This window comes from Triticum urartu, chromosome 1A (genome assembly GCF_056163025.1).
Source record: "Triticum urartu cultivar PI428250 chromosome 1A, HENAU_Tu73, whole genome shotgun sequence".
In the NCBI taxonomy this organism is placed as follows: Eukaryota; Viridiplantae; Streptophyta; class Magnoliopsida; order Poales; family Poaceae; genus Triticum; species Triticum urartu.
In genome coordinates, this window is record NC_141873.1 from 398959814 (window position 1) to 399031902 (window position 72089).

Sequence of the window (72089 nt, forward strand, 5' to 3'; positions counted from 1 at the left end):
AAGAAGTGATCCTGAAACTACTTACGTTCAAGCATAACACAAGAACCGTTTTCACTTCCCGGACTCCGCCGAGAGGAGACCATCATGGCTACACACGCGGTTGATCCATTTTAATTAAGTTAAGTGTCAAGTTTTCTACAACCAGATATTAACAAATTCTCATCTGCCCATAACCGCGGGCACGGCTTTCAAAAGTTCAAACCCTACAGGGGTGTCCCTACTTAGCCCATCACAAGCTCTCGCGGTCAACGAAGGATATTCCTTCTCCCGGGAAGACCCGATCAGACTCGGAATCCCGGTTAAAAGAAATTTCGACAATGGTAAAACAAGACCAGCAAAGCCGCCCGATGTGCCGACAATCCCGATAGGAGCTGCACATATCTCGTTCTCAGGGCAACACCGGATAGGTCAAGCTATGAGTAAAACCAGCCCTCGAGTTGCCCCGAGGTGTCCCCGCAGGCTGCCCGGTTTGGACCAACACTTAGAGATGCACTGGCCCGGGGGTTAAAATAAAGATGACCCTTGGGTTGGCCGACCCAAGGGAAGGGTAATAGGTTGTTAGGCAAATGTAAAACCAAGGTTGGGCCTTGCTGGAGGAGTTTTATTCAAATCGAACTGTCAAGGGGTTCCCATAACACCCAACAGTGTAAGAAACGCAAAATCAAGGAACATAACACCGGTATGACGGAAACTAGGGCAGCAAGAGTGGAACAAAACACCAGGCATAAGGCCGCGCCTTCCACCCTTTACCAAGTATATAGATGCGTTAATGAACATAATAGATATTGTGATATCCCAACGTATCCATGTTCCAACAAGGAACAAACTTCATCTTCACCTGCAACTAGCAACGCTATAAGAGGGGCTGAGCAAAAACGGTAACATAGCCAAACAACGGTTTGCTAGGAAGGTGGGTTAGAGGCTTGACATGGCAAGATGGGAGGCATCATATAGCAAGTGGTAGGTATCGCGGCATAGCAATAGAGCAAACAAATAGCAAGCAAAGATAGAAGTGATTTCGAGGGTATGGTCATCTTGCCTGAAATCCCGCAAGGAAGAAGAACGAGTCCATGAAGATGACAAACGGACGAATCCACACAAGTCCGGAACGAAACCGAAGCTAACGAGAGAAGCAACCTGGAAAGAAGCAAGCAACATAGTAAACAACCATCACATGAATGTGGCCTGATGCACAACCAAGTATGATGCATGTCCGGTTTAAATAGGCATGGCATGGCAAAGTGCACAAGCAAAACTACAAGTTAAGTGGAGCTCAATATGCAACGAGTTGCATATTGACGGAACACCACATTCAAGTTATTTAGTTCGATCTTGTTTATGTACCAAACAATATTAAATATTGATTAACATGGAAAGGGGTGAAGCAAATGAAAACTACCTATCTAGGCAAGTTTAAATGAGGCCGGAACAACAAGCAACAAGTCCGGAAAAATCCTCATGAGCATATATTAGATTTGGTACTGTTCTGCCCTAAACCATATTTTAGAGTTGTTAAACATGCAAAACAAGTACACCATGATAACCTATGCATTTTTCTACCCCACTTACATATAAAGTTTATTAAATTTGGAGCTACGGTTATTAAGTTATGAATTAAATCATTTTAACATGGCATTTGAACAAATTTAAACAAACAACAATTTAAACATTTTAAACATGCATGAAAGTTGGAAATTATGAAACTAGAAAAAATCTAAGCATTTTTCATATAAAGTTTGTTTAATTCTGATGCACGGTTGTGGAGTTAGAATATGCATGAAGTGCAAGGGATTTTGTGAAAAAATGCAGTCTCTCGAAAAAACCAAAATTGCAGGCAGGGAAAAATATATGGGCTGAATCTGGAGGGACTGGGAGCTGCTCACATAGGGCTCAACAGGCCAGAAGCACGCGCGGCTGGAGGGGAGGCTGGGCCGGTAGGGCGCTGGCTGGGCCGCGGTGAAGGCGCTGGCCCACGCGGGCGGGCCGCGGTCAACGGGGCGCTAGAGGTGCGGCGATGCAGCACGGAACAAGGCAGGACGACGGCGGCGATTTGGCGTGAACGGCGAGGTCCAAGGCGCGGGACGAGTCGGAGATGAGGTCAGGGATGGATGGAGGAAACGGATCGGAGCGGCGGCTCGCTGGATCCGCTGCGAGGACGACCGGAACAAGCACCGACGTCGATCGGCCATGGCGGCGGCGACCTGCAGCTGATGCGACGCGGGGATCAGAGAGGTCCAGGGGAAAAGCAGGGTGAGGACGAGGAGAGGCACGGAGCTGTAGACCTTCTGGCCGGAGAGGTGGTCGCGGCCTCCGGCGACCTTGGTCTCCTGCGAGCGACGGGGTGGAGGCGGCGGGTCGCAGGCGATGCAGCTCGGAGCGGAGCTCAGCACGGGGAGTGCTACATCTTTTAGCACTGCGTTGGTTTTCCCCAAAGAGGAAGGGATGATGCATCAAAGTAGCATAAGTATTTCCCTCAGTTTTTGAGAACCAAGGTATCAATTCAGTAGGAGGCTACGCGTGAGTCCCTCGTACCTGCACAAAACAAATAAATCCTCGCAACTAATGCAAATAGGGGTTGTCAATCCCTATAGGGCCACTTACGAGAGTGAGATCTGATAGATATGATAAGATAATATTTTTGGTATTTTTATGATAAATATGCAAAGTAAAATAAAGGCAAAGTAAATAGTGAAGTAAACAACTAAGTAGTAGGAGATTGATATGATAAAGATAGACCCGGGGGGCATAGGTTTCACTAGTGGCTTCTCTCGAGAGCATAAGTATTCTACGGTGGGTGAACAAATTACTGTTGAGCAATTGACAGAATTGAGCATAGTTATGAGAATATCTAGGTATGATCATGTATATAGGCATCACGTCCGAGACAAGTAGACCGACTCCTGCCTGCATCTACTACTATTACTCCACTCATCGACCGCTATCCAGCATGCATCTAGAGTATTAAGTAAAAACAGAGTAACGCCTTAAGAAAGATGACATGATGTAGAGGGATAGACTCATGCAATATGAAGAAAACCCCATCTTGTTATCCTCGATAGCAACAATACAATACGTGCCTTGCTGCCCTTACTGTCACCGGGAAAGGACACCGCAAGATTGAACCCAAAGCTAAGCACTTCTCCCATTGCAAGAAAGATCAATCTAGTAGGCCAAACCAAACTGATAATTCGAAGAGACTTGCAAATATAACCAATCATAAATAAAAGAATTCAGAGAAGATTCAAATATGGTTCATAGATAGACTTGATCATAAACCCACAATTCATCGATCTCAACAAACACACTGCAAAAAGAAGATTACATCAAATAGATCTCCACAAGAGAGGGGGAGAACATTGTATTGAGATCCAAAAAGAGAGAAGAAGCCATCTAGCTACTAACTATGGACCCGTAGGTCTGAAGTAAACTACTCACACTTCATCGGAGAGGCTATGGTGTTGATGTAGAAGCCCTCCGTGATCGATGCCCCCTCCGGCAGAGCTCCGGAACAGGCCCCAAGATGGGATCTCGTGGATACAGAAAGTTGCGGCGGTGGAATTAGGGTTTTTGCTCCGTATATGATCGTTTGGGGGTACGTGGGTATATATAGTAGGAAGAAGTACGTCGGTGGAGCAACAAGGGGCCCACGAGGGTGGGGCGCCTGGTAGGGTAGGGTGCGCCCCCCTACCTCGTGGCCTCCTGTTACGTGCCTTGATGTAGGGTCCAAGACTCCTGAGTTGTATTCGGTGAGAAAATCACGTTCCCGAAGGTTTCATTCAGTTTGGACTCCGTTTGATATTCCTTTTCTTCAAAACCCTAAAACAGGCAAAAAAACAGCAATTGTGGGTTGGGCCTCCGGTTAATAGGTTAGTCCCAAAAATAATATAAAAGTGGATAATAAAGCCCAATAATGTCCAAAACAGTAGATAATATAGCATGGAGCAATAAAAAATTATAGATACGTTGGAGACGTATCAGGGAGCAGGGCGCTCCTGCAGCGTACGGGCGGCGGTGCGGGCTCCCCGGGCCCAGATCGGCCCGAGGCGGGCCGCGGATGGGCCAGCAGGGCCACGGCGGAGTGGGGGAAGCAGGCGCGACGTGGCCTCATCTGGTTGGGCGAGGCGGCGGCGCTGCCCACTGGGGTGGCGCCACGTGGCGACAGCGAGGTGGCGGTGCTGGAGGAGGCCAAGTGGCGGCGGTGGAGCAGATCTGACGGCGACAAGTGGCGGGTGGAGGCTGGGGTTGCGCGAAAAATGAGGAGGAGGGTGGAAGAAGGCCAAAATGGACTAGGGGGTGTCCATATATAGCAGAAGGAGCTAGGGTTGGGGGTTTTGCTCCGTTTCGGAGTCGTTCGATCGCCATCGGATGGTCCGGAGTGGAGGGGATAGGCAGGTGGGCTAAAGGGCTGTGTAGGATGGCTTGGGCTGAGAGGAGAGAGGAGAAAGAGTGCAGCCCGATGACGGTTTTCGGAGACCGAAAACGTCCGACGTTAGACCGACTATAATGCCGCTATAGTTATCCGTTGGGGCGTCAAACGGACTCCGAATGCAATGAAACTTGGCAGGCGGCCTACTGACAACATAACAACACCGCATGCCAACTTTCAACCCATTCCGAGAACATTTTCCGGACACCTATAAAAATACTATTTCGGACATGCCACGGGACTCAGAACGAACAACGGAAGGAACTGGGAGACCCAAACGAGTGCAAATTTCAAGAACATGCAGATGCAATGCGGATGATGACATGGCAAGATGCAACACGCAAGCGAAAGACACGGAAACAACAGCGAATAACTGGAAGACACCTGGCACATCGGTCTCGGGGCGTTACAAAACAGCCCTGTAATTTTTTGTGACTTGCTTGAAAATTTGGTTAGTTAAATTTATAGTCAAAATTTGGCAAGGTGCATCAAATCAACACGTGCAAGTATCAAAAGGGAAGTCATGGCATGCATGCATGCGTTGTACTCCCTCCGTTTCCAAATATAAGTCTTTTTAGAGATTGCAGCAAGTGACTACACACGAAGCAAAATATGTCTACATACATCCGTATGTTGTAGTCCATTTGAAATGTGTAAAAAGACTTATATCGAGTGCAGTGCTTTGATGTGTCGCGTCAACTCGTACAAGATTGAGAAGTTTGATTACTACAATGCCCTCTCCCTCGCGGACTAAGCTCCGGTACCTTAACTGCACCTGCCTTTGGCTGCATAACAGGTGGGCCAACCACCTGTTGGGCCCACCTGTCATAGACGCAAAGGCATGAGAAGTAAGTCAATGAAGCACGTCCCTCCTGCGTGCATGAGCGTGGTGGCTAGCATGACTAGTAGGAGCTTTCGCTACACACTATCCCTCCTGCACGAGGTGGACGGACATGCAGCAGTGGATTCGATACTGTAGAAGTAGGAGTAACATCATTGTTCGTCTTCTCGAAGAGGCGAAGAGCCAAGTGCAACCCGAATGTGGCAGTTGCGAACGCTCGCGTGGTGCGGTGCCTTGCAGCACACATACATATAGCCAGGCTCTTGCATGAGACAAAATTGCTATTTGAGACCACTATTGTAGTACTAGTACTTGCTAGTATAGCCCTGTAAACCGGAAAGGAGTATTTGCCTTTCTAGAGATTTCAACAAGTGGCTAGACTACACCACATGCAGTACTCCCTCCCTTCCGGTTTAGAGCAAGTACAATAGAGCTGAGTCAGCGGGCTATAAGGATTAAACTAGTATATTTCTTCTTAGTTGGAGGAAAGAGAAGAGGAGAGAGAATGTAAACGGGCTCTTCGTGAAGAGCCAACTCTATCACATGCTCCTAGGCACTTTGTGAGAATGAAAGGTGGGCCACATAATAAAAAAGTAGTACACTCTTTTGATCTAGTATTGTACATGTTGGCTATAGATGACATGGCACTGGCTTATAGCCAGCATCTGGCTATACTATTAACCATGCTCTTATAGGGCTCAAATCTCATCAACCAAGGCATTTTGCGATTGGAGGAATGTATCTCGTACTTTACAAAACTACCCTAATTAAACTCATGCATTAATTACGTAGTTCTCTCGTTTTCCTCTCCGCCTTGGTCCCGGTGCACAATATTGAGCACTCCTATATGACTAGCCGCTCTATCTACATGTGGGACATCAAAGCATCTGGGCCCGCGTGCCATCCACCAAATTGCGGCGAGGTGCTATAGTCAAAACTCACCGGTCACCCCGGTGTGGCTGTCATGACCTGTCATATCACAAAACCCACACCTTTACCAGCAGTGGTAAAGTGGCCTCGAAGTTAGACTGGACGAAGCAACCATCATTTCACTCGAACGCTCATTGAAGCCCTTTCTCCCCTTTCTTGAAGAAAACCTCACTCCAGGCTACTCACTTCTGCCATTTTTCTTCTGTACCGACGAAGGAAAGGTGGGCAAATCAATGATGCTGCTATATTTTCATTCCAAGAATCTTCTTTTTGCGAAGCACCGACCGATTCTCACAGCCTATTATTTTCTTGTTTTCATTGCGATTGTGGTTTCCTTTCGATTGCTTTTTGTTTGTCAGTTCATTCATGGATCCTGGAGCACTAGGCAAAGAGTTACCGGCGGACAACCCACTAGAGGCAGCGATCTCCAGGAAGCGAGCACCGAACGAGTTGACCATGTTGGTGGACCAACCCATGGAGACGAAGAACTCCAAGAAACAAGCACTGGCCAAAGAGTTGACGACGTTGGCGGACGAAGTCCTCAAAGAAAGTTGGAAGAACAGCAAGGGCCCCACCGTGCCTACCCCGGAAACTCTGATGGCCACCTATGCGAGGCTCAAGGCCGAGTTTGAGGAGATAGTCGCCGTTGAGAAGCAGTATTCCCCTGGCAAGGTGATGGTCCCCATCGAGGACGAGGAGATGGCGCCCGGAGGGATGGGATCCCCCGGTGAGCTGCACAAGGTAAAAAATAATGGCTTATTACCATAGTTGTGGTTTTTGATTATTTGCAATGTGCTTGCTAATATGTTAAGGTTGTGCAGGTGTCGGTGGACGTCCTTGATGATTCCGATGTCACGGTCCATCCTGTGGACAACGCCCCAAAGATCGTTTTCGATGTCGCGGTCCGTCCTGTTGGCATCGCCCCGGAGATCGATTCCGATGATGTTGTCCATCCTGTGGACATCGCCCCAAAGATCGATTCCGATGTCACGGTCAGTCCTGTGGACATCGCCCCAGAGATCGATTCCCATGCCGCTGTCCGTGCTGTGGTCGTTGCCAAGAGATCGATGACAAGAATTAGTTGGTCGCGCTAATCCTTCAGGGTAGTTTGCATTGCCCTGTGTTTAATTACCAGAACGATGCGTGTTATAAAACCATCTTAGGGCTAGTGCACTATCTTGTGTGGGCGGTACTTGCTACTTTTGTCTGATAGTGAATCATGCGAATCCTCCCCGAGTTATGGAAACAGATGTATCCTCACCAGCTTTTGATGTAATATATGGCATGCTTAGATGTAAGTTTGAACTGTTTATCATATCAGCAGGGCTTGTTTGATGATTCTTGGTGTTAGTAGGCTAGCTGCTATGCAAGCTATAGTACTTGCAAAACACTCACCGAAGAGAAACGTTGGGGCTGATGAGCTCGTGGTACGCTTATACTTATTCGTCGTCGATCGGCCAACAGCCCAAGCTCCTAAAATTGTAGGCTTAGTCGACACGGATACATTCAGGCCTCATTTGGTTCATAGGGTAGGAAAATTGTAGCAAAAGTACAGAAACATACAACAGAAAATCATAGCAGTACAGAGACATACTCCCTCCATTCCAAAATAGATGACCTATAGGCGGGCTAGTTTGGCCTGGTGGGTTTCAGTGATATAACGTGGTACAGTGCCGTCCAGTCTTTGCATGTGGTAGCAGTATTGCGGGTACAGTAAGTTTTCTTGAAGAAGCAGAATTCATCGAAGTCATGATGGTTCCTTCGTCCGACCAACTTACAGTGGGAAAGGTTGGGCCTGGGATACGACCGGGGTAGACCAGGATAATTTTTTCAAAAAAAAGTATCACTACTGATTTATATTTATTTTTTTATTTCTGATGAATGCTAGCGTTTCAACTCTTACGACGAAGAGTGCCAAACACGGCACGTGCTGGATGTCCCACACATCAGCCAAAGGAGTGGGACATGAACAACGTGGTAGAGCCCAGCACAAAAAAATAGCGTGGTAGAGCGTCTCCACTTCTTCCACTTCTGGGTCAGAGACCACACGTAGTAGTACTATTGGTATGAACGATACAAAGCGCGACCTGGAGAGAAAGGCACGTCTAGTTGGAAGGTCTCGGGGCATACACGTAAACAAATATAAAAGCTAATATGTGCCTCCAGCTAATATAGTAGTAGTAGAGTACTTAGGCACGTACTCCATAACATCACCGTGCATTGCACGTACAACATTTAGTGGTACTCTACGTAGTAAGAGACAAATGCCGCCCAAGAGTTCCCTTCTCGACCCACTTTTGGGTGTTTGGTAGAGTGTATGGAGGGTGCATGAGTCCACACTAGTTTAGCACAAATACACTAGAAGCATGCATGAATAGAGCATGCATGAACAGGGGTGTTGAGTTGAGCATGCATGAAGAGGGAACAACTATGCTGAGACGAGAACGCAACCAAACACACCCTATATGCCACGCATGTTCATACCATTTGTGCCTTTCTACTTCACTTACTCCGGACTCCCCCATGGCCCACCTCACATTATCACCATATATATTTCTTGGAGTCCGTGCGCGGCGGGCGGGCGATCTCTTCTCCCTCCCCCATCTCTCTCTTCTCAGCAGACGCCCGCCGAGCGATTAGACTTCGGCTATCGACGGTTTATTCCCACATGTTAGTGAAAATGCGAGACAACGCGTGTCCCCTCTGGTGAGCGACGTGCGAGCCAGACTGTCGGGCGTGCGACGCATACGAGTCGTAAGTGTGCCGCCTTTTCCTTTTGAACTTGCAAAGCGTAACATTTTCGTGCGATCGATCATAGAAATCCAGAACAAAATGACGAGGGCGGTGCTTTCCCGCGTGTTAGGCGGGCTAGTTTGAGTGATATGACGTCCTACAGTGCCGTCCACTTGCTCCATTTTTATGTAAGCAAGAGTCTACACTCTTATGTGGGAGGAGTGCGAAACACGGCGGATCTAATTTTGATCGAGGGAAAACTATTCCCTGCGAAATAATGGAGCACTATTAGCGATTATAGCATGATACTTAGGGCATCTCCAGCGCTGGCCCTCAAATTTACACTGGCATCTGTCCAAGGACACTGATGGATGCCATCCAATGCTGCCCGCATACCTTTCCACAACTATATGAACTAACCGGACGAAATTCGTGCAAACAAAGCAAATTTCAAACTAACCGGATGAAATTCATTACATTTTGAAAACTTTTCCTATAAACTGGACGAAATTCACTACATATTTCGCACAAACCATACTAAAACCTAATGTAAACCTAATCTGAATGATCACCGGCGCTCGACCACCATGTTCGGCCATGAACCTGAGAAAGCCGGCTATTGCCTTTGCCTCCTCCTCATCCGCCTCTATAACCTCCTCCTCCGGGGCACAAGGTTCTGAAGATTCCGCCTCCATGTCGCAGTCAAGCAGCTAATCGGCCGCCGATGTTTATCCTACCAAGCTTGGCGTCGACTGAGTGGAGGAGCGGTGGCCTTCCTGGGAATAGAGCGGCGGCGACCTACCGTGTACTACTCTTCCTCGCTGCCGGTTGTGCCCGCACACGCGCGCCGGCTTCATGGTCGTGGCGGCGGACGGCGGCCGGGGAGGAGCCGGCGATCTCCTTCGTCTGCTCCTATGACAGTACGTCCAAGAGAGCTTTGTAGCGCGCCCGGAGCGGGGCCGCCGATGTCCTTCATCTGCTCCTATGACAGTACGTCCAAGAGAGCTTTGGAGCGCCAGGAGGCCATGGTTGGAGTGCTGCCGATAGAAGGAAATGACCAGAGGAGAATGAGTGTGGGTCTTTGGCTATGGCTGGGAGCTGGGGCTCAAGTTAATATAGCGGGCGAATGGCAATGAGCCGCGGCAGACGGGATGGACGGCTGGCACCGGAGTAGGTTCATTGGCAGCCGCGTGTCATTAATGTGGGCGGTGGACGGAAGGATAGCCGTGGTGTCGTTAACGTGGAATGGTCGCTTGCACCGGGATGCCGCGCGGGTGGCGCTCTCTCGGCCGTCGCGCTGCTGCAATGACGGCGCCAGTGAGAGGTCGCGTGAATGCGAACACTGCTTCAGTGACTTAACTGCGGGTGCGTTGTATCACTGACATGTGGGCCCAACGGGCATCTGGCCCTCATGTCAGTGACACACCAACTGCACCTGCAGTTAAGGCCGGTGAATGCGGCATTGACGTTCTGGAGAGACGGTGATCCTTTCAGGCGGGAAGCGCGCGCTAGCGATGGAAGGGGTTTCTGTAGGTGCTACCTCTTGAGCTTGCGTTGGTTTTCCCCGAAGAGGAAGGGATGATGCAGCAAAGTAGCGTAAGTATTTCCCTCAATTTTTGAGAACCAAGGTATCAATCCAGTAGGAGGCCACGCTCAAGTCCCTCGTACCTGCACAAAACGATAGCTACTCGCAACCAACGCGATTAGGGGTTATCAATCCCTTCACGGTCACTTACGAGAGTGAGATCTGATAGATATAATATTTTTGGTATTTTTGGTATAGAGATGCAAAGTAAAAAGTAAAGGAAAAGTAAAAAGCAAAGCAAGATTAAAATGATGGAGATTAATATGATGAGAATAGACCCGGGGGCCATAGGTATTACTAGTGGCTTCTCTCAAGAGCATAAGTATTCTACGATGGGTGAACAAATTACTGTTGAGCAATTGACAGAATTGAGCATAGTTATGAGAATATCTAGGCATGATCATGTATATAGGCATCACGTCCGTGACAAGTAGACCGAAACGATTCTGCATCTACTACTATTACTCCACTCATCGACCGCTATCCAGCATGCATCTAGAGTATTAAGTTAAAAACAGAGTAACGCCTTAAGCAAGATGACATGATGTAGAGAGATAAATTCATGCAATATGAAATAAACCCCATCTTGTTATCCTTGATGGCAACGATGCAATATGTGCCTTGCTGCCCCTTCCGTCACTGGGAAAGGACACCGCAAGATCGAACCCAAAGCTAAGCACTTCTCCCATGGCAAGAACTACCAATCTAGTTGGCCAAACCAACCGGATAATTCGAAGAGACGTGCAAAGATAACCAATCATACATAAAAGAATTCAGAGAAGATTCAAATATTGTTCATAGATAGACTTGATCATAAACCCACAATTCATCGGTCTCAATAAACACACCGCAAAAAGAAGATTACATCGAATAGATCTCCACAAGAGAGGGGGAGAACTTTGTATTGAGATCCAAAAAGAGAGAAGAAGCCATCTAGCTACTAACTATGGACCCGAAGGTCTAAGGTAAACTACTCACACTTCATCGGAGAGGCTATGATGATGTAGAAGCCCTCCGTGATGACGGACCTCTCCGGCAGAGCTCCGAAACAGGCCCCAAGATGGGATCTCGTGGATACAGAAAGTTGCGGCGGTGGAATTAGATTTTTGGCTCCTGTTCTGATCGTTTGGGGGTACGTAGGTATATATAGGAGAAAGGAGTACGTCGGTGGAGCTCCGAGGGGCCCACGAGGCAGGGGGCGCGCCCTAGGGGGGGCACCCCCCACCCTCGTGACTGCCTCTCTGATGCCTTGGCGTAGGGTCCAAGTCTCCTGGATCACGTTCGGTGAGAAAATCACGTTTCCAAAGGTTTCATTCCGTTTGGACTCCGTTTGATATTCCGTTTCTTCGAAACATTGAAATAGGCAAAAAAACAGCAATTCTGGGCTGGGCCTCTGGTTAATAGGTTAGTCCCAAAAATAATATAAAAGTGGAAAATAAAGCCAATACAGTCCAAAACAGTAGATAATATAGCATGGAGCAATCAAAAATTATAGATACGTTGGAGACGTATCAGGCATCCCGAAGCTTAATTCCTGCTCGTCCTCGAGTAGGTAAATGATAAAAATAAAAATTTTGATGCGTAGTGCTACTTGGCATAATTTCAATGTAAATCTTCTTAATTGTGATATGAATATTCAGATTCGAAAGATTCAAGACAAAAGTTTATATTGACATAAAAATAATAATACTTCAAGCATACTAACAAAGCAATTATGTCTTCTCAAAATATCATGGCCAAAGAAAGTTATCATTACAAAATCATATAGTCTGGCTATGCTCTATCTTCACCACACAAAGTATTTAAATCATGCACAACCCCGATGACAAGCCAAGCAATTGTTTCATACTCTAACTTTTTCAAAACTTTTTCAATCTTCACGCAATACATGAGCGTGAGCCATGGACATAGCACTATAGGTGGAATAGAATGGTGGTTGTGGAGAAGACAAAAAGGAGAAGATAGTCTCACATCAACTAGGCGTATCAACGGGATATGGAGATGCCCATCAATAGATATCAATGTGAGTGAGTAGGGATTGCCATACAACGGATGCACTAGAATATGAAAGCTCAAAAAGAAACTAAGTGGGTGTGCATCCAACTTGGTTGCTCATGAAGACCTAGGGCAATTTGAGGAAGCCCATCATTGGAATATACAAGCCAAGTTCTATAATGAAAGATTCCCACTAGTATATGAAAGTGATAACATGAGAGACTCTCTACTATGAAGATCATTGTGCTACTTTGAACCACAAGTGTGGTAAAAGGATAGTAACATTGTCCCTTCTCTATTTTTCTCTCATTTTTTTGGGCCTTTTCTCTCTTTTTTATGGCCTCTTTTCTTTCTATTTTTATTTGGGCTTCTTTGGCCTCTTTTATTTATTTTTCGTCCAGAGTCTCATCCCGACTTATGGGGGAATCATAGTCTCCATCATTCTTTCCTCACTTGGGACAATGCTCTAATAATGATGATCATCACACTTTTATTTTTCTTACAACTCAACAATTACAACTCGATACTTAGAACAAAATATGACTCTATATGAATGCATCCGGCGGTGTACTGGGATATGCAATATGACAATGATGAATGTGTCATGAACGGAACGGTGGAAAGTTGCATGGCAATATATCTCGGAATGGCTATGGAAATGCCATAATAGGTAGGTATGGTGGCTGTTTTGAGGAAGGTATATGGTAGGTGTATGATACCGGCAAAAAGTGCGCGGTATTAGAGAGGCTAGCAAAGGTGGAAGGGTGAGAGTGCGTATAATCCATGGACTCAACATTAGTCATAAAGAACTCATATACTTATTGCAAAAATCTAGAAGTTATCAAAGCAAAGTATTACGCGCATGCTCCTAGGGGGATAGATTGGTAGGAAAAGACCATCGCTCGTCCCCGACCGCCACTCAAAGACAATCAATAAATAAGTCATGCTCTGACTTCATCACATAACGATTCACCATATGTGCATGCTACGGGAATCACAAACTTTAACACAAATATTCTTTAAATTCACAACTACTCAACTAGCATGACTTTAATATTATCACCTCCATATCTCAAAACAATTATCATGCTTCAATCTTTTCTTAGTATTCAACACACTCGAAAGAAAGTTTCACAAATCTTGAATACCAAGCATATTATTATTAAGCAAATTACCATGCTATTAAGAGACTCTCAAAATAATTTAAGTGAAGCATGAGAGATCAATAGTTTCTTTAAAACAAATCCACCACCGTGCTCTAAAAGATCTAAGTGAAGCACATAGAGCAAAATTATAACGCTCAAAAGATATAAGTGAAGCACATAGAGCAAAACTACATAGCTCAAAAGATATAAGTGAAGCACATAGAGTATTCTATCAAATTTTAATTCATGTATGGCTCTCTCAAAAGGTGTGTGCAGCAAGGATGATTGTGGCATACTAAAACACAAAGACAAAAATAATACAAGATGCTCCAAGCAAAACACATATCATGTTGGTGAATAAAAATATAGCTCCAAGTAAATTACTGATGGAAGTGGACGAAAGAGGGGATGCCTTCCGGGGCATCCCCAAGCTTTGACTTTTTGGTGTCCTTGGATTATCTTGGGGGTGCCATGGGCATCCCCAAGCTTAGGCTCTTACCACTCCTTGTTCCATAATCCATCACAAGAATTCACCCAAAACTTGAAAACTTCACAACACCAAATTGGTATGTTGACTTTTTGCGTAGACTCCCCGGCAACGGCGCCAGAAATTCTTCTTGCTACCTCTTAAGCTTGCGTTGGTTTTCCCCGAAGAGGAAGGGATGATGGAGCAAAGTAGCGTAAGTATTTCCCTCAGTTTTTGAGAACCAAGGTATCAATCCAGTAGGAGGCCACGCTCAAGTCCCTCGTACCTGCACAAAACGATAGCTACTCGCAACCAATGCAATTAGGGGTTGTCAATCCCTTCACGGTCACTTACGAGAGTGAGATCTGATAGATATAATATTTTTGGTATTTTTGGTATAGAGATGCAAAGTAAAAAGTAAAGGCAAAGTAAAAAAGCAAAGCAAGATTAAAGTGATGGAGATTAATATGATAAGAATAGACCCGGGGCCATAGGTTTCACTAGTGGCTTCTCTCAAGAGCACAAGTATTCTATGGTGGGTGAACAAATTACTGTTGAGCAATTGTCAGAATTGAGCATGGTTATGAGAATATCTAGGCATGATCATGTATATAGGCATCACGTCCGTGACAAGTAGACCAAAATGATTCTGCATCTACTACTATTACTCCACTCATCGACCGCTATCCAGCATGCATCTAGAGTATTAAGTTAAAAACAGAGTAATGCCTTAAGCAAGATGTAGAGAGATAAATTCATGTAATATGAAATAAACCCCATCTTGTTATCCTCGATGGCAACGATGCAATACATGCCTTGCTGCCCCTTCTGTCACTGGGAAAGGACACCGCAAGATCGAACCCAAAGCTAAGCACTTCTCCCATGGCAAGAACTACCAATCTAGTTGGCCAAACAAACGGATAATTCGAAGAGACTTGCAAAGATAACCAATCATACATAAAAGAATTCAGAGAAGATTCAAATATTGTTCATAGATAGACTTGATCATAAACCCACAATTCATCGGTCTCAACAAACACACTGCAAAAAGAAGATTACATCGAATAGATCTCCACAAGAGAGGGGGAGAACTTTGTATTGAGATCCAAAAAGAGAGAAGAAGCCATCTAGCTACTAACTATGGACCCGAAGGTCTGAGGTAAACTACTCACACTTCATCGGAGAGGCTATGATGATGTAGAAGCCCTCCGTGATGACGGCCCTCTCCGGCGGAGCTCCGGAACAGGCCCCAAGATGGGATCTTGTGGATACAGAAAGTTGTGGCGGTGGAATTAGGTTTTTGGCTCCTGTTCTGATCGTTTGGGGTACGTAGGTATATATACGAGAAAGGAGTACGTCGGTGGAGCTCCGAGGGGCCCACGAGGCAGGGGGGCGCGCCGTAGGGGGGGCCCACCCTCGTGAGTGCCTCTCTAATTCCCTGGCGTAGGGTCCAAGTCTCCTGGATCACGTTCGGTGAGAAAATCACATTCCCGAAGGTTTCATTCCGTTTGGACTCCGTTTGATATTCCGTTTCTTCGAAACACTGAAATAGGCAAAAAAACAGCAATTCTGGGCTGGGCCTCCGGTTAATAGGTTAGTCCCAAAAATAATATAAAAGTGGAAAATAAAGCCCAATATAGTCCAAAACAATAGATAATATAGCATGGAGCAATCAAAAATTATAGATATGTTGGAGACGTATCAATAGGCCAGGGCGGTCAGACGCTGGTGTGGTGGTAAAATGTGAACTCATGGATGACGAGCCTTTGAAGCGTATGCGGCACGTATTGACAACCAGGCATCCATGCAACTGCTCTTGTCGCCAGCTAGCCTTCGACGACCACCAGAGCTATCACCAAGCGTCGTTCATGCCACCGTGCCGCACACTAACCGGTAAGGAAGCGATGGCATCCCGCCGCGCCGAGTTCCTCGCCGCCCACGATCGAACACATAATGGTAGGGAAGCAGTGGCATCCCGCCGTGTCAAGTTCATCGCCGCTCACGACCTCACACCTATGTGGGCGGAATTTGAAGCTGCCAAGGCCGAATGGGCGGTAGAGCAAGAGGAGGCCAAAGTCGCACAGAGGGAGCGAAAAAGTCAGATGGCACTAAAGAAAAGAGAGGCCTGCCACCGCAAGAAAGATGAGGACGCGCGCGCTGCTGCGGAGAGGTTGGCGGAGATCCAAGCACGGTGGGGTGTCGCCGACAAAGCGGGGAAGGAGAACGACGGCGTCTGGCCAGCATGTGAGAAGTAGTAAGTAGTACTAGTAGTTAGTGTGTGTGTGTCTGTTTCGCCCGTACGTTTGTTTAATTAATTACGAGCATGTACCAGTACTACTAGTTACTACTGTAGTTTTTAGAGCAAATTACCAGTACATTAGCCTAGACTCAATGAAAAAATTCCTATCCTATGCATCAAATGGCATCTCTTTCTCTATAGGAATTGAGATGCATGTCATCTCACTTCCTATGATTTTCATATTCATATAAAATTCCTATCCTATGAACCAAAGGAGGCCTCTGCTGGAGTAACTACTGTAGCTAGCAGTACTGCTGGTACAGTAGTTTTCTTCAAGAAGCGAAATTCAACGAAGTCATGATGGTTCCTTCGTCGGAGCAACTTCACAGTGGGTAAGGTTGGGCATGTGATTTGATGGCTCAATAGTAATTACTGCGGCGCGACGACCGGGGTGACTCTCCTTTGGAGTTCTGCGGGCATGGCAAGTGGACCAGGATGGTCGACATCCCACATGTCGGCGAGCGGAAGTATTCTTTCCGATATCGAGGAGCAAGGAAACCGCGTGGTATAGTATCACTGGTGATTTATATTTATTTTTTATTTCTGATGAATGCTAGCGTTTCAACTCTTAGGACGAAGGAGTGCCAAACACACGGCACGTGCTGGATGTCCCACACGTCAGTGAAAGGAGTGGGACATGAACAGCGTGGTAGAGCGTCTCCACTTCTGGGTCAGAGACCACACGTAGTAGTACTACTGTACTAGTGGTATGAATGATACAAAGTGTGACCCGGAGAGAAAGACACGTCTAGTTGGAAGGTCTAGGGGCATACACATAAACAAATATAAAACCTAATATGTGCCTCCAATTAATATAGTAGTAGTAGAGTACTTAGTCACGTACTCCATAACATTACCGGGAATTGCACATACAACATTTAGTGGTACTAAGAGACAAATGCCTATATGCCATGCATGTTCATACTATTTGTGCCTTTCTACTTCACTTACTGCGCTACATTACACAGGTTCGCACGTCCACTCCTGGGTACATGTTTGTCTCGTAGTTCCAGTCCCATGTGTTCTTCATATAGATGGAACGATCCTTGCATGACACGTGCACCTTGATGCTAGATGTCTCACGTGTTGGCAAAAGGATGAGCAAAGCTCACGTAAAAAAATAGAGTGGAAGAACATAGATTCCCGACGATTGAGAAGTAGCAAGGAACCTCATGGTGGAGCGTCTGCACTCATAATATTTTATATTATTCAGCGATATAAAATCAACCAATCATCTCCACAGTGGACTGGAAGAGTACGAAACACGGCAGCCCAATGTAGTTACATCATACTAGTACATGGCTAACCCATGCTATCACCATATTTCTTGGCTTCCTTGCGGCACCTATCTCTAGTAATCCAGCAGCTCGTATCGCTTCTCCCTCCTCGTCTCTCTCAAAGTGCGGCGGGCTGGCGTTTTTGCCGTGTATTGAGGTTGGTTAACTCATCACATGTTAGCGACATGCCAAGAGCATTCTAAAAAAATTCCTTTCATGTTCCGTTTTCAAAAAGAAAAAAATCCTTTCACGTACGAATTTGACTGTATGCTTTGAGCAACTTGCATGTCCTATACTGCTCTTGTTTGGATACTCTAACTTAGCTAGAGGTTAGACTAACTCATGACTAACCCTGAACTAACTGTAGCCAAAGAGGTGTTTGGGTGACAGGGCTAGATTGACAATAAATGCACTTGATGGAGAGAGAGAAGTGATTTTTCAGTGGTCCCAATGAGAACTATCTCCAGTTAGCACCTCTTGGGTGGGATAGTTTTTTTGGTGGGTTCGGTGCAACTTGCTCCAATTTAAACCCTCATGCTTGGATACTTTCAGGCTATTTGAACCCCAACTAGCTCAAACTAACTCTAAACCATGGATCCAAATAGGGCCTATGGCCAGCCTCGACGCGGAGCAGTCGCGTGCACGGGAAGCGACGCTCTCTCGGCCGTCGCCGCTTCAAAGCCGGCGCCAGTGAGAGGTCACCTCCGCTCTGGCCGGGCATTAATGCGGCACTGACGCTCCAGGGCGACATTGACCGTTTCACGCGGGAAGCGCGCACTGGCAAGGGAGTATAGGTTTTGAACCGTTTCAGGTGTAGTACCGGTAGTTTGCAAAACTACTCAATTATTGCACTCGGTTTCCTAAGAAATTGTGGTAAAAAAACGTTACTCCACAGCCTGCTTCCCTTCTCCTTCCTCTTCCACCACCCGCGCACGTACATGGGAAGCGACCGGTCAACCCTTATATAGGAGTGCTAGCACAAAAAGATGCATGCATGACCACTAAAATTTCCAGATTAAAGCGCCGCTCCGGCGGGAGTACGGCGTATGTTGTTACCTTCGGCCGGGCCATGGCTACCGGGCGACGGCAACCAAAGAAGAGGCGGCGGGAGGGGAATGAATGTAACTACTGTTTGGGTTCGCCGTCCGGCTTAAATAAATGCGCAGCATCACGTGTACCTGTGGGTGCACAAATTGTAACATACGTGTCTGCTTAAGTGGGCGTCACGTAACTGGTGTGTGTGTGTGAGAGAGAGAGAGATTCTGAGAGACAGAGTGCGTGTGCGCGACTCTACTCTTCGGACATGTACTCAACCTTTTGCATCGGGATATAAGTATAATGGTATCTTAATTTAGCTAGTGATTTACGTGGCCATGTTAACGTGGTTGTGTAAAAAATGTCACTTCCTACTCGTGATTTGCGTTATATAATTACAAGCAAGATGCTCGTGCATTGCACGAAACATCAATATGCATTTTTTACAAAACACCTATTGTGATTTACCCATGCAGGAGTAATCCCATGTGTAAAAACTAATGATATTTCGAGAATTTTATCGGAAAACTGGTATCTCGAGAATGTCATCGAAAAAAAATGAAAGATGAGAGATAAGGTGAGGAGGAGTGGAGCGTGGTGGTGACTGGTGGTCGGGATGGGCGGAGGCATGGGGAAGGACGGCACCGGCAGGCGACAGTGGCCACCATGCTAGATTGTTCCAGAGACTTTCTTTTTTAATTTCTCAACAATGAGGTTGTGGGAGATAAGGATGTGGAGAGAGGTGTGGGTATCTTCTATAAAATTATCATAGTTTGCTTTCTATCCGTCAGATATAAATCAGACGGTCTATATTACAAGATGGCGGGCACACCATCATTGCCAACTCGCTTTTTATAAGGGTACAGATGATAAGTTTGCTAACTACTAAAGTAAAGTGGAATTTGTCCATGTTATACAAGTAAATTAAGGTGATTGTTTATCATACGGGTAAGGTTGGATGAAGGGTGGTAGGAACAAATGCTCCGCCTAGAGCACGTGTGTGTGAGATGGAGTCTTAGTGTGTGTATGTGTGTGTGTGTGTTTGTGTTTGTGTGTGTGGGGGTGTGGGAGGGTGCGTGTGTGTGATGGAGTCTTAGTGTGTGTGTGTGTGTTTGTGTGTGGGTGGGTGGGTGGGTGGGTGGGTGCGTGTGTGTGTGGGTGTGTGTGTGGGTGTGTCGCAGGGTCCTCGGTGGCGGATGTAATTTAAGTGTGCATGGCTTCATCATAGAGAGGTGATGTGTATGGCAGAGGCCACTAACGATGGGGTGCGAGAGAGAAAATGCATGCAGACAGGGAAGAGAAGGTGTGTGGGCGTGAGAGGAGTTGACATCGAGAGAACGTGTTTGTTCGAGAGACACCAAGGAAGACTACTATATATCGATGGTGCATGTAGGCGGGAATTAAATGAAGGGATGGTCTTATTGGTTTCGGGGATATAGGGGAAGAGTGAGAGGGGGTAGCTAGAAGGAGATTGTTAAGTGTGAGTGTGTGTTTTACCCATCCAGGCGGAATTTATGTGCACACAAAAAGAGAACGATTCGATGTGGCATTAGGGTTGAGGGTAATTAACTACGTATGGAGACATAGAGACCTTGAACGTGCATGTGTGAGAGGTATATATGTATACGTGGGATGTGTGTGTGCGCGCGCGCATGATCGAGATAAAAGAAAGAAGACATAAGTCATAAGATCAACGACATGGGAGAGACGGATCAGTATGACAATATGCATGCATGTGAGAATGCAGGGAAGAAGGCCCGACAATTGAGCATGTGTTTTTGTCTTTAAGAGATAGTGGTGTGGGCTGGAGCATGCATCTATGGCAAGCAAAGGGAGTGAGGCACAATGATTGTGCAAAAGAGATCAACCTATAAATGAAAGAAGGTTGATGGAGAAACAGATAAATAGAAAGATAAAGATGCTAGCTAGTGTGCGTTAGAGATAGGAGTCGAGTGGATCAGAAGGCTGAGTTATGTGTGTGGGTGTGAGAGAGATGAAGACATGGTGCATGTGACTCAAATACAAACAAATATCAGAGATAAATGAGATCCCAAGAGACGGAGTTTTGTGTCTGCGGGAGAGAAAGATATTTCACAACGAGAGTGATAGCTAGAGAGACATATGGGGGAACGCAAGATATCTCTAGGGAGAGAGAGTGTGTGTGAGCGACATACAAGAGAATAGTGGAGAAATATTAGACCCTGGGAGACAGAGTTTGTGTTTGTGTGTGAGAAAGAGATATTTAAGAGGAAGAGTCGTAGGTTCTCATACCTAAGGAGCGAAAGACATCTCTATGAGGGGTGTGCGAGTGGCACATAGGAGAATAGTAGAGAGAAATGAGACCCCGAGAGACAAAGTTTTGTGTTTGTGTGAGAGAAAGAGATTCCACATGGAGAATCATAGTTAGAGACACATAGCAGGGAGCGAGATATACTTAGAGAGAGATAGAGTGATGAAGGTCGAGGGAGAGAGTACGGAAAGTGTGTTACGAAGATAAAAGATCATTGTCGACATACAGGTAGCACGAGAGATACCCAAAAGACGATGAACGCGTATAGGTCTAGAGAGATAGTCCTATATAAGCATGAGTGATAGTTATATGAGACGAATATCTGGATTAAATGGGATTAAAATATTTAAACTGGAGATCATGACATCGATAATATCATAACGCAAATTGGTGTATCAAACATGCATATTCATTTGAATTTGGGGACACGTGTAATGCTATATAGTTTATCAATATTGGTGATCCATAGATTCTTTAATTAGAAACAATGCATGGTTTATATGAAATTAATGTCTAAACGGGATTACACTATATGTTGTGTGTGTGAAACACATTATACATGTTTGAGAAGTAAAAAAACCCGCATGAAACACACATTAATTGGAGACAGTTAGCGAGGAATGCATACATTGGATTTCAACATAAAGTGGTTTCAGATATTTGAAAATCCAAATTTATGGATACAACCTTATGAATCTGAGATCATGCCATTTGTAAACCATATTTATGTATAAGGGTGTTGTGCTTTTGAAAGTATATATAAAAAAATGATGTATATAGAATTTTATTCCAATCGAAAATGGATCCCGCCCAAAAAACAAAATAGAAACGGGATTCGTATTGAGTTGGCACGGTAAACGTGCACTCTGCAAAATTTGAACGAAGCGGAAGTCGTAGTAACCGCCCGAAACCAAAATCTGCGAAATGGAAATTACTACTGCCTATCCCTGCCACGTAAAGCCTATCTGCTCGATTTCTATAGGTTTCGATAGGGGTAGGTTTGTAATTTCACTCAAACGTGACATAACCGCCTCTCATCCGGATTCATACAAAGTGGGCGCCAAAACACAATGTGTCCTCGGCCGAAATCGACTCCCTCCCCGATTCATACACGGTGAGCACCAAAAACAATCTCTCGTCGATAAATATTCGGTGTATGCGAGATTACCGTCCTATCCCCAACCGACTAATATTGCTGTGATGTAGGAAATTTGAAACGGGGGCTAAGTTTGTAAATTTCCTCGCATTTGAGACAAGCGCGCCCTGAAGACATGGTTCCCCCCTTCCTCTCCACCTACATTTCCCCATTCGAACTCCGTGGGCGCCAAAACACCCTCTCCACCCCAGCCTCCTCCGTCCGCCACCCCATCCACCGCTGTCCTCCTCCACCATGTCGGAGCTGATACCCTGACGCCGCCGTCCATTACAAGAGATCGACCTCTCTCATCCATGGCTTTGGACCGGAATCCTTGCATCCCGTCCTCTCGCTTCATCCCCGCCGTCGTCCACCTTGTCGGCACCGCTCCTACGACCGTCTCGTCCACCGCGCCCCGCCGCCACCATCTACCCTCCTAGATCTGCTTCCACACCGCCGACAGCCATCGCTACCGCAACACCGTCAAATTCTCAGCAGATGCATACACGGCGCCGCACCATAGGCGGTACTCTTTCGTATCTGCTCAACTTATTTATCGCAGCAAGAATATAGATCACCACTACTTTACTCTAATTTCTTGTCCATCACTTACTTGCTAGTTGAAAGCAAACATTGGTTGCGAAGTTGCCTTCGTCTGGTTTGCACCTTCAGATCCGCCATGGCACGCTCAACACTATACTCCCAATGCTTATGGTTTTCCCCTTTTATATTCCACACTAGTTAAATCACAGTAGACTAAATTTCAAAATTGGGTCAGTCGATTTTTCAGAGCTCGCCGGAGTCCGCCGGTGCGAGCGAAGGGGTTCGGGTGGGGACGGTGGTTGTGGGGGTGCGGTGGTGGGGCCTCGCCAAACGAAGAAAACTCAATGGGGGTGGGGGCGGGGGTGGGGGTGGGTGTGGCGGAGGAACACAGGCGGTGGGGGCCGGTGGCCCGTGCGGTGTTCTGTATGGGAAGAATCAGAGATGAGGAAGAAGAAGGGTTAGGAGACGTACGATCTTCATCCAACCGCCTGAAATGGTCGACTGACCCGAATGACAAAAGTCACGCGACTTGCATGCAGACATGCCTTTATATTCAGTACCATCATCGCACCTGCTTAACATTGCTCCTGAATCCATCAAGCTAAACAATGTGCTACTCATAATTCCAAACTTGTTGCTCAAGTACGAATCTGGTATGATGCTGATATTACTAAAATAGATAACATTTAATTGGTCAGCTAATGTTCCTACTTTACTTTCGAAAAAGCACGTGCACCACATATAGAGAGACAGTAGGGGGTTGCTTTCTTAATGCGCTCTGGTTCATCATGTGTGGGCACTGCGCAACGAACATTTTATTATCCAAAATCTGCTTGCTCTTCTTTAGCATGTTCCTCTTCCGTTCTTCTTTAATAAGTACTCTCTCTGTTCCTAAATACAAGTCTTTGTATAGATTCCACCATGGACTACATATGGAGCAAAATGAGTGAATCTACACTCTAAAATGTATCTGGATACATCTGTATGTGATCCATAGTGGAAATCTCTACCAAGACTTATATTTTGGAACGGAGGGAGTATGATAGTAGTACAGTATGTTCCTTGTAGTGAAGATGAGCACGAACATTTGCAGTGTAGAGGTCTATACGGTCGGTTGTGATGGACACTTTGAACTCTTCGGGCCTCTTTGATTCGTTGGATTTTGTAAACATGGGAATAGGATTTGTAGTGGCCTGCCCACTTGCATCCTGTAAGAATAGTAAGGAAATGCGGGGAGCTGTGTCGCCTTTGAGAGTTACACTGATATTAACAATACCGCACCTTCAGTTGAAGAGAGCTGGTATCCGAAGCCTTTCTAGCCGTACCGGCAATACTAGCACATATATTCCAGCAAGTTCCACTTTGCTGATTTTACTCTCATGCTTATGGTTTTCCCGTTATATCTACACTATGATCTGTGTAGCTGCTTTGTGTCACACTAGCAGCAGTCCACTCTTGAAGCTAAACACTGCAATGACTTACAAAATTGGCACCAAGGCATTGAGTGCCATTCTGGATGCAATGAAACTCATACGCTCCCTGCCTGTTGATTCTTGTTCAGAATATGATCCCAATGACTATTCTAACCTCGAGGAGTCAAAGGTAGATGGTCTGTCCTGTTCACCCATCAAGGTGCCTGTTATAATTTGGCAAGTTTTAATTGATTGCACGTATCTTGCATATGTTGTCTTGCATTTCTTCTACTTTGTTGCACCGCCATCTGCTTAGTTTACTCATCATATATATCGAGATGCCATGCCCATCCATTATCAATACATATTCCATCTTTCATCATATCATGTTTTTCCACTCAAATGTTATTCTTGTGCATCAGACATCAAAAAGGAAGAGGGTGATTGCCGAACCTGAAGGAGCACCAGCAAAGTCCTTGAAAAACATGGTTGTGCCGAAGAAATCAGACATCACCCCACTTATATTGGTTGTACAACTAGTGACACAAAATGTAGGACCGACTCCAGCAGACTGTACCCATACTTCACTGGCCACACCACTAGCCGCACCACACAGGACCTGCACTCCAGCAAAAGGTATGCCGATTTGAGTTGCCATAACACCAGTCGTACCACATAAAAATCCCACTCCAGCAAAAAGTACAGCAAGTCCATCGGCCGTAGACCTATCCCAACTGCAGAGACGGCCAAATCCTGCAGATTGGAACCCCATTCCAGTTATTCCCAGTTTAAAAGACAATGCTTTCAATGTTGTTAGGGACTACGTGCATATATTCCCATCATGGGAAGATTATAGTGAAGACAAACACCATTTTCACATCTTCTTGTCCCACTTACGTGTAAGTGCTATTATTCATGGTGATTATTTTCCTATTTTCTGCTGAGTGAACACATCAATGATTTACATTACATTGTTGTAAGTAGGCGAGGATCAATCTGGATAGTCATGATGAGCAAAGCTTGCTTGCACTTTTCAAGGAAGCATTGCAGCAGTATCGGTGTTACTTGAGGAAATCACACTTTGATGACAAGTCTATAAACGAATTTCTGGTGAAGTCTCCTGTGCTAAATTTAGAAGACATTGAATGGAAAAACCTTGTTATGCACTGGTCTCGTTCCGAGGATGAGGTATTGTCTGTGATATCGCATGACAATTTGAACTTCTACTTTTCGGCATGTGCCTTACGGATCTTTTTTGCAGGAAATCTGCTCGAAAAGGAATTCCGGTTTGAAAAGAATGACAGGATATCGCAAATATGCTGCCCGCTGCTTGTTGGAAATATGCCCTAGAGGCAATAATAAAAGGATTATTATTATATTTCCTTGTTCATGATAATTGTCTTTTATTCATGCTATAATTGTGTTATCCGGAAATCGTAATACATGTGTGAATACTTAGACACCAACATGTCCCTAGTAAGCCTCTAGTTGACTAGCTCGTTGATCAACAGATAGCCATGGTTTCCTGACTATGGACATTGGATGTCATTGATAACGAGATCACATCATTAGGAGAATGATGTGATGGACAAGACCCAATCCTAAACATAGCACAAGATCGTATAGTTCGTTTGCTAGAGTTTTCCAATGTCAAGTATCTTTTCCTTAGACCATGAGATCATGTAACTCCCGGATACCGTAGGAGTGCTCTGGGTATACCAAACGTCACAACATAACTGGGTGACTATAAAGGTATACTACGGGTATCTCCGAAAGTGTCTGTTGGGTTGACACGGATCAAGACTGGGATTTGTCACTCCGTATGACGGAGAGGTATCTCTAGGCCCACTCGGTAATGCATCATCATAATGAGCTCAAAGTGACCAAGTGTCTGGTCACGGGATCATGCATTATAGTACGAGTAAAGTGACTTGCCGGTAACGAGATTGAACGAGGTATTGGGATACCGACGATTGAACCTCGGGCAAGTAACGTATCGATTGACAAAGGGAATTGTATACGGGGTTGCTTGAATCCTCGACATCATGGTTCATCTGATGAGATCATCGAGGAGCATGTGGGAGCCAACATGGGTATCCAGATCCCGCTGTTGGTTATTGACCGGAGGGCCGTCTCGGTCATGTCTACGTGTCTCCCGAACCCGTAGAGTCTACACACTTAAGGTTCGGTGACGCTAGGGTTGTAGAGATATGAATATGCAGTACCCCGAAAGTTGTTCGGAGTCCCGGATGAGATCCTGGACGTCACGAGGAGTTTCGGAATGGTCCGGAGGTGAAGAATTATATATAGGAAGTGCAGTTTCGGCCATCGGGAGAGTTTCGGGGTCACCGGTATTGTACCGGGACCACCGGAAGGGTCCCGGGGGTCCACCGGGTGGGGCCACCCATCCCAGAGGACCCCATGGGCCAAAGTGGGGAGGGGAACCAGCCCATAGTGGGTTGGTGCGCCCCCCTAGGCCCACCCCATGCGCCTAGGGTTGGAACCCTAGGGGTGGGGGGCGCCCCACCTTGCCTTGGGGGCTACTCCACCCTTGGCCGCCCCCCCCCTAGGAGATCCCATCTCCTAGGGCTGGCGCCCCCCCTTAGGGGAGCCTATATAAAGGGGGGGAGGGAGGGGGCAGCCATACCTTGAGTCTTGGCGCCTCCCTCTCCCCTGCTACACCTCTCTCTCTCTCGCAGTATACGGCGAAGCCCTGCTACTGTGACGCCCTGCATCCACCACCACGCCGTCGTGCTGCTGGATCTTCATCAACCTCTCCTTCCCCCTTGCTGGATCAAGAAGGAGGAGACGTCACGCTGACCGTACGTGTGTTGAACACGGAGGTGTCGTCCGTTCGGCGCTAGGATCTCCAGTGATTTGGATCACGTCGAGTACGTCTTCCTCATCCCCGTTCTTTGAACGCTTCCGCGCGTGATCTACAAAGGTATGTAGATGCAATCCAATCACTCGTTGCTAGATGAACTCCTAGATGGATCTTGGTGAAACCGTAGGAAAATTTTTATTTTCTACAACGTTCCCCAACAGTGGCATCATGAGCTAGGTCTATGCGTAGTTCTTCTTGCGCGAGTAGAACACAATTTGTTGTGGGCGTAGATGTTGTCAACTTTCTTGCTGCTACTAGTCTTATCTTGCTTCAACGGTATTGTGGGATGAAGCGGCCCGGACCAACCTTACACGTACGCTTACGTGAGACCGGTTCCACCGACTGACATGCACTAGTTGCATAAGGTGGCTGGCGGGTGTCTGTCTCTCCCACTTTAGTTGGAGCGGATTTGATGAAAAGGGTCCTTATGAAGGGTAAATAGAAGTTGACAAATCACGTTGTGGCTTTCACGTAGGTAAGAAAACGTTCTTGCTAGAACCTATTTCAGCCACGTAAAACTTGCAACAACAATTAGAGGACGTCTAACTTGTTTTTGCAGCAAGTGCTTTGTGATATGATATGGCCAAAGTTGTGATGAATGATGAATGATATATATGTGATGTATGAGATGCTCATGCTATTGTAATAGGAATCACGACTTGCATGTCGATGAGTATGACAACCGGCAGGAGCCATAGGAGTTGTCTTTATTTTTTGTATGACCTGCGTGTCATTGAGAAACACCATGTAAATTACTTTACTTTATTGCTAAACGTGTTAGCCATAGTAGTAGAAGTAATAGTTGGCGAGCAACTTTATGGAGACACGATGATGGAGATCATGGTGTCATGCTGGTGACAAGATGATCATGGAGCCCCAAGATGGAGATCAAAGGAGCTATGTGATATTGGCCATATCATGTCACTTTTATTATTTGATTGCATGTGATGTTTATCATGTTTCTGCATCTTGTTTACTTAGAACGACGGTAGTAAATAAGATGATCCCTCATAATAATTTCAAGAAAGTGTTCCCCCTAACTGTGCACCGTTGCGACAGTTCGTTGTTTTGAAGCACCACGTGATGATCGGGTGTTAGATTCCAACGTTCACATACAACGGGTGTAAGACAGATTTACACATGCAAACACTTAGGTTGACTTGACGAGCCTAGCATGTACAGACATGGCCTCGGAACACAGAAGACCGAAAGGTCGAGCATGAGTCGTATAGAAGATATGATCAACATGAAGATGTTCACCGATGTTGACTAGTCCGTCTCACGTGATGATCGGACACGGCCTAGTTAACTCGGATCATGTTATACTTAGATTACTGGAGGGATGTCTATCTAAGTGGGAGTTCATTGAATAATTTGATTAGATGAACTTAATTATCATGAACTTAGTCTAAATTTTACAATATGTCTTGTAGATCAAATGGCCAATGTAGTCCTCAACTTCAACGCGTTCCTAGAGAAAACCAAGCTGAAAGACGATGGCAGCAACTACACGGACTGGGTCCGGAACCTGAGGATCATCCTCATAGCTGCCAAGAAAGATTATGTCCTACAAGCACCGCTAGGTGACGCACCTGTTCTCCCTGCAGAACAAGACGTTATGAACGCTTGGCAGGCACGTACCGATGACTACTCCCTCGTTCAATGCGGCATGCTTTACAGCTTAGAGCCGGGGCTCCAAAAGCGTTTTGAGAGACACGGAGCATATGAGATGTTCGAAGAGCTGAAAATGGTTTTCCAAGCTCATGCCTGGGTCGAGAGATATCAAGTCTCCAACAAGTTCTTCAGCTGTAAGATGGAGGAAAACAGTTCTGTCAGTGAGCACATACTCACTATGTCTGGGTTGCATAACCGCTTGACTCAGCTGGGAGTTAATCTCCCGGATGACGCGGTCATTGACAGAATCCTTCAGTCGCTTCCACCGAGCTACAAGAGCTTTGTGATGAACTTCAATATGCAGGGGATGGAAAAGACCATTCCTGAAGTATTTGCAATGCTGAAATCAGCAAAGGTAGAAGTCAAAAAGGAACATCAAGTGTTGATGGTGAATAAAACCACTAAGTTCAAGAAGGGCAAGGGTAAGAAAGCCTTCAAGAAGGACGGCAAGGGAGTTGCCACGCCCGGCAAGCAAGCTGCCGGGAAGAAGCCAAAGAATGGACCCAAGCCCGAGACTGAGTGCTTTTATTGCAAGGGAAGTGGTCACTGGAAGCGGAACTGCCCCAAATACTTAGCGGACAAGAAGGCTGGCATCACGACAGGTATATATGATATACATGTAATTGATGTGTACCTTACTAGTACTCGTAGTAGCTCCTGGGTATTTGATACCGGTGCGGTTGCTCACATTTGTAACTCAAAACAGGAGCTACGGAATAAGCGGAGACTGGCGAAGGACGAGGTGATGATGCGCGTCGGGAATGGTTCCAAGGTCAATGTGATCGCCGTCGGCACGCTACCTCTACATTTACCTTCGGGATTAGTTTTAAACCTTAATAATTGTTATTTAGTGCCAGCTTTGAGCATGAACATTGTATCAGGATCTCGTTTAATTCGAGATGGCTACTCATTTAAATCCGAGAATAATGGTTGTTCTATTTATATGAGAGATATGTTTTATGGTCATGCTCCGATGGTGAATGCTTTATTCTTAATGAATCTCGAGCATAATGCTACACATGTTCATAGTGTGAGTACCAAAAGATGTAAGATTGATAATGATAGTCCCACATACTTGTGGCACTGCCGCCTTGGTCACATAGGTGTCAAACGCATGAAGAAGCTCCATGCTGATGGACTTTTAGAGTCTCTTGATTACGAATCATTTGACACGTGCGAACCATGCCTCATGGGCAAAATGACCAAGACTCCGTTCTCAGGAACAATGGAGCGAGCAACCAACTTATTGGAAATCATACATACTGATGTGTGCGGTCCAATGAGTGTTGAGGCTCGCGGTGGCTATCGTTATGTTCTCACCCTCACTGATGACTTGAGTAGATATGGGTATGTCTACTTAATGAAACACAAGTCTGAGACCTTTGAAAAGTTCAAGGAATTTCAGAGTGAGGTTGAGAATCAACGTGACAGGAAAATCAAGTTCCTGTGATCAGATCGTGGAGGAGAATACTTGAGTCACGAATTTGGCACACACTTAAGAAAATGTGGAATAGTTTCACAACTCACGCCGCCTGGAACACCTCAGCGTAATGGTGTGTCCGAACGTCGTAATCGCACTCTATTAGATATGGTGCGATCTATGATGTCTCTTACCGATTTACCGCTATCTTTTTGGGGCTATGCTTTAGAGACTGCTGCATTCACTTTAAATAGGGCTCCATCGAAATCTGTTGAGACGACACCGTATGAACTATGGTTTGGGAAGAAACCTAAGCTGTCGTTTCTAAAAGTTTGGGGATGCGATGCTTATGTCAAGAAACTTCAACCTGAAAAGCTCGAACCCAAGTCGGAAAAATGCGTCTTCATAGGATACCCTAAAGAAACTATTGGGTATACCTTCTACCTCAGATCCGAAGGCAAGATCTTTGTTGCCAAGAATGGATCCTTTCTAGAGAAGGAGTTTCTCTCGAAAGAATTAAGTGGGAGGAAAGTAGAACTTGATGAAGTATTACCTCTTGAACCGGAAAATGGCGCAACTCAAGAAAATGTTCCTGAGGTGCCTGCACCGACTAGAGAGGAAGTTAATGATGATGATCAAGATACTTCTGATCAAGCTCCTACTGAAATTCGAAGGTCCACAAGGACACGTTCCGCACCAGATTGGTACGGCAACCCTGTCTTGGAAATCATGTTGTTAGACAACGGTGAACCTTCGAACTATGAAGAAGCGATGGCGGGCCCGGATTCCGACAAATGGCTGGAAGCCATGAAATCCGAGATAGGATCCATGTATGAAAACGAAGTATGGACTTTGACTGACTTGCCCGTAGAGCGGCGAGCCATAGAAAATAAATGGATCTTTAAGAAGAAGACAGACGCGGATGGTAATGTGACCATCTATAAAGCTCGGCTTGTCGCTAAGGGTTATCGACAAGTTCAAGGGGTTAACTACGATGAGACTTTCTCACCGGTAGCGAAGCTGAAGTCCGTCCGAATCATGTTAGCAATTGCCGCATTCTATGATTATGAAATATGGCAAATGGATGTCAAAACGGCATTCCTTAATGGTTTCCTTAAGGAAGAATTGTATATGATGCAGCCGGAAGGTTTTGTCGATCCTAAGTATGCTGACAAGGTGTGCAAGCTCCAACGCTCGATTTATGGGCTGGTGCAAGCATCTCGGAGTTGGAACATTCGCTTTGATGAGATGATCAAAGCGTTTGGCTTTATGCAGACTTATGGAGAAGCCTGCGTTTACAAGAAAGTGAGTGGGAGCTCTGTAGCATTTCTCATATTATATGTAGATGACATACTTTTGATGGGAAATGATATAGAGCTTTTGGACAGCATTAAGGCCTACTTGAATAAGAGTTTTTCAATGAAGGACCTTGGAGAAGCTGCTTATATATTAGGCATCAAGATCTACAGAGATAGATCAAGATGCCTCATAGGTCTTTCACAAAGCACATACCTTGATAAGATATTGAAGAAGTTCAATATGGATCAGTCTAAGAAGGGGTTCTTGCCTGTGTTCCAAGGTGTGAAATTGAGCTCAGCTCAATGTCCGACCATGGCAGAAGATATAGAAGAGATGAGTGTCATCCCCTATGCCTCGGCTATAGGTTCTATTATGTATGCCATGCTGTGTACCAGACCTGATGTAAACCTTGTCGTAAGTTTGGTAGGAAGGTACCAAAGTAATCCCGGCAAGGAACACTGGACAGCGGTCAAGAATATCCTGAAGTACCTGAAAAGGACTAAGGAAATGTTTCTCGTTTATGGAGGTGACGAAGAGATCGTCGTAAAAGGTTACGTCGACACTAGCTTCGACACAGATCTGGATGACTCTAAGTCACAAACTGGATACGTGTATATTTTGAATGGTGGGGCAGTAAGCTGGTGCAGTTGCAAGCAGAGCGTCGTGGCGGGATCTACATGTGAAGCAGAGTACATGGCAGCCTCGGAGGCAGCGCATGAAGCAATTTGGATGAAGGAGTTCATCACCGACCTAGGAGTCATACCCAATGCGTCGGGGCCAATCAAACTCTTCTGTGACAACACTGGAGCTATTGCACTTGCCAAGGAGCCCAGGTTTCACAAGAAGACCAAGCACATCAAGCGTCGCTTCAACTCCATTCGTGAAAATGTTCAAGATGGAGACATAGATATTTGTAAAGTACATACGGACCTGAATGTGGCAGATCCATTGACTAAACCTCTCCCTAGAGCAAAACATGATCAACACCAGCATTCCATGGGTGTTCGATTCATCACAATGTAACTAGATTATTGACTCTAGTGCAAGTGGGAGACTGTTGGAAATATGCCCTAGAGGCAATAATAAAAGGATTATTATTATATTTCCTTGTTCATGATAATTGTCTTTTATTCATGCTATAATTGTGTTATCCGGAAATCGTAATACATGTGTGAATACTTAGACACCAACATGTCCCTAGTAAGCCTCTAGTTGACTAGCTCGTTGATCAACAGTTAGCCATGGTTTCCTGACTATGGACATTGGATGCCATTGATAACGAGATCACATCATTAGGAGAATGATGTGATGGACAAGACCCAATCCTAAACATAGCACAAGATCGTATAGTTCGTTTGCTAGAGTTTTCCAATGTCAAGTATCTTTTCCTTAGACCATGAGATCGTGTAACTCCCGGATACCGTAGGAGTGCTCTGGGTATACCAAACGTCACAACGTAACTGGGTGACTATAAAGGTATACTACGGGTATCTCCGAAAGTGTCTGTTGGGTTGACACGGATCAAGACTGGGATTTGTCACTCCGTATGACGGAGAGGTATCTCTGGGCCCACTCGGTAATGCATCATCATAATGAGCTCAAAGTGACCAAGTGTCTGGTCACGGGATCATGCATTACAGTACGAGTAAAGTGACTTGCCGGTAACGAGATTTAACGAGGTATTGGGATACCGACGATCGAATCTCGGGCAAGTAACGTACCGATTGACAAAGGGAATTGTATACGGGGTTGCTTGAATCCTCGACATCATGGTTCATCTGATGAGATCATCGAGGAGCATGTGGGAGCCAACATGGGTATCCAGATCCCGCTGTTGGTTATTGACCGGAGAGCCGTCTCGGTCATGTCTACGTGTCTCCCGAACCCGTAGGGTCTACACACTTAAGGTTCGGTGACGCTAGGGTTGTAGAGATATGAATATGCAGTAACCCGAAAGTTGTTCGGAGTCCCGGATGAGATCCTGGATGTCACGAGGAGTTCCGGAATGGTCTGGAGGTGAAGAATTATATATAGGAAGTGCAGTTTCGGCCATCGGGAGAGTTTCGGGGTCACCGGTATTGTACCGGGACCACCGGAAGGGTCCCGGGGGTCCACCGGGTGGGGCCACCCATCCCGGAGGGCCCCATGGGCCAAAGTGGGGAGGATAACCAGCCCATAGTGGGCTGGTGCGCCCCCCTAGGCCCACCCCATGCGCCTAGGGTTGGAACCCTAGGGGTGGGGGGGGCGCCCCACCTTGCCTTGGGGGCTACTCCACCCTTGGCCGCCGCCCCCCCTAGGAGATCCCATCTCCTAGGGCCGGCGCCCCCCCCCCTTAGGGGAGCCTATATAAAGGGGGGAGGGAGGGGGCAGCCATACCTTGAGTCTTGGCGCCTCCCTCTCCCCTGCTACACCTCTCTCTCTCTCGCAGTATACGGCGAAGCCCTGCTACTGTGACGCCCTGCATCCACCACCACGCCGTCGTGCTGCTGGATCTTCATCAACCTCTCCTTCCCCCTTGCTGGATCAAGAAGGAGGAGACGTCATGCTGACCGTTCGTGTGTTGAACACGGAGGTGCCGTCCGTTCGGCGCTAGGATCTCCAGTGATTTGGATCACGTCGAGTACGTCTTCCTCATCCCCGTTCTTTGAACGCTTCCGCGCGTGATCTACAAAGGTATGTAGATGCAATCCAATCACTCGTTGCTAGATGAACTCCTAGATGGATCTTGGTGAAACCGTAGGAAAATTTTTATTTTCTGCAATGTTCCCCAACACTGCTTTGCTCTTGTTAGTACATGTTGTCCTGTATCACTGTACTTGCATACATACCTGGTTCATTATGTGACAACAGTATGCATGATATCTTGCTTATCAATTGTTCGCTCCAAATTATCCGATCTGTATGAATGGTTACATTAGTGTAGAATATATCCAATGCCAATGAATTTTTTTAGCTCCGCATTGTTCTTGTAAGTACCTGTTGTCCTTTATCAGTGTACTTATATTGACAGGTAGTTGTTCATGTACCATCACTCTGCAGCTTATTTTCCTTTGCCCTCCATTTTCTACACATAAGATCTATATTTACTCTTACCATAAGGTTGGATAACACCGATGGTACTGAAGAAGTTTAGCTCTACATTGCTCTTTGCTGTACCTTTTGCCTGTATCGTTGTACTTACATTTATAGCTGCTTGGTTATGTAGCATCACTCTTCATCTTATCTTAAATATTCTCCATTTTTTCTTATATTGTCACATCTATATTTGTTCTTAACAAAATGTAGAATAAAGGCAATGGTTATGAAGAAGATTCTATGGTAAACTTCTTGAATTGCCCCCCCCCATCAGCATGGACAAGGGCTTTATAGAGCCTGCCTTCACCAATAATGTAAGTTTGTCCTTCTCAAGCCTTCAAATTTTGTTGTGTATATTTGGCTAGGCATGGCTGCAACAGCTGTTTATTTTTGGTGTTTGCATCAAATTGCATGTTTAAAGTTCATATGTACTTCATAAACAAAAGTTTGTCCTTCTCAATTTAAGTTTTCAGTTATACAACCAAGCTCCTTCTTCAGACCATGTAAATTAAACTATACAGAGCAAGTGATCTTATTTTGCCAATCTGAAATGGGATAAATTGACAACACACTAACCATTGATACTTATGAGTTCTTGATCTGTAATCCAGTCGTGTCGTGAAGCTGCCAACTCCTTCACAATGTCATTTCCTGCCATGTCTTGACCTGAACAGTACCATATTGTGTTAATGCTATTTTAAACTGTGTCACTTTATTCGTCAGTAAGAAATGTGATGAATTGTCAGCACTGATACTTATATGTGCAAAACCTGTCATCTGTCTGCTTGTTTATCTTTCAGAGTGAGGATGATATAAGTGTCAAACAAGTGCAGTCTCATCAGCTTGCTCAGCTGCTTGCGCTGCAGCTCCCGAGCAGGGCTAACCTTTCTTGATCTCTATTGAAGTGTTGTCGGTTTTGTATATTATTTTGTCGGCGTATTTAATTGCACTGGTGGCGATCATTGATGCCCAGTGTATGTAATCTGCTGTCTGCTTGTGCTTTATTATCATAGTGGCGAACTTTGATGCCGAGTGGATGTAATATGCCGTAATTTCTTTATTGTATAGTCTAGGGTTTTTTCTTATTCACGATGCTGCAGTTATTTTACTGTATATATATCATGTCTTCGCAGTAAATCGGCCAAACCATAAAATTACGGTACATAATCGGGCCGTCATGCAAATCACTATGTATGATCCGCATCATAGGCCCCGTCATCTTGGTCCGTTAACAGGCCTAAATGTAAACTGGCCCACTAGTAGATTCGGGCCTTTAATAGGCCGAGTAAACCGCCGGCCCTATTTTCCCAAGAAAACTCAATGGGCTTTTAGGAGGCTGAAAAGTAGGTTGGGCTTGGAAAGTGCCGAACAGCTCACGGGCCGGCAGCAGGCTGAAATAGACCCCGGCCCATGATTGTGCCAATCAAATCATGGGCTTATAACAAGCCAAAATTGTCTCGGTCCTTATTTGGCCCAATCAGATTATCGTCTGTGAGCAGGCCGGATGCAAACGAGGCCGTAGTTAGGCCCAACTATATGACGGGCTTTTAACAGGCCGAAATGTATATAGCGCCGAAATGTTAAGCGGGCCTTTAACAGGCCGAAACTAATATCAGGCCGAATTACTAAATGGGCCTTTATCAAGTGGGCCCAAAAGCATAGTGTCCAGTTGACGGGCTGAATCTGATATGGGCCATAATTTAGCCCAAAGCCTCTCAAAGGGTCAGACCTGATCTGGGCCGTAATTTGGCCCAGAACGTGGGAGGCTTTTAACGGGTCGGATCTCATATGGGCCTTTATTAGGCCTGGAACGTGGCAGACTACTAATGGACCGGATCAAATATGGGTCGGCATTTGGCCCAAAACATGGCAGCCTATTAATGGATCGGCCTACTAGTGTCATCAAAATCTTTTGGGCCTTCAGCTAGGCCGGCCCATTATGGTCGGCGAAATCTCATGGGCCTTTAGCTGGGTCGGCCCATTATGGTCCACAACATCTTGTGGGCCTTTAGCTGGGCCGGCCCATTATGGTCCGCAAAATCTCGCGGGCCTTTAGCTGGGCCGGCCCATTATGGCCCGCAAAATCTTGTGGGCCTTTAGCTGGGCCGGCCAATTATGGTCCGCAAAATCCCGTGGGCCTTTTGCTAGGCCGGCCCATTATGGACCGCAAAATCTTGTGGACCTTTAGTTGGGCCGGCCCATTTAAACTTTATGGGCCACTTTTGGGCCGGTCCATGTGTCAACATTTCATAAGCGCATCTCGCCCATTGGATGAGTGACACCTGTGCCAACGGGGAGATGACACGTGTTTCCTCCAGCCAATGATGATTTTACACGTGGAAAATCGCCATTGGTCCGGGCTGTTAACGGGTTATCGGATCCAAAACCGGACCCGGTAGCTTAACGGCATTCCGTTACGGTGGATGCCACGTGTTGGTCACCCTTGACGAAAGCACTTCTATGACGCGTGATTTTTCGTCATGGAAGTGGACAGCACAGGTATGACTATCTTGATTCTGTCATAAAGTCGTCATGGATGTACATCCATGACAGAAAACGTGACCTACTATGACAAACACGTATCATCACGGAAGTGTATCTTTTTGTAGTGTAGCAAGCTCTAAGGATTTTTCCACCTGGTGTGGAATGGCATCTGAGATCCGATCCCTTTAAATAGACGCCTTTTTATGGCCAGGGTGTTATGTGTAAAAAATACTCTGACCTTTTGTATTCGTTTGACACGTGGAAGCAGAAGAGATGGAGGTGCGGGAGCCAAAGGGTATGACATTAAATGAAAAGCCGAATATAACTCTTCGGGTCAGATGCTTTGAAGTATTCGGAGGAGGAACCTGCCTTGAAATGCCGAAGACAACCTGCACGCTGGACACATCGTCATTGAAGCCTGATTCGGGGGCTACCGAGGGAGTCCTGGATTAAGGGGTCCTCGGGCGTCCGAGCTATGTGACGTGGGCCAGACTAATGGGTCATGAAGATACAAGACGGAAGACTTCCTCCCGTGTCTGAATGGGACTCTCCTTGGCGTGGAAGGCAAGCTTAGCGTGCGGATATGAATATTCCTTTCTCTATAAACCGACTCTGTACAACCCTATCCCCCTCTGGTGTCTATATAAACGGGAGGGTTTAGTCCGTAGAGGCAATCATAATCATACAAGCTAGACAATTAGGTTTAGCCATTACGATCTCGTGATAGATCAACTCTTGTAACCCCTATACTCATCAAAGTCAATCAAGCAGGACGTAGGGTATTACCTCCATCAAGAGGGCCCGAACCTGGGTAAAACATCGTGTCCCTTGTCTCCTGTTACTATCAATCCTTAGATGCACAATTCGGGACCCCCTACCCGAGATCTGCCGGTTTTGACACTGACAACCATATCACATCACAACATGCCCTGCAAAAACATGTTAGACGTCCTCTACTTTGTTGTTTCAAGTTTTACGTGGCTGGTACGAGCTTCAAGCAAAAAACCGTTCTTACCTACGCATCAAAACCACAATGATTTTTCGTCAAGAGTGTTGTTTTAACCTTCAACAAGGACCGGCCGTAGTCAAACTCGATTCAACTAAAGTTGCAGAAACAGACACCCGCTAGCCACTTGTGTGCGAAGCACGTTGGTAGAACCAGTCTCATGAACGCGGTCATGTAATGTCGGTCCGGGGCGCTTCATCCAACAATACCGCCGAATCAAAGTAAGACGTTGGTGGTAAGCAGTATGACTATTATCGGCCACAACTCTTTGTGTTCTACTCGTGCATATCATCTACGCATAGACCTGGCTCGGATGCCACTGTTGGGGAATGTAGCATGCAATTTCAAAAAAAAATCCTATGATCACGCAAGATCTATCTAGGAGATGCATAGCAACGAGAGGGGAGAGTGTGTCCACGTACCCTCGTAGACCGAAAGCAGAAGCGTTAGATTAACACGGTTGATGTAGTCGAACGTCTTCACGATCCACCGATCCAAGTACCGAACGTATGGCACCTTCGTGTTCGGCACACATTCAGATCGATGACGTCCCTCGAGCTCTTGATCCAGTAGAGGATCGAGGGAGAGTTCCGTCAGCACGACGCCGTGACGGCGGTGATGGTGATGTGATCCGCGCAGGGCTTCGCCTAAGCACTATGACGCTATGACCGAAGGAGTAAACTGTGGAAGGGGGCACCGCACACGGCTAAGAAACAACTGTTGTGTCTTTGGGGTGCCCCCAGCTCACGTATATAAAGGAGGGGGAGGAGGAGGCTGGCCCAAGGGGGGCACGCCAAGAGGGGGGAGTCCTACTAGGACTCCATTCCTAGTAGGATTCACCCCCCTTTCCTTCCAACGGAGAGGGGGAAAGGGCAAAGGAGGGAGAAGGAGAAGGAAAGAGGGGGGTCGCGTCCCCTCCCCTTGTCCAATTCGGATTGGGCAAGGGGGTGCGCGCCACCTCCCGTGGCCTGCGTCCTCTCCTCCACTATGGCCCATTAGGCCCATTAACTTTCCCGGGGGGTCCGGTAGCCTCCCGATACTCCGATAAATCCCCTAACCTTATCAAAACCATTCCGGTGTCCGTATATAACCTTCCAATATATCAATTTTTACCTCTCGACCATTTCGAGACTCGTCGTCATGTCCGTGATCTCATCTGAGACTCTGAACAAACTTCAGTCACCAAAACACATAACTCATAATACAAATCGTCATCGAACGTCAAGCGTGCGGACCCTACGGGTTCGAGAACTATGTAGACATGACCGAGACACATCTCCGGTCAATAACCAGTAGCGGAACCTGGATGCTCATATTGGCTCCTACATATTTTACAAAGATCTTTATCGGTCAAACCGCATAACAACATACGTCATTTCCTTTGTCATCGGTATGTTACTTGCCTGATATTCGATCATCGATATCATCATACCTAGTTCAATCTCATTACCGGCAAGTCTCTTTACTCGTTCTGTAATGCATCATCCCGCAACTAACTCATTAGTCACATTGCTTGCAAGGCTTATATTGATGTGCATTACCGAGAGGGCCCAGAGATACCTCTCCGATACACGGAGTGACAAAATCCTAATCTTGATCTATGCCAACTCAACAAACACCTTCGGAGACACCTGTAGAGCATCTTTATAATCATCCAGTTACATTGTGAAGTTTGATAGCACACAAAGTGTTCCTCCGATATTTGGGAGTTGCATAATCTCATAGTCAGAGGAATATGTATAACTCATGAAGAAAACAATAGCAATAAAACTAAATGATCATAATGCTAAGCTAATGGATGGGTCTTGTCCATCACATCATTCTCTAATGATGTGATCCCGTTCATCAAATGACAACACATGTCTATGGTCAGGAAACTTAACCATCTTTGATTAACGAGCTAGTCAAGTAGAGGCATACTATGGACACTCTATTTTGTCTATGTATTCACACATGTACTAAGTTTCCGGGTAATACAATTTTAGCATGAATAATAAACATTTATCATGATATAAGGAAATATAAATAATAACTTTATTATTGCCTCTAGGGCATATTTCCTTCAACTAGTAGTGTTGATTACATCTTGTAGTTGATTACTATATGGTTTACTTGGTGGAAGATTATATGTTCAGATCCATTATGCTATTTAATACCCCTCTGATCTTGAGCATGATTATCATTTGTGAGTAGTTACTTTTGTTTTTGAGGTCACGGAAAAAATCTTGTTGCAAGTAATCATGTGAACTTGATATGTGTTTAATATTTTGATAGTATATATGTTGTGATTCCCTTAGTGATGTCATGTGAACGTTGACTACATGACACTTCATCATATTTGGATCTGAGGGAATGCATTGTGGAGTAGTTATTAGATGATGGGTTGCGAGTGTGACAGAAACATAAACCCTAGTTTATGCGCTATTCCTTAAGGGACCGATTGGATCCAAAAGTTTAATGCTATGGTTAGAATTTATTCTTAATATTTTTCTCGTAGTTGCGGATGCTTGCGAGGGGGTTAATCATAAGTAGGAGGTTTGTTCAAGTAAGAACATCACCTAAGCACCGATCCACCCACATATTAAATTATCAAAGTAGCGAACACAAATCAAACCAACATGATGAAAGTGACTAGATGAAATTCCCGTGTACCCTCAAGAATGCTTTGCCTATCATAAGAGACCGTTTTGGACTGTCCTTTGCCTCAAAAGGATTGGGCTAGCTTGCTGCACTTTTGTTACTATTACCGTTAGTTTCTCGTTACAAATTATCTTGCTATCAAACTACTCTGTTACTTACAATTTCAGCGCTTGCAGACATTACCTTACTAAAAACCACTTGTCATTTCCTTCTGCTCCTCATTGGGTTCGACACTCTTATTGAAAGGACTACGATTGATCCCATATACTTGTGGGTCATCATATCTTCACAGTTCTTGCTTTCTTTAAGCACGAGGTCTTACTTGTTCTCGGTTGCACACATGGACTAGGTCTTCATGGTTAGGTGGTGTGCATCCAATATTGTCGATAACCTTTAAGTGAAATGGTCTGGTGACTGTTAATGCGTGTTGTCCCATGTCTGATGTACGATGTAGTCGGGTCGTCAAAGTTGATCTCCATCCAATGCAAAGGAGTGTTTCCTTTAAATGACTAGGACACTCAAGGTGCGTATCACCAAACTAAAATTCTATATGTTTTTTTTTATTGAGGGATTGATATACAGGAAAAAAAAGATTTCATACATGGGAAAGAAACCAAAATTCTTGTAGCTTCCACTTCTTTCCCTTTCTCATGCATACTCTCATGTCCCTTACAATAAACCATTTCTTGAAACCCCATCTTCTACCAATGTTTCATCTTTATTTGTACATTTTACCTTACTATTTTTTATAGTTCGTTGTCCTCGATTGCATGCATGAATTAGACCTTCGTGATTAAATTGACCATGCCGTAAACTTCAAGATATTGAGTTAGTGACTGATTATCACTTGTGTCGTCTAGTATCCAATATAAGATGTAGTTGGGTCGTCAAAGTCGATATCCATCCAACTTAAAAAAGTGCTTGTTGTTGAAAGGTCAGAACCTCCAAGGTTTATATCATCAAGCCATATTAAAACTGTGACAAGTAATATGGATTAGAGGAAGTAGGAGTATATGATTTATCATTTTTTTGCCGAGGGGTTGAAATAAGAAAAATAAAACTCCACATCCCGAAGGAAATGAATATTCTTTGGTCTGTCCTCTTCTTTCCCTTTCTCCCACTGTCCTTCCAAACAAAAAGCTAGACGACTATTCCGAATTTCCCCAGCACTCCATTTCCTCCCCATCTCCACCGCCACCACCTCCTCCTCCCGCTCCTCTCCATGGCCGACTACCACCGCCCCTACCAGCGCGACCTCCGTCCCCCGCCGTCCTCGGCCCCGGACCCCACCATCTTCCACGGCAATGGTTACTTCTCCTCTGTCGCCCCCCAAGCCAACGCATACTTCTCCTCCGCGCCGAAAGACGGCGCTTTCCCCGGCGCAGGCGACCGGCGGATCGAGATCTACACGAAGGCGCCTCCGCCTCTCCCCCCGCCTCCGCGCCTCGCACTGCCCCCGCCCCCGGGGAGGAGGGAAGGTGGCGTGGGGAGCGGCGGCAGCGGAGGGGGAGGTGGGGGTGGTGGAAGCGCCAACATATGGTGCTTCAGCGACCCGGAGATGAAGCGGCGGCGGCGGGTGGCGAGCTACAAGGCCTACTCAGTGGAAGGGAAAGTGAAGTCCTCGCTGCGGAGGGGCCTCCGCTGGTTCAAAGGCAAGTGCTCCGATATCTTCCACAGCTGGTAACCTCTTCTGCTCGGACGGTGACAGGGTCCCAAGAAACGCAAGCTCCTGAAAAATGTCTGCATTTTGGAATCTTTTGTTTGAAGGTAATGTTCAGAATATTTCCTCTACCACTAATTGAATGCATTTGAGGTTGTGATTGTATATTGGTGAGCTAATGGAGGCTTAGAGGAACTTGCGACGGGCGTGAATTCATGAAATGTTTGTGATGTGTCGTATTCGCGCCTCTGTAGATTTATCTGCAAGCGGTGGTGGTGATTAGTCATGTTACCCATATCTGTTACTAATAAAACACAAGGGCTGTGTGGGCAAATGTATCTTTTTAGTGGTTATGATTATTTGTTGGGAGATTGGTTTTCAATCAGATTCAGGAATCATGGAAATACCTACGTTTTTTTTTTGTACTCTTTCACTATGAATGCTGAATTGTCAGTGGTACCATTTTATCTTGTGGTTTGAATGGCTGGTGAAGTGTGTGGTACTACTATCCATTGGAGTGGGTGTTCTGGTAGGAGGGATTGAAGTGCAATAAATTCTTTCAGACAAGTACGGATTGGGTACATTGATGAACTTCCATCTGAAATTAATAAACAGAAGGACATATGAGACTGAACACCCCCACTGATTGGCTCAAAATTGTTGCAAATAGTTGCTAATTACCTAATCACATATTCACTGGTAGTCTGATAACTAACGCCACCTATTTGAACATAGTTTGGTCCAGTATTTTTGAGAAAATATGAAGTTATCCTGTGGTTGGTGTGACATGTTGACAACCAAACCATGCCACATTATTATTGGCTTGATTATGTTGTTTGACAACCCTTTGTTTGTTTCAACTCTACGTTCCGTGTGGCATGGTTTGGTTCACCAAACTTCCTTATGTTTGTCAACATAATGAAGCCAATATTTGTTCATATAGATGTGTTGATGACCTACCTTTGGTCTTTATGATACAAATTATCATATCAGCCCCTTTGGTCCTTATGATAGTAACATAATTGCCCCTTTGCTTGATAGAATTGCTAGACATCAGTGCCGTCAGCAAGGCCACATCAGCCTTGCATGATGTTCTTTTTTAAAATGTTCTAGCAAATGCGCTTTTGGTTGATGTTACACTGACTATTTGCCGCGTAGCATGTTAAAGAAAACATGGCAACGGTAACACATTTTCAGGTTGGACATTCTGCGAGCTCTATAATCAGCCACATTCAACACAAATGAATTGAGATGTATAAACGCGTTGATTATGTTGCGTGTCAAATCACAAATCTTAACATGCTTTGTTCAGGCCATGAGACAAAAGTGCTTCTCATTGATCTGTATAGCGGGGCCAAGCGAGCTAGCTTTGTTAAAGAAGATTGCACATGATTGAGCTGTTGTTAGTTCCTCCATTGGTTCATTCTGCTGTGTAGTTACTTATTAATCTTGTCTATTCCCTGCCTCCCTGTTGTATGATGAATACTTCTTCTGAGTGAACAGTTGGTTTCATTTGACTTGTTTCAGAAAGTTCCATTTTTCATGAAAAAACTGACACTGCATTGTGGGCACCAGCATGTTAATTGTTTGCCTGGCAGTGCAAGCTATGCAAATGCAACGCAACAGTGTCAGTGGGGGGACGCTTCATCACCTCTGTCCTGAATGATAATGGAATCTTTGACTGCTTGTATTTCTCAGGAAGAGATGTGGAGGCGTATGCTCCTGACATAGCCCACATGTTTCTTTATCTTCATCTTTACTCTTAATAATGATGTCGAACAATGGGGGTGGTCCAGGGGACCTGGAGTATCTGCTTCTGAGCTCAAATGCTCCCTCATGAACAATAAAATCGAAAAGAATTCAAAAAGATCTGAAACTTTTTTGTTGTAAACTTTGACCAATGTTTTGTACGCTTGCAAAATTTTAGCACTAAATAACATTCATTGAAGTTTGTGGCAAAAAAAAATTGATGCTCCAAAAATTCTAGTTTTGGAAACATTTGGTAGTGTCGATTTTTTTTTTGCCATGACTTCCTCGAACGTCATTTCTTGCTGAAATTTTGCAAGCATACAAAACATTTGTAAAGGTTTACCATAAAAAAATTCAGAATTTTTAAAATTTGTTTTCTAACTTTTTACTGTTTATTAGGGTGCATTTGAGTTCGGGATTAGAATAGGGCTTTCGGTGGTCCGGGCACCTTCTCCTCTTTACGTTTGGGATTTCAGAATGTTGAATTTAAATGTCTCAATTTACTGCAAACAACCATCGGTACTTCTTGAGATGGAAGATCTCATCCAATAGCTGGATGAAGCCGAGAACGTGCTATGGAGTGAACAAGTTGTGGTACAACACAGCTGGAGAAACCTAAATTGTTAATGAATACGGACATCTAGATGTGATTTTGTTATAGCACACATAAGGTAACATCACCGTCAAATTGTGACCCCGCCCCCCTTGTGCGTTTGCTCTGTGTCGTTTCTGGTTGTCGAGTGCTCCTAGTCGATGCCCATTGCGTCAACGGTGCTTGGGCGCTCCTTTTCGCATCGGCCAGTGGGCCGAGCTGCTCGCTCTGGCTTCCTTCGATCAGGTGATGGTTGACCGGTCGCCAGTCGACCATTGACCATTGGAACTTGCATACGTTATTTATGTGGAGTCGACTGTTGCCTGTTCACTTGAAAAAAAATCAAAGAAATTAGAAAAAGTTTGGGCGTTTGTATTTTTTGATAAAATTTCAAAAAATATTTGTGCATTTGAAAAATGTTCGCTGATATTTCCTTAGCTGTTTCCTTCAGGTTTGTTTTCGTTTTTCTTCTTGGTTTAGCTGTTTTGTCGGTTTTCAGTTGTTTTTTCCAGTTCATTTCTATTTTTCTCTTTTGTTTTTTTCCTTTTTTTCAAGTTTTCTGTTTCTGTTTCTTTTTCTTTTTTTCCTTCTCTTTTTTGCCTATTTATATAAAAGGTCACCGTGTAGTAAGAAAATGTTCACCATATATTATAAAAAAAGTTCACCATCATTACAAAACTGTTCATCGTGTATATTACAAAAATGTTCGTCGTATATTAAGAAATTGTTCAACCTGTTACAAAATATTCACTGTGTATTCGAAATTTGTTCACCATATATTAAGAAATTGTTCAACGTATACGACAAAATATTCATTGTGTATGATTTGTTCAGTGTTGTTTTTACAAAAAAAATCCATACTTTTTTTAAAAAAAGTTTAATGTATATTAAAATGTTCAGTGTGTATTCAAAATTTGTTCAGCATATATATTAATATTTTCATAAAATGTTCGAAATAAAAACCGAGCAAAAAAACGTGATCCTATAGTTAACCAGACGTACAGTATCGTTTACTATGGTGCCGGAATGCTAAGGGTCTCTGCATTGCCTTGTTTTAGTTAAACTGCCGGCACAGTTGGATCAACCTGTGCAAAGCCACAGCTCCTTGAACCACACGGGTGTCTTATAGGGACTCTCAGAGGGTTTGGCCTCGTTGTCTCGTGATTGAGTGAGTCATCTGTATGATCTTGTTTCCTAAAAAAAAAGAAGCTGTATGATCTTGTTGGGCCTGGTTTTCGGCTTGCTGTAATTTTTTGGGGGACTTTACCACTCATTGTGCTGGGCCTTCTAGTATGTTTAATTGTTTGGTTGTTTCTAGCACACCACGCGCCATATGTGTGTTTGTTCTAAATACAAAAAAAAGGCACGCATTTGTGTGGGCGCATTAGCCAAAAAAAACATATGCCTATAAAAACCCCGAAAAAACATATGTATGAAAAACTTCTTTCTATGTATATCTTTTGAGAGACTAAAAAAATGTATATCTTTTGAGAGAAAACTATTTTACAAGTTTTTATGTATATCCCATTTACAAAAAGGAAAAGCGAAAGTATGGTTAAGTGTTGTAGGAAGAAAATGCATGTTCATGCAATTTTAAAAAGTTTCCATAATTTTTTAAAGTGTTGAGTTATTTTTACAAGAAGGTTGGAACCTTCTAGAAGGTTCAAAAAAACCGGTTATAAAAAAACTATATGGACCAGCCGAACAGGAACTTGGCACGTGTGGCATACGGTGCGAACTAATAAAATATATATTAAATGCGCCAAGCACAAGGTTGAACGGGGGTGTGCACCAGGTTGCCATAACACTATTGTAATGAATAAATCTTTAAATCCATTCTAAATGTAATATTTAGCACTTTTTATGACATTCGTAAATCACTTTCGTACTCATATTCTACTAGATACTGTTGGAAACAACAAGGTGTTAATAAATTCATCAAACAATTTCTGTCTAAGGGTAGTACAGACATTTCAACACACAACTCTTTCTAGAATCTCAACCTACAATCCTAGAAAAGAACTCGACAACAGATTCTGGGAGAAGCAGATCCTGCAGAATCCTGTGTGAAAAGAACTGGACCTAAGTGGCGCTTAAGACGCTGAATGGTTTAGACTCATTGTCTCCTGAGTGTGATCTTGTTGGGCCTGGTTTGGTTTGTTTCTAGCACACCACGTCGGGGAATCCTATTCGGCAGGCGGTCCCCCGTGATCGGCCTGGCGTGCACCCCCCTCGCGCGCTGGGTGTTCATATGGGTCGGACCATTTTTCGGGGTTTTTTCCTTCCTTTTATTCTTCATTTTTTTCGTTTTAATTTTTTTCTTTTCTTTTCCTTTCTCTTCTTTACCTTGTGAATTTTCTTTTCAAATTCATGAACATTTTTTCGTTCATCAAATTCAAAAGATGTTTATCAAATTCGAAATTTGTTCACAGATTAAATGCGCATCAAATTCAAAATTTGTTCATCCATTTTTCAGAAGAAATGTGCTTGAAAAAAATAATTTGTCCTCAAGTTCAAAAAATGTTCATCGAATTCAAAATTTGGTCAGAAAATATAAAAAATGTTCATAAATGTTTTTCATTAAAATTCAAAATTTTCATTCTTTTGAAATCGTGATTGTTTTTTAATTCAAGAACTACTTTTGAATTCGTTGAACTTATTCATCAATCTGCGAATGTTTTTTTGAAAATCAGAACTTTTTTGAAATATCGAAAAAAACATAGGGCACCTCGCCCCCACATGGGTCGGCCCAGAAGGCGCGCAGGGGAGCGGGGGTGGTGCGCGCTGGCTGTCTCACAAGCGCACGGGTCATGGAATACGAGTTCCCCACTATGTCGCCACATGTGTTCGTTGTAACAAGAAAAAAGACCACACATATGTGTGCGCGCATGAGCCAGAAAACACATGTATGAAAAACTTCTTTTCTATGTATATCATTTGAGAGACTAAAAATGTATATTTGAGAGAAAATCAATTTTGCTAGTTTTATGTATATCCCGTTTACAAACAAGAAAAGTGAAAATATGGTTATATATTGCAGGAAGAAAAATGTATGTTCATGCATTTTTAAAAGGGTCCATATTTTTTAAAGGTGTTGACATATTTTCACAACACACGATGAATTTTTTCAAAATGCATGATGAACATTTTTGAGATACGCCTGCTATTATTTCCCCTAGGGTTTCTCTCCTAGGGTCTACCTTTTCCTCTGGCGGCGCCGCCAGAGTCCACGAGATCCAAACACCACAAGACCTGCACTCTCCGGCGGGATCGTTCGCTCGTTCGAGGTGGTTCGCTGCGTAGGGGTTGCATGGCGGATCTGTTGCAGTTGGAAGGAGGAAGGAGGGAGTTGGGAGGAAAGGCAGAAGTACGAAGGGAGGAAGATAAGATAGCAGATGGAGAGGGAGGATTGGAAAGCACGAGCCAGCAACCGAAGAGGGCCCAGGAGGATGCATCGGCGGATCACGCCATGTCCGATCTGGGGGAGGACGAAGAGGAAGCATGGGATCACTATGGCCCAGATCCGGCCCTTGAGGATGCGTTTGAAGGGCTAAACTTACATGGTGAAGAAGAGGAGGATTTGGATCTATCTGGAGAAGTGGAGGAGCTGATCAGGGATGTGAGGTGGTTAGCGCTGTTTAGGGTTCATACCATGCGGCCGTTCAGCCACTCGGCACTATTGAACTCGATGAGGAACGCGTGGGCATGTGCCCAAGGGATCACTTTTAACATCAAAGGTCCGAACTTGTTCCTTGCACAATGCCATTGCTTGGGAGATTGGAAACGTGTAATGGAAGGGGGCCGTGGCAATTCCGAAGGGATCCAGTAGTTTTGGTGGAGTATGATGGATTCATAAACGTAGCAGAGTATGCTCTGGACATGTACCCGCTCTGGGCAAGGATTAAAGGCCTTCCGGATGGGCTTTCAAGGAAGAAGGAGTTAGCGGAAAAGGTTGCTAAAAAGGTTGGAGAACCACCGTTTACGGTTATGGTGAATGAAGGAAAGATAAACCCATCGAGTTATCTACGGGTGAAAGTGTTTGTTAATGTGTATAAGCCTCTTGTGAGATTTGTTCCAATCACTTTGAAGGAGAGGAAGAAATACCCGTTAGTTATGAGAAGCTCCCTGATTTCTGTTTCTTCTGTGGATGCATGGGTCATGTAGTTGAGCAGTGCGGAGATGGCATTCACTTGCCTAGCTCGTGCGAATGGGGAGACTGGCTCCACTGGAATAATGAACCGGGCGGAGGAGGAGGAGGTGTAGGTCGAGGAGGTAGATCTTGTGCGAGGGGTGGGAGCTTTGCTGCAGGAAGTGCTGGGCGTGGGGGGAGAAGAGGCGGCGCTGGGGGAAGAAGGGATGGAGGCAGTATGAGGTTTAATGGCGGCGGGAGAGGGCGGGAAGAAGGACTTGCCAATGAAACTCTTGATCAGTCGAAAGATAATAATCTGCATGTTGATGATGTAGGAGGGAGGGTTCGTAAGAGGCTTATTGCTGAAGATGGCACGGTGAATGGTAGTGGGCAGGCAATACAAAATTCTGCCAGCATAGTGTCGAATGTTGTGTTGATGCTTGAAAGTGGCGGTGGTACGGGAAGCCAAGTGGATGGGGGTGCTGCTCACACCCCGGGCAAAGTCCCAATCGTTAAAAGGAGGAAGCAGGGGGAGGAAGTGAAGTGGTACCTGACCAGAAGAATGAGGCGGCCTCCGTGTGTGAGGACCGCCGGGTCCAATGAATTTCTTAAGTTGGAACTGCCGGGGTGGGGGGAATACCCGGACAGTTCGTGAGTTGGCGACGTTATCTCAGTCGCATTCCCCCAACTTTATCTTCCTATGTGAAACTAGACAGAAGGCTAGCAAGATGAAAAGGATCTGGGCAAGATTGGGCCTTAAGGGCTTTGAGGGTGTGGACAGCAATGGTATGAGCGGGGGTCTGGCCCTTTACTGGCATGAGTCTTGTGTTGTGGAGGTGGTTGATAAAGAGGAAAGGTATATTGATGCTTTAGTGAGGATGCATGATGGTGGAACCCAATGGAGAGTTACTTGTGTGTATGGAGAACCTCGCACTGAAAATCGTCATCTCATGTGGACGAAGCTTCAGAGTTTGAAGAATACTTGTGATCTTCCATGGCTTGTAATAGGTGATTTTAATGAAGCACTTTGGAGTTTTGAACATCTCTCGGCTACCCCAAGACCAGAACCACAAATGTTGGCGTTTAGAGACACTTTGGAGGTCTGCGAGTTGGTGGATTTGGGCTTCTCCGGGGTCCCGTTTACATATGATAACAAGCGCAGCAGCAACGGAAACGTGAGGGTCAGGTTGGATTGGGCTGTAGCATGTAATGCATGGAGAAACCTGTTTCCCTATGCTTTGGTTAAACATGTTCCATCACCATGTTCTGATCATGTGGTTTTGGTGCTCAAAGGAGAGGAGGAACAACGACCACTAGGTGGTGGCGTTCGTCGGTACAAACTTTTTGGGAGAGGGATCCGGTGTTGCCAGAAGTTGTCAAAACCGCGTGGGACTCAGTTGGCTCGGTTGATAGCATGGCTGACCTGCAGCAAGCACTCTCGAAAACAATGTCAGCATTAAGATAGTGGAGTAAGAAGTTTGGTAATGTTACGAGGGAGCTAGCTAAGTCTCACACGCAATTGGAGGAGCTTATGAATATGAATGCTGACAGGCAGGATATTAGAAGTGTAACTGACAAGATGAATGAATTATTGTACCAGGAGGAAATGATGTGGTTGCAAAGATCTCGAATTACTTGGCTCAAGGAGGGGGATAGAAACACAAGGTATTTTCAGAGCAAGGCAGTGTGGAGGGCCAGGAAGAATAAGATTAAGGAGTTGTTTGACAACATTGGTGTGGTCTACTCGGATATGGCATCAATGGGGCGCATTGCGAATGAATATTTTCACAACATCTACAAAGCCGATCCGAACATTGATCCCTCGACTGTTGTGGATCTTTTTTCTCGAGTGGTGTCAGCAGAGGATAATATCAAGCTCTGTGCGCCGTTCAGCGACAAGGAGATCTCGGATGCCCTGTTTCAAATCGGGCCTTTGAAGGCCCCAGGTCCGGATGGCTTTCCGGCCCGGTTTTTTCAGCGCAACTGGAGTGTGCTGAAGGAGAGTATTCTGGCTGCAGTAAAGGAATTTTTTACCTCGGGCGTAATACTAGAAGGGGTGAATAATACTTCCATTGTGCTCATTCCAAAAATTTCTAATCCTATTAAGGTTTCTGATTTCAGGCCCAAAAGTCTTTGCAATGTAACATACAAGGTGATTCCCAAGTGTTTAGTCAACCGTCTTCGCCCGTTGTTGGATGATCTTATTTCACCTGAACAGAGTGCTTTCATTCCGGGGAGGATGATCACGGACAATGCACTAGTGGCTTTTGAATGTATCCATTATATCAAACAGGAAAAAGACCCTTCGAAGAGCTTTTGTGCATACAAGGTAGATCTTTCCAAAGCATATGATAGGGTGGATTGGGGCTTCTTGAAGCAAATGATGCAAAAGTTGGGCTTCTCAGACCGGTGGGTGGACTGGATTATGGCGTGTGTCACATCAGTTAGATACTCTGTTAAATTAAATGGGACCCTCTTGGATTCGTTTGCACCGACGCGTGGGCTTCGGCAAGGTGACCCTTTATCACCGTTTTTGTTCTTGTTTGTGGCAGATGGCCTTTCTGCGGTCTTAAACCAGCAAGTATCAACTGGTGTCCTCACACCGGTTAGGATATGCAGAAGAGCGCCGGGTATCTCACATCTATTGTTCGCGGATGACACTCTTTTGTTCTTTGAAGCTTCTCAAGAACAGGCCCTACATGTGAGAAAGGCACTGTATATGTATAGTGCGGCAACTGGTCAACTCTTGAATTATAACAAATGCTCTCTGTTTTTTGGTGCTTCATGCCCGGAACCAGTACAGAATCAGGTCAGGACTACCCTTCAGGTGACCAGCACACTCTTTGAGGAAAGGTACTTGGGTCTTCCTACGCCAGAGGGTCGCATGTCCAAGGGTAAATTTCAGAACTTACAAATGAGTTTAACAAAGCGTCTGATACAATGGGGGGATGGACATTTAGCACAACCGGGAAGAGAGGCACTCATTAAATCGGTAGCCCAAGCATTACCAACGTATGTCATGGGGGTTTTCAAGTTACCGTTCTCCTTGTGTGATGATCTGACAAGGATGATCAGGATTTTTTATTGGGGTTCAGAGAAAGGCAAGAGGAAACTGCATTGGAAAGGATGGGACTATCTCCTCCAGCCTAAATCAAGAGGAGGAGTTGGATTCCGAGACCTCCGTATATTCAATCAAGCTCTGCTCTCACGTCAAGCATGGAGATTGATCACTAGGCCGAACAGTCTATGCGCGAGAGTTCTTAAAGCACGTTACTATCCTAACGGGAAGTTGGAGGATACCGTCTTCTCGGGGAACGCCTCATCCTCATGGCAGGCTATAAGCCATGGATTGGACCTGCTGAAAAAGGGTTTGCTATGGAGGGTCGGGAATGGTAAGAGTATTAGAATTTGGAGAGATAATTGGATCCCCCAGCCTTTCTCCTTCAGGCCGATCTCACCACAAGGTCGATGTCGCATCCGTTTTGTGGCTGATCTGTTGTATGATAATGGCTCCTGGAAGTACGATCAGTTGGTGAGGTACTTTGCTGCAGCTGATGTCACGGAAATTCTGAAAATTTGAGTGTCACCAAGGAAGGAGGAGGATGTGATAGCATGGGGCCCAGGGCGTCACGGTCAGTTCTCTGTAAAATCTGCCTATGATATGGCCTTTCAGGAGGAACACAGAAGTAATGCGGTATCTTTGAGTAGCAATCCAGAGGGCAACAGATCCCTCTGGAAATTGGTATGGTCTGCAGAGGTTCCTCCCAAGGTTCAGAATTTTGCGTGGCGGTTATGTATGGACAGTCTTCCAACATGGAAGAACAAACAAAGACGAGGGCTTGAAGTATCAAGTCTGTGTCCGGTCTGTGCTGTGGAAACTGAAGATAATTTCCACCCTGTTCTTCGGTGCCCGCTGGCTCGTCAACTATATGAGGCCATGTCGGAGGTGTGGAAATTGCCAGCAATCGAAACGATTATGTACACAGGCAAAGAATGGTTATTTCAGCTCCTGGAAAAACTGGACCAAACCACACGCAACATACTACTATTTATGTTCTGGAGGTGTTGGTATGTGCGTAATGAGGTGGTGCATCAGAAGCCTGCCCCACCAGTGAATGCATCATGCAGATTTCTTCAGAGCTACTTGGAGTCGCTCATTGCAATCAAAGTAAATGGAGATATGGACCCCCGGAAGGGCAAGATGAGCTGTTTACTCATTGCTAAACCCCCTCGAGTTTGTACAACAGAGCTAGAATTGAAGTGGGATCCGCCCAAGCGAGGATGGGCAAAACTGAACACTGATGGGTCCTACGACGCCGGTGGTTTTGCCGGATCAGGTATGATCCTATGAGATGAGGTGGGTGGTATTATCTTCTCTGCGTGTAGGCAGCTGTTTTCATGCCGGGATGCGCTGGAATCGAAGCTTACTGCGTGTATGGAAGGACTGTCGTTGTCATTACAAAGAAGTGAAGCACCCATTGCTATGGAGATGGACTCGCTCATGGCTGTTTTCATGATCCAGGGGGAGGGAGTTGACAGATCAGTATATGCCTCCATAGTGAATGAGATCAAGTACCTTAGAACTTTGAGAGAGACGTGTATTACTCATGTATCCCGTAGCCAAAATAAAGCTAGTGATTGTTTAGCAAAGTTTGCTAGAGTTAGTCAAAGAACTGTGACGTGGCTACGATCGGGCCCTCCCAGGGTCCTAGATTTGGTGCAAGATGATTGTAAAGACCTTTTGAATGAGTAATACATGGTTTTTCCCCGCAAAAAAAAACATTTTTGAGATACACAAATTATTTTTCTAAAACTAGCACAATGATCGTCACTGCTACAAAATTATAAAATACGAGGAGTTTGGTCAGTGGCTTAGGATGTCATCAAACTATTGTGTCGTGCGGCCTTTGTGCGTAGTTTACTATTAAAAAGAACAAAATACTATGAAAAATCATACATCAAGCATTGGAGCATATTAAGCGATCATTGCAAGACACAACATTTTAAATGTTGAAACATAAGGGAATAGACAATCGGCAAGTTGATTGAACATGGCACAAGGGTAGGACAATGGCTATCATCGCTTTGGAATTGCAATTTGTTCACTCTCATAATCTATGCTATAGAACCAGGAGAAATTGGTAAGGAAGAAACTAAAAACAAGAGCATTATTTTGAGCTGGAGTTACATTTCTGCGTTATTTGTTCTTTCTTTAATTGTTGATCTCACATAAAAATAGTAATGTAGTTGTTTATTTGTGGTAGGTCCCACATGTGAGCAAAGTATATTTATTTATGTTTTGAAAGGTTGTTGGTCCCACATGTGGGTAGGGGTGCATTCCTTTATCGGTCAAAGTTATTTATCCCACATATGGGTAGAGGTGCATTTGTTTATTGGTGAAGGTTGTTGGTCTCACACATGTGGTATAGGACTATAGGTGTATTTGTTTATCGGTGAAGATTGATGGTTTCACATGTGAACTTATCACCAACTGCAACCATTATAAGTAGGAAAGTAATACACAATGGACATTTTTTAGCATGAGGGGAATATTTTTTAAAAGTGTGTGATGAAAAATTTATAAATATACTACATACTATTATTTGAAACACGGTCAACATTAATACAAGAATGTGCATGATGGAGGAAAGAAACAAAAAGGAAAAAAAACTGAGGGTGGACATGCAACTAGGTTGGGGCTAGTTGTGTTAATGGTGGACATGCAACTGGGCCAGACAAGTTTTGTGTGGAGGGTGGACATGCAACTGGGTTGGGGCCAGGGCAAATTGCATGTTGAGGGTGGACATACAACTGGCTTAGGGCGAGATGAGTTGTGTATTGATGGTGGACATACAGCTAGGTCGGGCGAGTTGAACGTCAACGGTTAACATGCAAATGGGCTGGGCGAATTATGTGTCGATAGTGGAGACGGTACTGGGTCGGGCGAGTTATGTCTCCATAATGGAGATGCAATTGGGTTGGGGATCAGGCAAGTTGCTTCATGGGTGGACATGCAATTAGGTCGGGCGAGTTGCATGTCAAACATAGACATGCAACTAAGCCAGTTAGGGCCAAGTTACACGTCGAGGATGGTCATGTAATTGGGTGGGTGTTGGCACAAGTTGCATGTTGAGGGTGTATACGCAGTTCATTCGGGCGAGTTGCATGTTGAGGGTGGACATGCAACTTGGTGAGGTTGGGCAGGTTGCATGTCTAGGGTGAACATGCAACCGGGTCGGGGTCGAGCAAGTTGCATGTCAATGGTGGACATGCAACTGGGTCGGGCAAGTTGTTTGTCGATGATGGACATGCAACTGGGTCGAGGGGCAGGCAAATTGCATGTCGAGGATGGACATTCAATTGAGCCAGATGAGTTGTGTGAAAGGTGGACATGCAACTGGGTCATGTAGGGTCAGTTTGCACGTCGAGTGTGGACATGTAATCAGGTAGGTGTCGGCAGCAAGTTGCATGTTGAGAGTACACATGCAACTTAGCAGGGGAGCTGCATGTTGAGGGTGAACATGCAATTTGTCGGGTCAGACAAGTTGTGTGTCTAGGGTGAACATGCAATTGGTTCATGGACGGGAAAGTCGCATGCCGACGGTGGACATGCAACTCGGTCGAGCGAGTTGGATGTTGATGGTAGACATGCAATCGGGTCGAGGGTCAGACAAGTTGCGGGCAATTCGGTCAAGTCGCTAAGATGTGCAAATCCTATTTGGCGCCCGTTAATGTGTATTCTGCAACCTCACCCTAGTTCCTTTTCCGTTTTGTAGAGGCAAAAGAGGTAGCACCCCCGACGGGTATCGAGCCCCCAACCTTCCCTTCAAGTTAACAGGCAGCTACCACCGCGCCACCCAGCTAGATGGGATCAGTAAAATCCTTTTACTTCTTTTCTTATTTCCTCTGTCCTTTCAGCTTTTTCCTTTATCGTTTTTCATTTTCGTTTTCGTTTTTTCTTTTTATTCTTCCTGCCTCGATGTTTTTTATAATTCTTGAACTTTTTCTTCAAATTGATGAACTAATTTTCAAATTCCCTGAACTTTTTTTTAAATTTGATGAACTTTTTTTCAAATTCACTAAACGTTTTTCCATTTCAATGAACTTTTTTTCAATTTCGATGAACTTTTTTCTAATTTTTTTAAACTTTTCTTAAAATTTGATGAACCTTTTTTCCAAATTCAGTGAACTTTTTTCAAATTCGATGAACTTTTTTCTAAATTTGATGAACTATTCTTCGAAATTGCTGAACATTTCTTCAAAAGCGATGAACTTTTTTCGAATTTGTGAACTTTTTTCGAATTTGGTGATTTTTGGGGAGAGGGGGATTTCTGAAAAAAGAATTTGTAAAATAGTCAACTAGCCTGGTCAACCATTGACCACGAGATGGGAAACGACCCTCCTTTCCTGGGCCGGCCCACGGAAGCTGGCGCACGATGCGCTGCGGGCGTTGGTTGAGGAAAGTGGCGCTTAGAGCGCCAACTAGGAGCTCCCCTAAGATGCCCCCTCCGTCCTGCCGAACTCCCTTGATATAGGCCCCATTAATGGGCCTCAAGCGATCCACACGAATCGCCATTACCTTGAATTGTTTTTACTAAAATTATTGGTAAAAACCATGTAGTAAAATTTCTTTAAATTTTCTATGTAGTATGGGAAAAAAGGTCACAAAATTTCCCATGTTAGAAACCGTTAGGAGAAAGATTTTCATTTTCATGATAAAAATAACCTATATGTTGAAAAAATATAGGGTGATTTTTTGCCATGGTATAGATGATAAAATTGCCATGAAAAATAAATGGTATTATTAGTTTCATAAAAGTAACAACGTAAAAAGGAAATTGCCATGGATTATAACAAAGAAAAGATTCCACATAGCTACATTTAGAACTTCGTCATGGCTAAAGAAACAAGTAAATCATGATGCTTTTCTCTCTAACACGCATGGGAAATCTTGGAACAACACTAACATTTGCACAAACAAATATATAAATTGTTCCTTTGGACAAAAAAAGAAAGTAAATTTAGAATTTTTCATGGGGGGCATGAAAAAGTGAAGCCATGTCACCAATATTGCCATGGTTTACATTTTTTACCATGCTCTATTTAACAAATTTGCCATATTAAAAAAATTACAAAACAATTATAGTGGTGTGTGTGATAAAAGTTTCCATGGCGATGTAGACACGAAAGTGTAAACAATAAGTTTTCCATGTTTAAAGTACTAATATTTCCATGGCCCGGAATATAATATTGTCGTGGTCTAAAATACAAAAGTAGCCATGGTCCAAACAGAAATAAAAATTTCCATGGTTTAAAAACAAATTTGCCATGGTGCAAACAATAAACTTTCCATGGTTAATAAAAAAATTGCCATGTTATGAAGTATGATTTTTTCATGGTTCAAACAATAAAAATTCAATCGTCATAGTAATAACTTTTCCATGGTTAGAAAATAAATTTGCCATGGTTTAACTTGCAAAATTGTCATGGTCGAAACAATAACTTTGCCATGGTTGAATAACAAAACACTGACATTAACAACAAGTTTTCCATGGTCAAAATATATGGATTTGCCATTGTATACACTATGAATTTGCCGTGTTTCAAACAATAAATTATGCCATGGTGAGCGAAATAACTTTGCCATGGTTAAAAGAGTTAATTTGATATGGCCAAAATGTAAATTTCTAATGGTCTAACTAACATAATTTCCATGGTCAAAAACAAAACTTTGCCACTATTGAAGAAAAATAAAAGTGACATGGTGCAAACAATTAGTTTGTCGTGGTTCAAAAAATAATTTTGCGATGGTATGAAGTATGAATTTGCCTAGGTTCAAACAATAAAAATGCCATGGTCGGAAAAATAAGTTTCCCATGGTTAAAAGAGTAAATTCACCATGGAAAAATCATCTTTAAAAATGGTATGTTGAAAAAAAGTTCTAAAAGTTTCCATGGCAACACATCCTAAATTATAATATATCTAACATTGTTAATTTGTCATGGTGAAAATCATCTTTTAATTGACGTGTGGGGAAAATATCTAAACTTTCCATGGCAACACATCTTAGGTTGCCATGGCAAGTGCAACACTTCTTATGTAGTAAAAGTTGCCATGGCAATAAATCATTTGTTATTTGGCATGTGAAAAACTCCAAACTTGCCATGGAAACACATCTCAATTTGCCATGTGAAGAACACATCTTAAATTGCCATGATAGAAGTATATTTTAGTTTCCATGAAAACACACACTGTTAGTTGTCGTATCAACACATGTTAAGTTTGTTATGGCAACACAACTTAAGTTGTCATGGCAAACATATCCAAGTTTACATGTCAAACATTAGCTAAACTAATGGCCACAACATGGATATAGGTTGAAACCAAATTCATGTACACACAAGTTCCCATGATTTTCAAAATAAAAATTGTCACCTATGCACATACAAAGTTGCCATGTCCATTAGAAAGATCATGAAACTGCGGCAAATCTAAAAAATTGAAGTATATTAAGCATGAAAATGAAAAAATGGCACATACCAAATGATCACCTCATTGATGTGATGATGACACAAAGTTACTAAAATGAAAATTGCCATCTCTAAGATGCTACAAAAGTAAGTACACACATAATGTGAAGTTGCAAGGAGCAAAAACACAGTAAAAGTTACCATCTAAACTATGAGTCTAACCGAACTAAATGACATCAACATGACCGAGAAATCTGGCTCAGTGTCTATCAGCACAAATGCATTTAGGGAAAACAGGAAGGGGATATGCTCACTTGGCGCATCGTCGTCGAATCTGACCGAGGCTATGGGTACCGCGTCGAGCTCCTCCTCATGCTCCACTTCTTTGTGCCCCAGGCACCAAGGAGATGGGCCATGACAACATCTCACCGGTGGTCCTCTAGCACACACAACGGCTCCAAATTGACCCCCAATGAGGCTGGTGGAAGCAAGCCTCGTGGGCGTCCACACCGTCTTCATTGCGGAGGTGCACGAGGACGCGACAGTGATGGGCGTCGAGCACGGAACGGTGGTGAGGGTCTCCATGGGCAACATGCATGTGTCACACGTCGACCACAACCACTTGCGATATTCTTTGAAATCTCGCCATGAGCAGCAGGCTCCGTCGGCATCCACCACGACAACTCGCGGCGTTGGAGCCCCCATTGAGCCTTGTTGGCCTCAGAGCCATAGCCTCCGCCCATTTCGTTGTCCGGAGCCACCACACCACGCCCCCAGCCGCTCCTGCCTGGTGCATGGCCTGCTCCGCTGCGCCACCACATGAGCTCGCCCGATGAGGTCTATTGGTGGTCGGGCTGCTCCTGACTTTCAGGATATGAATGGATAAAGAATGAGCATTGCTAGGCGCGGGCGCGCCGGCCCAAATTTGGGCCGGTCGACGCAGCCATCCGATCTGGTGGATTGTAACTGTCTGATGACTTCATCTTCCTCACACACATGTACGAATGATTCCCCTCCTACATCTCGCTTCTCTTTCATCTCACCGGCCGCACACACTCTTCGGTGGCCGCCCCTCGCCGGCCATCCTCATCGCCGGTCCCCGTCCCCGCGGGCCGTCCTTATCGTCGTTCGCCACCCTCGCTGGTTGTCCTCGCCGCGCGGCTCCACCCATGCAACAGCTGCACATGCGGCTGTGACTCTTTGGGGTTACGGTTGTAGCTCCGGTGGAGACGGTCATAGCTCACCGGTGCGCTCGCCGTTGCTCATGTCCGTCAGTCACAGCTCGTCGGTCACATCCCTCGTTGTTGCAACACCTCTCCTGCTCCAGCAAATTTGAGCATAGCTTCTAGCAAAAAATGTATCACTATACGATGCAACAAATCGCGACGACGATTGTAGCTGGATAGGACACTGGTGGTAGCGATTTTCAATGCCGGCTGTAGCATATAGCACAAATCTGCAACGTTTGTCCTCGCCAAATATTGCTTGGAGCAGCGCCGCACGTCCTCGCCGCCCGCGGTCGCCACGCTCACCAGCCTCGGTTGTAGCAAAAAATGAAGTTGGTCGTAGCAAGAAACGAAGTTAGTTGTAGGAAAAAAAGTCGCCGTGCGCGGTCACCATGCTCGCCATCCTCGGTTTGTAGCAAAAAAGAAGGCGGTTGTAGCAAAAAAAAATAGAAGTCGCCACGCCCGTTATAGCTTACCTCGACACTGGTTGCAGCTTCCCTGGGAGGTGGTTGTAGCATTCGGCACCATGTTTGTAGCAAAAACGCGGTGCCGTTGCAGCTTCGCCTACTTGGGACAAAAAAACTGTTGGAAATATGCCCTAGAGGCAATAATAAAAGCATTATTATTATATTTCTTTGTTCATGATAATTGTCTTTATTCATGCTATAATTGTATTATCCAGAAATCGTAATACATGTGTGAATAATAGACACCAACATGTCCCTAGTAAGCCTCTAGTTGACCAGCTCGTTGATCAACAGATAGTCATGGTTTCCTGACTATGGACATTGGATGTCATTGATAACGAGATCACATCATTAGGAGAATAATGTGATGGACAAGACCCAATCCTAAACATAGCACAAGATCGTATAGTTCGTTTGCTAGAGTTTTTCCAATGTCAAGTATCCTTTCCTTAGACCATGAGATCGTGTAACTCCCGGATATCGTAGGAGTGCTTTGGGTATACCAAACGTCACAACGTAACTGGGTGACTATAAAGGTATATTGCGGGTATCTCCGAAAGTGTCTGTTGGGTTGACACAGATCAAGACTGGGATTTGTCACTCCGTATGACGGAGAGGTATCACTGGGCCCACTCTGTAATGCATCATCATAATGAGCTCAGAGTGACCAAGTGTCTGGTCACGGGATCATGCATTACGGTACGAGTAAAGTGACTTGCCGGTAACGAGATTGAACGAGGTATTGGGATACCGACGATCGAATCTCGGGCAAGTAACATACCGATTGACAAAGGGAATTGTATACGGGGTTGCTTGAATCCTCGACATCATGGTTCATCCGATGAGATCATCGAGGAGCATGTGGGAGACAACATGGGTATCCAGATCCCGCTGTTGGTTATTGACCGGAGAGTCGTCTCGGTCATGTCTACATGTCTCCCGAACCCGTAGGGTCTACACACTTAAGGTTCGGTGACGCTAGGGTTGTAGGGATATGTATATGCAGTAACCCGAATGTTGTTCGGAGTCCCGGATGAGATCCCGGACGTCACGAGGAGTTCCGAAATGGTCCGGAGGTAAAGATTTATATATGGGAAGTCCTGTTTCGGCCATCGGGACAAGTTTCGGGGTCATCGGTATTGTACCGGGACCACCGGAAGGGTCCCGGGGGTCCACCGGGTGGGGACACCTGTCCCGGGGGGCCACATGGGCTGTAGGGGGTGCGCCTTGGTCTACATGGGCCAAGGGCACCAGCCCCAAGAGGCCCATGCGCCTAGGGTTTCAAGGAGGAAGAGTCCTAGGAGGGGAAGGCACCTCCTAGGTGCCTTGGGGAGGAGGGATTCCTCCCCTTGGCCGCACCACCCTAGGAGATTAGATCTCCTAGGGCCGGCGCCCCCCCTTGGCCCTCCTATATATAGTGGGGAGATGGAGGACTTCTTACCTTGATCTTTGGTGCCTCCCTCTCCCTCTCCAACACCTCCTCCTCCTCCATAGTGCTTGGCGAAGCCCTGCCGGAGTACTGCAGCTCCATCATCACCACGCCGTCGTGCTGCTGCTGGAGCCATCTTCCTCAACCTCTCCTTCCTCCTTGCTGGATCAAGAAGTAGGAGACGTCACGCTGACCGTACGTGTGTTGAACGCGGAGGTGCCGTCCGTTCGGCGCTAGGATCTCCGGTGATTTGGATCACGTCGAGTACGACTCCCTCATCCCCGTTCTTTGAACGCTTCCGCTCGCGATCTACAAGGTACGTAGATGCATCCAATCACTCGTTGCTAGATGAACTCATAGATGGATCTTGGTGAAACCGTAGAATTTTTTTTGTTTTCTGCAACATTCCCCAACAGTGGCATCATGAGCTAGGTCTATGCGTAGTTCTTCTTGCGCGAGTAGAACACAATTTGTTGTGGGCGTAGATGTTGTCAACTTTCTTGCTGCTACTAGTCTTATCTTGCTTCAACGGTATTGTGGGATGAAGCGGCCCGGACCAACCTTACACGTACGCTTACGTGAGACCGGTTCCACCGACTAACATGCACTAGTTGCATAAGGTGGCTGGCGGGTGTCTGTCTCTCCCACTTTAGTTGGAGCGGATTCGATGAAAATGGTCCTTATGAAGGGTAAATAGAAGTTGACAAATCACGTTGTGGCTTTCACTTAGGTAAGAAAACGTTCTTGCTAGAACCCTAATTCAGCCACGTAAAACTTGCAACAACAATTAGAGGACGTCTAACTTGTTTTTGCAGCAAGTGCTTTGTGATATGATATGGCCAAAGTTGTGATGAATGATGAATGATATATATGTGATGTATGAGATGTTCATGCTATTGTAATAGGAATCACGACTTGCATGTCGATGAGTATGACAACCGGCAGGAGCCATAGGAGTTGTCTTTATTTTTTGTATGACCTGCGTGTCATTGAGAAACGCCATGTAAATTACTTTACTTTATTGCTAAACGCGTTAGCCATAGTAGTAGAAGTAATAGTTGGCGAGCAACTTCATGGAGACACAATGATGGAGATCATGATGATGGAGATCATGGTGTCAAGCCGGTGACAAGATGATCATGGAGCCCCAAGATGGAGATCAAAGGAGCTATGTGATATTGGCCATATCATGTCACTATTATTATTTGATTGCATGTGATGTTTATCATGTTTTTGCATCTTGTTTACTTAGAATGACGGTAGTAAATAAGATGATCCCTCATAATAATTTCAAGAAGTGTTCCCCCTAACTGTGCACCATTGCGACAATTCGTTCGTTTCTAAGCATCACGTGATGATCGGGTGTGATAGATTCCAACGTTCACATACAACAGGTGTAAGACAGATTTACACATGCAAACACTTAGGTTGACTTGACGAGCCTAGCATGTACAGACATGGCCTCGGAACACAGAAGACTGAAAGGTTGAGCATGAGTCGTATAGAAGATACGATCAACATGAAGATGTTCACCGATGTTGACTAGTCCGTCTCACGTGATGATCGGACACGGCCTAGTTGACTCGGCTCATGTTATACTTAGATGACTAGAAGAGGGATGTCTATCTAAGTGGGAGTTCATTGAATAATTTGATTAGATGAACTTAATTATCATGAACTTAGTCTAAAATTGTAGCGACCCGACCCGAATGGATCAAGTGCTCTGTGCTCCGGTGTCATCCCTGGATCAGTAATGCTGACACCACATAGTACATCGAAGGATTTATAGCAGAGTGGCAATCACACACTTATTACATCGTTGTCTCAAAGAGAACTCATTACAATAAATATGGCTTAAGGCCATCTAATAACGATAACAGCGGAAGACTCGGAAGATAAATGGGTCCATCAACTCCAACGGCATCACTGAGTATAGAACCACGACCTAAAAGCACCTTACTCGTCGTCTGAAAAGTCTGCAACATGAGAAGTTGCAGCCCGAAAACGGGTCAGCACATGGAATATGCTGGCAATGTAACACATAGAGAGTAATGGAATGAAACAGCTATACTACATGCATATATGGCTGGTGGAAAGCTCTATGGTTACAGTTTTGTGTAAAGCCAGTTTTTCCCTACTGCAAAGGAATAAATTTATTTAACTATCATGGTGGTTGTGAAACATCGAGAATGGTTGACAGCATTCCGATCCCAATTAAGTGAACAATTAAAACCCAACAACATTAATTAGAGTAACATGTTGAGATTCACATGATATTCAAGTACTAGATACTCAAGTTGTCCATAACCGGGGACACGGCTAATCATGATTAGTTTGTACACTCTGCAGAGGTTTGTGCACTTTTCCCCACATGACTCGATCGCCTCCGTTTGTTTTCTCGCACTACATGGTGTTTGAGAAACGGATGACCGAGACATAGTCTTTCAGAAGCGCTAGCACCTTACATGTGGGGTAGACCGTACCACCTACAACCCATACATCTTCTAGTCCACCCCGTAAGAGTTCGCACAACTTAGTCAAGTATGCCAGAGCCCATAGTAACATGTGGCTGCACACGGAAGTTTCCAGCATGTATTATCTTATGATCCCTTTGAGCCTGGGTGGCGGTCCAAAATAAAACAGGCAAGTCCTGATAGACATCAGGTGCCTCAATCCACCCAGATGTGTGTTTAAGTGGCCACCTTAGATAAACCATTAAAAATTATCAACTCACATCTGTCATGGATATCACTCACCCAATCCACGTCTACTAGCATAGCATGGCGTAATAAGCAAACGTAGAAGTAACTCCCAAAGGTTTCATAATAATACAGGTGATAGGTACTACCTCATCTACTTCCCATCCCACAGTTTAATTAGATCCTAATCATGCAATGTGAGAGGATTGATCTAATGCAATAAAACATGGGTTGTAGAAAAGGTATGATCAAAGTGTTACTTGCCTTGCTGATGATCCGCGAGACCTAGGGTTTCGAAGTAACAAGCGGCGCAATCCGGGTGATCTATCGCAGACAAACAACAAGCACACAATAAGCACTCATCTAATGCACAGGTAAAACTCGAACAAGAGAACGAACCAGAGAGTTCAACTTAAGAACTCCAGTTGCAAAGAAAGAACGAACCGAACAAAGAAACGGAAAACCAACGGCGGAAGAAAACAACTCGGTTCTAGCAAGTTGAAACTAGGTCAAATTTTACCGGGGCAAAAACTTGTTTAAGTTGATTAGACGGAACGGTGGTTTCGAAACGAAACTTCAGGCGCTTGAATCACCTGATTCCAATAAACGAGCGAGAAGAAAGACTAGAACGAAGATCGGATCTGAGATCGCGATCGCGGAATAAATCCGACGAAAAGAAAGAGACGAACGGTTAAACGAACGGGCGTCGTTAACCGGGAAAAATCGGTGACCACGTTCGTTGAGACGAATGGTTCGAAAGAAGAACGAAAACCGATCTAGGGTTTTCGGAAAAGAAAACCGAAACAAAGAACGAAAGAAAACCGGAACGGTTAAGAAAGAACCGGAACGGTTTAGAAGAAAAACTGAACCGAGGGGAGAAAAAGAGACGCGGCACGGGACAACCTCGGCGAGGCTCCGGCGAACGGCGACGACGGCGGCTATAGGGCGGCGGCGGTGGTGGCTATAGGGCGGCGGCGGCGGGTGAGGGGCGCGGGGTGGGGCGCGGCTAAGGAGGAGAGGGGCTTGGGATTGATGTGAGGAGAGGGGGGGGTTTGGGGTGTATTTATATAGGTGGGGGGGATTACTTGGGGTAGGGGGCAAGCAAAAGAGGGAAAACAAAACAAGGAAAGGGGGGGGGCTAACCGGCCTAGAGTCCCTCTGGGACTCGGCCTAGAGCGAGGGAAGCGGCGGCCTGGCGCTGCGCCTGGCGCGCGCGCTGGCTGGGGAGGCGGCCGGCTGGGCCTTTGGCCCGGCTGGCCTTGGTCCTTTTTTTTAACTGGATTCGCGCGCAGAAAAACAAAAGAAAACTAAACTAAACGAACTCCAAAATTACTAAAGTAAATTTTCCCCGACTCCTAAAAATGAGTCGAACAAAATGAACTTTACTCCGGACCTAGAATGCAATTTTTGAAAATGCGCATTTTTCCCTATCCAAATAAAAGCAAACGAAACTCCGGCAAAACCAAAATTTGATTTATTCATTAAATCTTCATTTTTCCTAAATTTGGGAAAGTCATATTATTCCCTCTCTTATATTTTTGATATTGGAAAAATAATTGAAGATGAAATAAATAAATCAAATGATCCTCTTTTCAAAATTTGAGAAAACTCTCAAATATGAAAATAACAAAATCTCCAACTCTCTCCGAGGGTCCTTGAGTTGCGTGAAATTTCTAGGATCGACCAAAATGCAAGAAAATATGCTATGCATGATGATCTAGTGTATAACATTCCAAATTGCAAATTTGGGATGTTACAAACCTACCCCCCTTAAGATGAATCTCTCCCTCGAGATTCGGGTTGGCTAGAAAATAGGTGAGGGTGGTCCTTGAGCAAATCTTCTTCTCTTTCCCAGGTGGCTTCATCCTCTGAGTGGTGGTTCCACTGAACTTTGCAGAACTTGATAACCTTGCTGCGGGTAACTCTGCTGGCATAATCGAGAATCTTAACTGGCTTCTCCTCATACGTTAAGTCGTCCTTCAACTGAATCGCTTCGAGTGGCACGGTATCTCTTAGCGGTACCTCCGCCATTTCGGCATGACATTTCTTCAGCTGAGAAACATGGAATACATCATGAACTCCTGACAGCTCCTCTGGTAATTCCAACTTATAAGCGACTTCTCCCATACGTTGCAAGATCTTGTACGGTCCAACGAAACGCGGTGCTAACTTTCCCTTAACTCCAAAGCGCTTAACTCCTCGAAGTGGGGATACTCGAAGGTAAACTCTGTCTCCGGTTTCGTAAACTGTCTCCTTGCGTTTAGAATCTGCGTAGCTCTTCTGCCTGGACTGGGCTACCTTGAGCCTATCGCGAATCAACTTAACTTTCCGTTCAGACTCCTTAATCAAATCTGGTCCAAAGAATTGACGATCTCCAGCTTCGTCCCATGACAACGGTGTCCTGCACCTCCTTCCGTATAAAGTTTCGAAAGGTGCCATCTTCAAACTGGTTTGGTAACTGTTGTTATAAGAAAACTCCGCATACGGCAAGTTATCGTCCCAACTAGATCCATAATCTAGTGCACAAGCTCTCAGCATATCTTCCAAAATCTGATTGACTCTCTCGGTCTGCCCATCCGTCTGTGGGTGAAAAGCTGTGCTGAACTCTAGTCTGGTTCCTAAAGTTTCATGCAACTGATTCCAAAATTTTGAGGTAAATTGGGTTCCTCTATCTGATACGATACTCCTCGGAACTCCATGCAAACAAATGATCCTAGTCATGTATATCTTCGCCAACTTAGCACTGGTGTGAGTGGTCTTAACTGGAATGAAATGTGCTACCTTTGTCAAACGATCAACTACTACCCATATCGAATCGTAGCCTGCCTTTGTCCTGGGTAGTCCCATGATAAAATCCATGCCTATCTTATCCCACTTCCATTCGGGTATCGGCAATGGTTGTAACAATCCTGCTGGCTTCTGATGATCTGCCTTTACTCTCTGACATACGTCATAAACTGCTACATATGCTGCAATATCCTTCTTCATTCCGGTCCACCAGAATGTTTCCTTCAAATCCAAATACATCTTGGTATTTCCTGGGTGAATCGAATACGGTGAATCATGTGCCTCTTGCAAAATCAACTTCCTGATCTCCGGGTCATTGGGCACATAAACACGGTCCTCAAACCATAAGGTATCGTGCTCATCCTCACGAAATCCCTTTACTTTTCCTTCGCTCAATTTCTCTTTTATAGCAACAATCTCCTTGTCATATTTTTGAGCTTCTCTGATTTTATCCATCAATGTTGACTGAATCTCCAATGCTGCTACATAGCCTCTCGGAACTATTTCCAAACATAGCTCACGAAGGTTTTCTGCTAACTCCTTTGGTACTTCTCCCGTTACTAGGGTGTTGACATGGCTCTTACGGCTCAATGCGTCAGCTACTACATTAGCTTTTTCGAGATGGTAATGCAACCTCATGTCATAATCCTTGATGAGCTCCAACCATCTCCTTTGTCTGAGGTTCAATTCCTTCTGCGTGAAAATGTACTTCAAACTCTTGTGATCCGTGTACACCTCACAATGATTTCCAATGAGGAAATGTCTCCAAGTTTTCAATGCATGCACTACAGCTGCTAACTCCAAATCATGCGTGGCATAATTCAACTCATGAGGCTTTAGTTGCCGTGAAGCAAACGAAACAACTCTCCCTTCCTGCATAAGCACTGCTCCAAGCCCTCGACGTGAAGCGTCGCAATACACCTCATAATCCTTGGTCTGATCTGGCAAAATCAATACTGGTGAGGTAACCAAACGTTTCTTCAACTCCTGGAAACTAGCCTCACACTCCTCAGTCCATTTGAACTTAGTATCCTTCTTCAACAACTCCGTCATAGGCTTCGCAATCTTTGAGAAATTCTCAATAAATCTCCGGTAGTATCCTGCGAGTCCAAGAAAACTCCGGATCTATCCAACTGTCGTTGGTGATTCCCATTCGGTTACGGTCTCAACCTTAGTGGGGTCAACTGCTATACCTTCTCCGGATATAACGTGTCCGAGGAATCCAACTTCCTTCAACCAAAACTCACATTTGCTGAATTTGGAGTATAACTGATGTTCCCTTAGTTTCTCCAAAACCAAACGCAAATGTTCCTTATGCTCCTCTTCATTCTTTGAATAAACCAGAATGTCATCAATGAACACTACGACAAACTTATCCAAAAACTCCATAAACACTTTGTTCATCAGGTTCATAAAATAGGCAGGTGCGTTAGTCAATCCAAATGACATAACGGTATACTCATACAGTCCATATCTCGTGGTGAATGCTGTCTTAGGTATGTCCTGCTCCCGAATCTTCAATTGATGGTACCCTGATCGCAAATCGATCTTGGAAAACACTTTAGCTCCTTGCAACCGATCAAACAGATCGTTGATCATTAGCAGTGGGTACTTATTCTTGATGGTTACTTCATTCAATCCCCGATAATCTACAACCATCCTTAATGATCCATCCTTCTTTTCCACTAGAAGTACGGGTGATCCCCAAGGCGAAGAACTTGGGCGAATGTAACCTTTATCCAATAACTCCTTAATCTGATTCTTAATTTCCACCAAATCCTTTGCTGGCATCCGGTACGGTCGCTTCGATATTGGGCCTGTACCTGGCAATAACTCAATCAAAAACTCAATGTCTCTATCCGGTGGCATGCCTAGTAATTCCTCAGGAAATACATCAGGAAAATCCTTTACCACTGGTACTTCTTCTTGCACAACTCCTGTTAGGCAGTTTACTTGTGTCCTGTTTGGCACATGCCGGGATACATACTTGATCCTTCCTCCTTCTGGTGTGGTAAGCAAAATTGACTTACTGGCACAATCGATGTTTCCTCCATACATCGACAACCAATCCATGCCTAATATCACATCCAATCCTTGAGATTCCAATACTATTAGGTCTGAGGGAAACACATAGTTACCAATCCTTAATGGTAACCGATCACACCATCGTCTAGCCATAAACTCCGCTCCTGGTGAGCTTACTAACATGGGTGACCTAAGGGCTTGGGTTGGCAGGTTATATTTATCCACAAATCCCCTTGATATGTATGAATGCGATGCACCAGTATCAAAAAGTACGAGTGCGGTAAATGACTTAATCAGAAACTTGCCGATTACTGCATCAGGCTGATCTTCAACCTCCTCCACATTAATGTGGTTCACCTGTCCCCTATTGAAAGGGTTCGGCTTCTTCCCAGAGCTTCCATTGCCATTTCCATTCTGGCCTTCGGGACATTCATTGGCATAATGTCCGGTCTTGGAACACTTGAAACAGGTGACTTGACTCAGGTCTCTCTTGGTTGGGGTCGATGGGATGGTACGGTTCTGGCCGTTGCTTCCTCCATTCCCATTACCATTCTTGTGGCCATTATGGTTGTGTGAGCTACCTCCTCCATGGGTGTGCTGAAACTGAAATCCCGGTTTAGGGGCAAAACGGGGCTTCTGCTGGGCTCCAGAGTTATACTTCCCCTGTCCATACTTCCTCTTATGGTTCTCAATCTGCTGTTGCTTCCCTTCAATCATGATGGCACGATCTACCAACTCCTGGTAGTAGTTGAAACTCGCTACCATCAACTTCATGCTTAGTTCATCATTCAGTCCTTCCAGAAACTTCTCCTGCTTAGCTGCATCCGTAGCAACGTCATCTGGGGCATAGCGTGCTAACTTGCTGAAATCGTCAACGTACTGGCCAACTGTCCTTCCTCCTTGGCGTAAGTTGCGAAACTCACGCTTCTTCATGGCCATAGCTCCTGCTGAAACATGGGCAGTGCGGAAAGCTTGCTGAAACTGATCCCATGTGACAATGTCAACTGGGTAAGTGGCTGTGAAATTCTCCCACCATGCTGCCGCGGGTCCGTCAAGCTGGTGAGCGGCAAACTTCACTTTCTCACCATCCGTGCATCCTGCAGTGGTCAACTCCCTTCCTATCTTGCGGAGCCAATCGTCTGCTACTATTGGCTCGGTGCTACTGGAAAACACCGGCGGATTCAGCCTAAGGAAATAGGCTAAGTGGTCAACAGGTGGTGGTGGTGGGTTGTTGTTGTTGTTCTGCTGGTTCTGGACTAACATCTGCATCAATTGGTTCTGCTGCTGGATCAACTGAGTGAGCTCCGGTGGGAATCCATTGTCACGTCTCGGAGGCATCTGAGGGTTTAGAAGAGACGAGATTTAAGAATAGAGTGAGGTCTAAAGGGAAAACACTACCCCAATGCACATGAGCAAATGCACACAAAATCACTTCATTCAATCAAACAAGGGCTTACAGTCGGTCTAAAACTATCGCAAAAGTGCTCGAACTATAATGTTTACATGGGGGAATACTACTATTATCTGGTGGTCATCTAGAAATTTGAACCGGTGGAAGACTCCATGATATCTGCTCCAGCTTCGTCTTCAAAGTCGGGTTCACTTGGATCCGAATCGGTGTCGTCGATGATGATGTAGTTGTCCGGACATGCGACGTACCCGTCCTCCTCCTTGGATGCTAACTTCATCTTGAGTTCTTCAATCTCCTGCTTAAGATCGCCATTGTGTCTTGCTAGAGCTACGATCTCGTCCATGTAGTCCTTGCGTGTAGACTTCAGTTCTCCTTCTAGCTCGATGATCCTTGCCTTTGCATTCTTCAACTCTATCATATCATTGCACATCTGGTTCTCGTGGCGTCGAATGTGCTGGTTTAACTCCTGGATGAAAGATGCAATGGATCTATCCTTCTTGGTGCTGACTAACTCCCATTGTTCATCTCGGCGTCCGCAAATCTGGTAGACAGTGTCCTTGAGGTCTTCTTGATAAACTTCTCCAATGCGTCCCATGGTGATATGAGCTGCCATGCTCCTTCCCAGACTCCAGGTTGGTGCATTGAAAACACTATCTATAGGCTTCGTGATTGGCGCGAATGTCCTTCCCGTAACGTGAGCTTGAATCTTCCAGCGCTCCTCTTCAGGCAGAGTGGCGTTGAAGGTTCCCGTGAAGCTTGGTAATCCGATATTCAGGTACTTGGTGACTTCCTTCAGGTGAAATCCAAATGGTGTGCCTTCATCCGGTTGAGCGTACTTAATCTTCGCGTTCGTCATCCTAAAAGAGTAGAAAAGATGAGGAGTTAGAAAATGAGAAGAGAATGGTGACCTATGGCTTTAACTTAGTGGTCGTGTCCTACAGTCAGCGTGTGCTCTGATACCATCTCTGTGGCGACCCGACCCGAATGGATCAAGTGCTTTGTGCTCCGGTGTCATCCCTGGATCAGTAATGCTGACACCACACAGTACATCGAAGGATTTATAGCAGAGTGGCAATCACACACTTATTACATCGTTGTCTCAAAGATAACTCATTACAATAAATATGGCTTAAGGCCATCTAATAACGATAACAGCGGAAGACTCAGAAGATAAATGGGTCCATCAACTCCAACGGCATCACTGAGTATAGAACCACGACCTAAAAGCACCTTACTCGTCGTCTGAAAAGTCTGCAGCATGAGAAGTTGCAGCCTGAAAACGGGTCAGCACATGGAATATGCTGGCAATGTAACACATAGAGAGTAATGGAATGAAACAGCTATACTATATGCATATATGGCTGGTGGAAAGCTCTATGGTTACAGTTTTGCGTAAAGCCAGTTTTTCCCTACTGCAAAGGAATAAATTTATTTAACTATCATGGTGGTTGTGAAACATCGAGAATGGTTGACAGCATTCCGATCCCAATTAAGTGAACAATTAAAACCCAACAACATTAATTAGAGTAACATGTTGATATTCACATGATATTCAAGTACTAGATACTCAAGTTGTCCATAACCGGGGACACGGCTAATCATGATTAGTTTGTACACTCTGCAGAGGTTTGCGCACTTTTCCCCACATGACTCGATCGCCTCCGTTTGTTTTCTCGCACTACATGGTGTTTGAGAAACGGATGACCGAGACATAGTCTTTCAGAAGCGCTAGCACCTTACATGTGGGGTAGACCATACCACCTACAACCCCTACATCTGCTAGTCCACCCCGTAAGAGTTCGCACAACTTAGTCAACTATGCCAGAGCCCATAGTAGCATGTGGCTGCACA

General features: G+C 45.0%; 1 protein-coding gene across 1 annotated transcript; it reads left to right on the forward strand.

The window, feature by feature from the left end:
- Positions 1-41722: 41722 nt before the first annotated feature.
- LOC125514319 (uncharacterized) lies at positions 41723-42676 on the forward strand. Its single transcript, XM_048679635.2, has one exon. It carries the CDS (start codon positions 41817-41819, stop codon positions 42276-42278), a length of 462 nt encoding a protein of 153 aa, XP_048535592.1. The 5' UTR covers positions 41723-41816; the 3' UTR covers positions 42279-42676.
- Positions 42677-72089: the final 29413 nt, after the last annotated feature.

Coding starts and splice junctions, on each gene's coding strand:
- LOC125514319 (XM_048679635.2), top strand. CDS start 41,817: ATGGCCGACTACCACCGCCCCTACCAGCGCGACCTCCGTCCCCCGCCG.